This window comes from Lytechinus variegatus, chromosome 1 (assembly GCF_018143015.1).
Source record: "Lytechinus variegatus isolate NC3 chromosome 1, Lvar_3.0, whole genome shotgun sequence".
Taxonomy (NCBI): domain Eukaryota; kingdom Metazoa; phylum Echinodermata; class Echinoidea; order Temnopleuroida; family Toxopneustidae; genus Lytechinus; species Lytechinus variegatus.
This window is the reverse complement of record NC_054740.1, coordinates 27,651,863-27,723,951: the sequence shown is the minus strand read 5'-3', so window position 1 is coordinate 27,723,951 and position 72,089 is coordinate 27,651,863. Positions and strand designations below refer to the sequence as shown.

Below are 72,089 nucleotides of genomic sequence, written 5' to 3'. Positions count from 1 at the left end.
TCATTCAAGGGTGTTCGACCACACCCTTGGTATTCTTAATTGGCTCTTGTTCGATTGGAAAGAGTTATTTGCGGACGGCATCGTCATCGTGAAACCGTTGTTTCGCATAACTCAACTGCACGTTAATTTCAGCGGGAGTGCAGTAGACAAGCCAGCTTGGCACACGGGGTGAAAGCCAACGACAGCATCGGTCAGATGACAGTGGCTTGCAGCAACTGCTTGAGAGAGACAAAAAAAAAACAGGCCAAGACGTTCCAGCTTCCTTTAGATTTTCTCTGACCTGTGAATTTAGACACTGAAAACTATGGCTTTTTCAATTGGTAGTTCAAACAGTGACATGACAAACATGGCACAAGGAGGGCAGCAGTTTGGAGGAAGGAAAACAAAGCGAGATGACATTGCAAGCAGAAACGGACCCCAGGCATGCAAAAGGGCGGCATTGGGCACAATAACGAACACTTCATCGACAAGAGTACAACCTGCTCGAGCTGCCAAACAATTTAGGGTAAGCATGCCATGGACATGATGGACTAAGGCCAGGAATTTCCTATCCTACTGAGCCAGTCTTATTTGTGAATGTGAAGACTGAAGTCTGAATCATGTGAATAGTAAAATTAACTAGAAAGTAGAAAAATTAAAATGTGATCAAATTTAAAACTCTTGAAAAAAAAGTTGTGACAAGAAATTCAAACAAATTAAAGCATGTAAATTAGGGTTTAAATTAATCTAGACAGCTGGCAGCCATCTATTTCGAGGAGTTTAATATAAAACATTTCTATTTTATTTCTCGTACACAGACGGCTCATGATCTGATGATCATGATGATCGTGCATAGCCTGGAGGCTCCTGACTAGAGAGTAAAAGTCATATTTGCTTGCTCTCAACAGAGCCTGGAATTGACTCCCTTAGTTTTACATCTAGGGCCTACACGCACTGCCCCAAAACCTGAAACTTTCGCCCCCAAGATTTCTACTTCTAAAAGATCTAGCCCTAAATCATGTACATGGGATACAGCTTCATTTCCAACTTTTCTACTACATTGATTTCATTTTTAAACAATTCATTAAAAAAAAACAGAAAAATGTTATGAAAAGGGAAGAACTTGCCACATTTAACGTTGCCATCTTGATTTCATTGTCTTTCGCTTGGCGAGAGCATGCAAATCGCAATTCCAGGCTCTGTTGAAACTTGAAAAGTAAGCATGATTTTGACTCTCTAGGAGCCTCCAGGCTATTGCAGCCACCATTAGGGGCTTAACAATGCAAAATATCCCAACAGGGCTTATTGATTTTTGTCTTTATTTCATAAAAAAATTGTAAAAAGAACTGGACCGACATTAGATATTTAGCCCTTTTGGCCCGAAATGCACCATTATCCGAACTTCATAAACATATATGGCCAATGAGTCCCAGTACAGATCGAGTTAGAATTTCGGTCTCTGTAATTGGTGACTGGATGTAACGGAGTATAAATGATAAAACGGACAGGAGCTATTGGTCTAGATTTAATCTAGCCTTTGAAAATTTGGGATGACCCATCTATCACATGCTCATTTAATAATGAAGGTGATATTCCTTCAAAATCTTAACTTGACCCTTAGCCCTCAGGCTCTAGCTAGCATACTCTGTCATTAGAGTTCCATTCATGTATGCACCCTCCCCCCCCCCCTTAACATGTTCCATTTTTCAGACATGTCAAAACATGTTAGTGCTCCTAGCCAGGAGGCTTCTAGAGAGTAAAAATCATTTACTAACGTAAGCTTACTCTCATACGAAGCCAGGTCTTCCTGGTAATTGACCCACACGACGGAAGCCAAAACCTGAAACTTTCACCCCCGAGATTTTTACTTTCCTTCTAAAAGATCTAGTTAACAGACGCGTGCGTCGGGTAACGTTGGCGAAGAACAATAGGAAGCAAGATGGTGGCGTAAACATCGGGCAAGTCTCTTCCATCTTTTCACAATATTTTTCTCATTTTTTTTATGAATTCTTGTTCAAAAAATAACGAGGGTGTAGAAATGTCAGACATGAAGTTTTATCCCATGTACATGATTTAGGGCTAGATCTTTTAGAAGGAAAGTAGAAATCTCGGGGGTGAAGGTTTCAGGATTTGGCTTCCGTCGTGTGGGTCAATTACCAGGAAGACCTGGCTTCGTATGAGAGTAAGCTTATGTTAGTAAATGATTTTTACTCTCTAGAAGCCGCCTGGCTAAGTGCTCCCATGTCTCAATTTAGATACATGTAAGAATCAATAGACTGACAAAAATCTTAATTTATGGTGAATTCATTTAGGTTTCTGGGGAGAACTCATTCCCTGTGTTTCAAGATGAGAATGCACACTCAAGGTTACAACAGGGCAAATCATTTGTGATTCCGTCCGCCGCTGCAGCACCAGCCTTTTCCATTCATGTGGACACAACATCAGCGTACGTCCAACCTCCAACTACGTCAACGTCCTGCAAGAGCACAGACAAAGAAAACGAACATATACTGTTAGACACTGCTCTGTCACTCCCGGTTCCCCCTCAAGCCCAAAGAATTCCTCTTAGAAGTTCAGGTCCTGATGTAGAAGATAACAATGTCAGTCTCATTGAAGAGACATCGTCAGGTAAGGCAGGCAAAAGTGACACTGAGTTATGTGTGATTTGATATGTGCTTTTAGGGCCTACTGCATTGCCATGGTAGTGGCATACACGGGGATATTCAATTTGCTTTAGTGATATTTCTAGTTACATGAAATGTGGAGGGGAGACGATTATGATTTTAAAAAAAAAACGAAAAACTGATGAGCTCGTCTCGGGTATCCGAGAGATAAAGAGATGCTGCCATCACCCCCCCCCCCCCACAAAAAACAAACTTTTAAAGAATGTTTCCTATAGGTGATTAAGTTTACAAAATTTATCTATTTCGAATAATTGACAGCCCAAAACCAATTTTACAATGTAATTTAAAAATAAAACCTACACACCGCTGACATCCAAAAAGGTAAGCACTGAACTTGAAATTGCAAAACAAATTGTAAGAACAGACACAGGGATTTAAAATGGACCAATACAGAAACTTTTTTCTTCATGTGGTTGGACCGTTCCTTGCACTTTTTTCTGAATGGATATTTTTTTAAAAGGAATACACATATTCAGCTGTAAAACCTGCCAATCCTATCCTGATTGAATGAGATTTCTACATGGACATTTTAACTGCTTCTTGGATTCTTTTACTTTGATAAATTGTCTATAATCTTCCAATTATAGAGTATTCACCTATGCTTCTGGATACATCCCTGGATGCGAAGTGCATATCACCTCAGACACTGGTTGCCGAACGTGACTTATCCTTGGGAGAACCAGAGTATTCAGAAGAGATCTATCAGTACTTGAAGATGGCAGAGGTAAGTCGTTTGGGGAAGAGAAACTCCCATTTCCGGAAAGATGAAATCAGCCAACAATGCTTCTTTTTATTCAGTGATGCCAGTTTTCAGGCTCTGGCAATGTATTTTTGTGTACAAAATATTGTTTTCTAGGTGATTTTCAGGCCCTCTGATCAATTCTAACTGGCATCCCTATTGATTGTATTTTTCTTTGACGGTGCATTTCTCATGCCTTAGGGACGCAACAAAAGCCATCAGTCCCCCACCCCCCCCCCCTCCCAATAAAAAAAAAAAATTGGCCTACTGACAAATCATCTGAAAGGTGAAAAAAAGAAGTCTCAATGGGCTAAGGGGGAAAAAAATTGCTCAAAGAAGTAAGGAAAAAAAATTTGCATCAACCCAAACTTCCAGCTCCCCCCCCCTGGTATCTAATGGCGCATCCTTTACAGTAGTAGTGAAGAAAGTTGTGACTTACCCAGGTGCCAAACTAGTTCTACTGCTGTATAATTTTTCATATTTTCATTATCTGTACTCACAGCTGAAGCACAGACCAAAGCATGGATATATGAGGAAACAACCGGACATCACGAACAACATGCGATGCATTCTGGTCGACTGGTTGGTCGAGGTATCTGAAGAATACCGTCTTCACAACCAAACTCTATACCTAGCCACAGCGTTCATCGATAGGTTCCTATCGCAGATGAGCGTACTGAGGGCGAAGCTCCAACTCGTTGGTACTGCAAGCATGTTTGTAGCATCGTAAGTCAGAAATTATTGTGTGGGGTTGTTACGTCCTTCCTGCTTTTCAAGATGTGTTCTACATGCATGATTCTGTTGTCTTTCCCTCTACACCCAGCAGAGGAAATATATAGGGGTGCATGATTGCTCATTGTACAAAAAGTAGCCCATCACAGGTGGCCCTGCTGAAGTCTTAGGACTACATTACAAAAATGTTTGACTTGGGGGGGGGGTGGGGGTTAAAATATGTTTTCCATATTCTGGTCTGAAGAAGTGATTCGAGTTGGCTGATTATTTGACTTACATGTAGGGAAAGGAAGGTCAGCTTATGCAGACTCTGCTTTACTTCAGTCTGAGATCAGAATATTGTTTAACATAACTTGGCTTCTAAAAACAGATTATTTATCGTTTTCAGTGATTTAATTATCTTGGCATTATACATGTTCATGTTAGTCAATAACGGGGGGGGGGGCAGTCAGTGACAAATAATGGAAACATTTACCTTTCATAAGCTAACAAATTGTGACAGCATCTAGTTTTTGTGATAAGTCGCCCACACATGGAAGTGTATTAAACACCCGATAATAAAAAAGTAAGAATGCAAGTCAATAGTCATCATGCAGACATTTATTTGGATGGGACCCAAATTAACAGGTTGTTGACAATCCATCTCTCAATCTCTTTCAGTAAATATGAAGAGATCTACCCTCCAGATGTGAAAGAGTTTGTCTACATCACCGATGACACCTACTCCATCAAGCAGGTCCTACGTATGGAGCATCTGATCCTCAAGGTCTTATCGTTCGATCTCGCTGGACCGACAATCAACTGCTTCTTGCCAAGATTTCTCAAGGCAGCTCAGGCCAACTCGAAGACAGAACATCTCACACAGGTATCTATGCCTAAAAAGGCCCCCAGAATTCCCTCAAAGGCCCCTGGAATTTCCATGAGAGCCCTGGGAAATAAAAAATATTCCGTGAAACTCCCAAGTTGGCATAGGATCCAATGTAAAATGTACTGAAATGTAGCAGATTTTTGGCTGGTGTGTTCAAATAGTCACCCCAGATATTTTTGCATTAATTTTTGTCTGTCCTTTGCAAGATGAATAATGTATTGTGGGGGGAGCTATATAAATCACTGGGGATATAAAATGCCAAAATGTGAGCCCAATATTTTAAGAAAAGTCTGATTTTTCTCGTATTCAATTTGGGAAATGCTATAAAAAAAATCTTGAGACATTTACTAAAAAACTATAAATGTTATTGATCATGATTGAGCAACTTTCGTGGCTTGCCGTATACCAGCCGTTCGTAATAGCTTCAATCAGCCCCCTGGCCTTGTGAAATATTTCTTTTGACAACTAAATGGGATGAAATATTTTAGAGCAGCAGGCATCTTGAAAATGTTATGCCTTTCACAATTTGGAATAGGCAATCATTGTGAATCTGATGGGTGATTCATAAAGCCGTTTGTAAGTTATGTGTAGACTTTCAAAATAATTGGTGACCCTTTTGCTAAATGATTTTCCCCAGATTTCCGTTAGTTCCCGAGATTAGGTCAACAGTTTTTTTAATCGCTCATGAGGTGCAAACAACCTGGACGTGGCGGAAAAGTGATCGATATTTCTCTTGCGGTAATAAAGAAAAGTTTTGCTGGGTTACCAATCTTGGCTTGCAAGAGAAGGAAAATCTGTTGCAATCTTGTAAGGAGAAAAATTCATTTGCAAGCATTACAAAAATAATAGTACTGTGATCACCCATCATGAAAAGATCTGTTGACTTATATTCAAACGGACTTTACATGTCTGTTTGGGTTTGTTTAAGGGGTTAGAGTATGCGAGTTGAATTCCTTGCTTTATATAATTGAATGGTGTTTCATTTTTCTTTTTCTTTCACGACAGTACCTTGCCGAGTTGACTTTGCAAGAGTATGACTTCATCAAGTATGTCCCGTCAATGATCGCTGCTTCAGCTGTATGCCTTGCCAACCACACAGTCAACAATGAAGGATGGGTATGTATCGTCCTCAGGGTCACATTGCAGAAAAAGCCGAGTTTAAACGCAATTCAAAAAATCAATTGCAAGTCCCTGTTACTTGCATTCCATTGTTAGAAAATAAATTTGCGTTCGATTGTTAGAGTTTTGTTTAATTGCAACACATTCTGCAACCGACCTCATTTTCCTTTTGAGATCCCAAGAAAGGCAAAGGGTGATTCCAGTTAGTCTTTTTGTCCAGACAGTAAAAAATATACAAAATTTACAATCCTTGAGGTATTATGTTGGAAAGCACACAACAATTATAGGATTTCCTTTCTTTAATTAACATGATTTTTGGTAAAGTGGGGTTGGCAGTTCTGGAATCATGAATTCAAGTGAACATTGAATTAACTGTCCAATTTTACATCCAGCTTTGAGATTTTCAGCATTGTTCGCTATTCATCTATTCAAATCACTTTTAGTTGGAGTGTTTTTGCCTTTAAATTTTTGCAACACTTTACTGTGAAACCAGCCCCATGTATTTTGGAAAAAAGTCTACCTTGCAGAAGGCAAATTTTGCCTATATTCGGAAAGATTTTGTGATTCACAAGATTCAGTTTTATAAGTAGTGACCCATAATATATTAGAGTTCCTCTCTGATGAAATACTCAAATATTTTTTTATGGTTGAGGTCTTTTCTTTATCTCGATTAAAATGAGTGAATCTTCTTTCTTGACCAGACCCCAACGATGGCGCACTACACTGATTACCAGCTTTCTGACATTTATCCCTGTCTACAAGACCTTCATCAGCTATTCATCAAGGCACCTACCATGGATCAGCAAGCCGTCAGAGAAAAATACAAGTCACAAAAGTGAGTTTCTTGGACTGTTGGTTGGGATTCTCAATGCAATGGTTTAGGAAACCTTTTTTTTTTAACGACACAAACGTCGTCCATGTTTTTCAATGTGTCCATGTCCATTATCTGCAAGTACAAGTAACTTGGAGAATTCCATAGCCCTAATTTCCATCGTCAAGGGCAGATAAAAACTTGTATGGGTTGGGACCTGGAGGGGGGTATGGGGCTACCTTTCTCAACATACGGCCTAAATTGGCAGAATTGAATAAGCTTAAATACACACATGTAGCAATGAATGGGGATTCCCCAAGGCTCTTTATATTTTTCCAGGGTTCCTTTAGTATTTTGGGGGCTGAGTTGCCTCAGGCTACTTGTATTGAGCACGGGTCCACCTTTTGGTGCTCATAGCGCTTCCAAGGAAAATAAATATACAGTTTTTTTTTTTTTATATCACCTTTATTCAAAACAAAGGGAAATGAAATAGAAAAAGAATAGAAATTTGGATTCTCCTAAATAAAACACATTATACAGCTCCCAAGAATGTTCTATAATCTGATTGGTCCAAATCAGATATCGATTTCTTACTCTTAACATTGAACAATTTGCTCTTGTTTCAACATCAGGTACAGCGGAGTTTCTACGACACCAGTCCCCACTACTCTCCCCACTCTATGATAATGGACTCGCAGTGTGCCCTGGAAAAGGGACAAACAGAAGATATTTCGAGACTAGATCATTTAGACATTATCTGTCATGTAGTCTCAGGGACCAGACTCCCTTTGAAAAGGATTCCTGAACCTCCAAGGAACAGTACTTTGTCCAATGAACCAAAGGACAGCACTAGTTGGGTCATTTGAGAAAATCCTGTGATTGGTTACAGTGACCATGTTCGTTGACCTGTTTTTGCAGTCATTCTGCATTTGAAATCCTTCAAGCTATCGGATGTGATTGATTATTTATATTTTTAATACAGGTGTGATTTTCAAAGTTTAATTGTTACGCACCTTTTTAACCTTGAACCCAACGTTATGCACTCTATCCCCTATGACATGACTTTTTTATCTGTTTATTTCAACAAGGAAAATCAATCGTATCAAAATCCCCATCATATACTGAAAAAAAAATGTTACTGGTAATTTCAAATTATTTCATGATAATTCCAAATTTTGTTTTGTTAAGTATAATTTTATTTTTAATGAAATTTATTGATCAGAGTCATGTCTTATTGTGTAGAATTGCTGATCGGCGATTATTACTGAAACTTGTGGGATTTTAAATCTTTTTAAAAATGTTGTGTAATGGTAAACAATGGGCTCTGTGCCCTATCTTACAAAGAGTTAGGATTGAATGCACTTTGTGTTTGATATCTAAAATAGCTTTTTCACTTCACAAGTTTAGAACAATAGAGTAACGAAGTGTGCCGTCATCAGTTTTCTTCTATTTTTTTTTTTAAATCGTAATTTATTGAGAAAAATCATCTCTATATCTCTCTATTTCATAAAACGTACACAAATATGGTTATTACATCAATGTAATTTCAGGTAACTTGTTTTTTTTTTCAATCATTTTGTTAAAACCAGGGTGAAGATATACACATGTTTCAATGGTTTTGTTTTTATCTGCAAGAGCAGTGCGCATTTTAGCTTGCATGCAGCTTGAGCGAGTGCGCCAAGCATTTTATTGTGAAATACACTTTTTTGGGGGGAAAATACAGTTTTTCATTCCCAGAGGTTGGCAGGTTTGGGTATTTCATCATGCCCTGCTGCAGAGTTATTGTCTAAAAAAAACAGTGATATTCAACAACAAAATGTGATGTCATACTTCGGTACTCTATTGTAAGTGAGTTTAATTTGAATCTTTTTGTAACTTTCTGTAAGATGGGCAATGATAACTATTATAAAGAGAATACCTTTGTCAAAACAGTTCCTGGGATCATTGTGCTATCAATATTTTTTTAAAGATTTCAAGGGTGAAAGGCTGTCAGCCTGTGGTATTGGGAGGGGGAATTTTTCAGATAATTATTTGCCTCTTTGATTTGAATCATTAGTGCTACCATTAGCAAGCAAGATGTGCAATCAACATCATAGTAGACATTTTGTTTTTATTTCATCCATGTCCCACCAACTCTACATATTCATATTTTACATTGCAGAAAATTTAATATCTTTCTCTTTATTCAGATTTTTCCCAGAAATTTTCTTATTTAACTTGTTATTTAAGAGAAAGGAGGGTTTTTCTCTTCAGTGCTAAATTGCTATGTAGATATTTTTTCATGACTGGGAGCAAAGGGATGGAAACTTGATCTGCACTTACTCTGTCCGTAATATTCTTGATAGGATGAAGCAATTGGAACTTCAATTTTATCTGGATCTGGTTTCCTCTATTCTTCAGACATATTTTTGAGAGCTCCCTATTTTCCTACGACTTGCTTGTATATTTTGACTTTGGCAAGGATTATTTTTTAATTCCCACACCCTACCATATCTGAAAGTACCAAATTTCTGTATTTTGTAAGGTCACAATAAGAGTCACATGATGTAATAAAGCCTGTGTATAGCTTTGGTAAAGGGTCAATAATGTGATTGATAATCGAATATTATCCATTATGACAGTCTTACTAAATCGTAGAGACCGTTAGATATTTTTCCAACTGCACTTCTCTGAGAAAATTTCAAATATTCAAATCTTGGATATATAGCGCCCTCTCTCGGCGATGCTTGTTTTAAATTAAAAAATGGGCATTCAAGCACTTATCTTATAAATTTAGTGATTAGATATCCAACAGTTACAGACAAAGAACATATCTTGAAAGTTTCAGCCCATTCCATGATTTGGAATAGGATTTAATTGAAAGACAAAAACACATAGATATTTTAATTTGATCGGGTGACCCGATCAAGTTAAATTTCCATGTAAAATCGCAAAATTTATCCTGTAAAACACATTTTCATTTCATATCCTCCACATCATAACTGTTATAGGGCATATCCATTCATATTAGCTAGCAATGATTTGGAATAGTGATAGGTGCATTTTGGTCGATTTACCAAAACTATACACAAGCTTTAAATCATATTCTCTTATAAATCGGCAGCAAAAAGCTTTTGTAATACTTTTAAAAAAGGTTAGATTTTCTATAAAGCAGTTGCAATGCTGTTTAGTATTGGTCCTTTTGAATTTTTGATACAGGCTCAGTTTTGAAATAGCCTGCGGAGTTAAAAAGATCTTCGACATGTAAATTTTACATATTCATTCTGATTCATCAGCCTGAAAGAAACAAAATATGCTATGAATCAAATTACAGCAACAAATTGAATAGCACCTTTTTTAATTCATAAATTTATGCATGTTCAAAGAGGAATATTTATATAGCTGAACATTTTAGAAAGTGAGGGTGATGGTGGTTCCAGTATTTGAAAAAATGGTGCAACCGATGAACAAATTTTATTTGTAAATAATTGTATATATCTGAAAAAAATAGAAAGGTATTGTGTTCTATATACGTCACTTTCTTGGATGTACAGTTGTACATATTTTGATATGTTTAACATTCTTAAATTACAAGGGTTGTGATTTTTTGTTCTAAGAAAATCACTGCCATCATGAGAGAAAGGATTTTTACAAAATTTGAGCAAAGTGTTTTTCTATGACATTTTTAAACTAAAAACCGAAGCTAGACTTCAATTTTGCTTCATATGCAAGTGATGGGATGTACAAGAGTACATGCATCACAAATTTTTAAAGATTGTTATTGAACAGTACTGAAACATTTTGGTGGAATGTACCCCCTTCCATTAACTTCATACAGATGACAAATTACGCTAAATATGCGTTAATCTTGAAAAGAATAACAAACAGCCCTCAAAACAATTGTGGTTTGGAAACAAACAAAAAATCATTTTTAACATTTTGAATGATTTGTGATGTATGTGTTTTAATAAGCCATAATTGATTTGCATACTTGAAACCTGAATTTTATGTGTGAATTTTAAGGTAACAAAGAAGAAAAAAATTTAAATAGAAGTAAGATAATCTAAGATCAGGCTTTCAAAACAGTTATGGTGGCTTGTAAAAAGTTGCATCTCAAAATTTCAATGATCATGACTTCATGTTGCATATTACAATTCATTTGCATATCATACCATGTCTTTTAATGAATGAATAAAAAAAAGAGAAAAACACTAAATAAAACATCATCCCTCAACATCTAGTCTTGTTGCAATTTATTTTTGTGATGTTTGTTGTATGTTATGTCTGTAATTTGAATGCAGCGTATTCCACTATGTGATTCTGTTTTACATAGAGAATTCCAGGCTTGAATATGCATTGAGCAAGCCGATTTTATATCCCATCCTATTTTGTCTTTTATTAAAATAGAAAGAACATAAACAAAAGTGGATTGACAAGATGACTGCTGTAGCATTTAAGATGATCATTGCTGCAACTTTTTTCTACAAGGATGTATGAAAAAAAAATTTGATTTCATATACAGAAAAAGTGGGCATGTGGGGACAAGACATCAGCCCACCCAGGGGCAGATCCCGAATTTTCCAAGAGGGGGGGGGGCACATTTTCCTCAAGAAAAATTTGACAAGCAAAAAGGTCCTCAATTTGGTTTGAACAATATATTCCCATAAAAAGATATGTGATTTTCAAGAGTGGGCTCACTTGTGTAAAAATGGCATCTACATTAAAAATTTTGATTATGGCACTCTGGTGGGGGGGGCACATCCTGCCTTTGCCCCCTCCCCCCCCCCCCATCTGGCCACTCATTGCATATTCATGATTGCATGTGTATAATGAAAATATTGATTAAAAATTAGAATTAACAGCTTTGCTATATTCAGATTTTGATGACATTTCCAGCATTTTGCTCTGAATTTCTTTCTATTTAGATAACGTGTTATTTTCAGCAAGAGTACTCCTTTGATGCCAGGCAGATCTTTTCAAGTCTTGTTCCTGTTTACTATTCTAATTAATGGTTCACAACGGACGGATAGGATATAAAAGGAAAATATGATTTTGTAGATTGTGTTTTTACCTGTTTTTCATAAACAGGAAAAAAGACTTAAAAATCAACCAAAGAGAGGATTCAATATCTGACAAATTTTTAAAATTTGAAATAGACTGCCTTGCCTGGATTGCTATTTCTATTCAATTTGCTGGTTTTTTTTTTCTTTTTGTCCCTTCTTGGGATCCTTCAAATAAAAGTGCCAGTCCCCTCAGGCAGAGCATTGTCAATAAGAGGTACTCCAGGCTGAAAATAATGATTTGAACAGAAAGAAAAACAGAACACTGAAAATTTGATCAAAATCGAACATCTCAAAGACTTGCATTTATCTCTGGTGGAACAGTTTGAATAATGTCTTTATGAATATTCAATGAACAAACTGATGATGTCACATCCCCAGTTGTTCTTTTGTATTTCATTCTAGGTTTATTCCAAAAAAAATCCAAGAACTTAAAAAAAGTGGATTGACAACTGATTTAGTGCATTGTTGGAACTCAATTCATTATAAGAGAGACATATCATTAACACTTGCATGAAAACAAATGAAACAATTATGATTTCATGAATAACAAAGAAGGAAATTGGGGATGTGACATCATGATGATCAGCCCATGAATATTCACACACTTATCTGTTTTCACAAAATATTGTTTAAATTTAGAACTCAATAATTCTATTTGTTATCAGATTTTGATGAAATTTTCAGCATTTTGACTGAATTTTACTCTTTTTATTGAGGTATACAAGTTTTCAGCCCAGATTACCCCTTTAAGCACCATCCCAATCTGTCTCCGTCTTAGTCTAGCTATATGATTACTGGAGCGTATGCCACATGGAAATATCTCTTACTGCATGGTCCAAATCTATAGAATGGAAGATGAAATACACTGAAGTAAAATAGATAAACTTCTTGTTTTAGCAGATTTCTAATTGGCTTTTAAACAAAGAAAGAGCAATAATCATTTAAGTCAGGCATATAGAGTAATTAAAAGCTTAAAAAATCCCAACGTTGAAGATGATATGATAAATTCAACTCAATAGCAAAATTTTTGGACCACCATTTTCAATGAATAGATCAAGTGAAGAATGAACCAAAATCGACCCCTCCCCCCCAAAAAAAAAAATAATAATAATTAATAATTATAAATATATAGTAATAATGTTGAATTAAAATGAAAATTTGAAATAAAAAGGAAGAAGAAAATACTGGAATATGATGGATCAATCATTAGTCCAAATCAGGCTCCCAACTATTTACATTTGGCAGCTATATAAAATATATTTAATACAGGAGGCCCGGACGGTAGGTCTAAATTACATTAAATGGTGCTTTAAATGTGTTTGTTAAGTGCCTTTGTGCATGAGATCGGATGTGATGCTCTGTCTCTAAATTTCGGCATGCAGTCAAGTTTAGCTCAGACACGCCCCTCTTGCTCTCCGCGCTCGAGCTCCTCCTCGGATCCGAGCTTGACAAGCTAGCTCTAGGGCTGGCTGGCATGGGCACGTCCGAGCATGGATGCTGGCATGCGCCAATGGCCTCGCCTCCCGTCGAGCTCCGTGCGACGTGCCGGCGCGGCGCCGGCTAAAGTATCTTGTCAGCGATTCTTGCTGATCGAGCCAGTCTGGCGTTAATCGAGTGCTGCAAATGTCCAACAGAAAAACGCTCACAAGCAAGCATAAAATCGAAGATCTTAGCTTTTATGACACTGATGAACAGAGAAAAATTGTGGTAAGAATTTAGAACTAAATACGCAACATATTTTGTGGTCAATCTGTACTTTTTCCCCGTGTAAATGATGCAGGTACCTCGGTCATTGAGTTGTGCACACGGCTACGGGAGGTCATTTAATTTGAGTAGTCAGTACGGTGCCGGTACATGCGATTTTCATGCACATGTTTTCAAAGTTGGTCGTCACAATTATGTGATACAATCATTTGAATTGCACATGAGCTAAATCCCCGGATGTAGCATGTGTGTGCGTTGGAGGAGATAGTAGCTCGCAGGAGTTTGGTGCACAAAAAAATTACCTAGCAATTTTTCTACCTTAGAGTTCCTAACACCAAGTGTCTACCTTAAATTAATTATGTTTTAAATCGAATCAAAAATCAGATCGAAAATCGGTTGGGCAGTTAAGCTAAGCTTCTAAATCGAAATGGAATCGGCGATGTTTAAAAACAAAGGAATAAATCAAAATTTTGTTTGCGGTCGCACGCATCTTCCTGACAAAGTCACAAAGATGAATGCAATGGAATGGAAGTCGCCAACATGCGTGATTGTTTGGAACATGTTTTATAAGGGTTTAAGTTTAAGTTTTGAGGTGTTACTGCTTTACAATGAAATGAGTGATTTTTATTAGAAAGATAAACGAATGACACATCTTCCGAGCAAAGACGCAAATGAGAACAACATGAAAATAATTCTCATACTTCACATGTCAATAAACGATCGGCGGGACATCTTTTATAAGTATTTTTATGTGAGGTGCTAGCTATTTAGAATTATTGGAATGATCTCTTGATCTCGTACGATGTAAGAGAGTCGCGCAATGATGTCTGTCAATAATACGACCTTGTTAAGTTCACATCGGCGTCCACTAACACCACGAGGTTGAAAAGAAGATGTCTATCATAGACGATGTAAGAGAGTAGCGCAGTGATGTCCGTCAATAAGACGACTTTTTAAGTTCACTGCAGGGTCCGCTATCACCACGAGGTTGAAAAGAAGATGTATATCATCATAAACGATGTAAGATAGTAACGCAACAAGCTCTGTCAGTAATACGACCTTTACAAATTTCACGGCGGCATCCGCTATCACCACATCGTCAGTGATAATACCGCGTCTTACTGATTAATGTGACCACGAAATAGCTAGCACCTCAAAAACAATCTTGAAATATGTTCTGAGCGATCACGCACTGTAACTAGATCTATGCCGATTTTTTATCTGATTTTCCTTCAAGGGGCATGATCGAAGATCAGCAAGTGATCGCTGATTGTGGTGAAAATCAAATGGAATCGGTAGCCGGTTGCAAAATCGGTTACAAGCTTATGTCTACCGAGGGGACTACTAGGGCGTGAAACAGGCACAAAACGAACAACAACAACAGCAGGAGTTTGGGTGGCAGTGGATAGCCAGGACTGGAGGCTTCTACTTCTAGAGAGTAAAAATCATTTTACTAACGTATGCTTACTCTCCATGAAGCCAGGAATTCCTTCCCATTCATCTGCACGTACCGGTACCGCCCTAAAACCTAAAATTTTGACCCCCGGGATTTTTACTTTCCTTCTTAAGTGAAACAATCTAAATCATGTATAGTCTGCATGACATCATGGGATACAACTCATTTCCGACATTTCTACACTATCGATTTTATTTTTAAACAAGAATTCATCAAAAGAATGAGAAAAATATTGTGAAAAGATGGAAGAGACTTGCCTGATGTTTATGCCGCTATCTTGTTTCCTATTGTTCTTCCCCAACGTTACGCGACGCATAAAAAAGTTAGTAGTAGGCTACGGCTAACTTCGAGACGGTGAACTCGATTGGATATTCCGAGTGACAAAAGTGGGATTTTATGGGGGAAATATAAAATCCATGCAACATCACAATCTTTAAAAACAACTAAAACTAATATTCTTACTTTACACAAAATTTCACTTCTTTTCCATGCTTCTATCAGTCTCAAATCTGGTGATTTAGAGCCAAAATAAAGTTCCTCACACACATAAATAAGTCGCTGCCGATTTCAAAACATTGTGTGCGGATGCGCGAGGTACCGTGTCCGGTCCGAGCTCGGACCCTCGCACCTTTGTCACTCGGAATATCCGATAGGATAGGTGGAGCGAAGTGTAGCGGTAGTGGAGTGAAGTGGAGCCTGCATGAACTTCGCTCGAGGTAGGTTAACGGTAGCTCTACAACACATGAAGGACATATTTTTCCTCATCTAGAGCACGGTAGTCAGTCAGACTCTGTTATATTTTGTTACATATCAAAAAATCAATTGAATGACTGGTTATGGTGGTACTTAGTTTTACATTATTGTTTTGATACTGAAAATACATGTAATTTACTGCAACAACTTACAAAACTGGGATTTGTTTTAATTATCAGGGAATTTTATAACTTCATCAGGGAAAAATCAGGGAATTTGTTTTTTTGAAAAGCTGGGAACCCTGATTGCAGTCTATACTACAAGGGGAAGACTGGACAGTACATAGAACATGCAATGAAACGCTTGGGAAGAACGCCCTACAGCGTTGAGTAAGTAACAACCTTTGTTTACCTTTGCGTATCGTGATCTGGTTGTGTACAAAACATGATTATGAGAGAAATGGTGAAGGGGTGAAGGAATAGATTTTCACATTTTAAGATTTTTTCTTAAATTCGAACTATTTCAATATTTTCCTCTCTTTTTTTGTAACAAAGACTAGTGATCTTGACTGAGTGTTTGCCATGCAGCCAATCGGGGATGCAGATATCGGAGTGTCAACATTCTATGCCTCTAGGTATGCTAATGACCAGTGTGGAGCAGATGGCCTCCCGCTCACTCCTAGTTCCATCAAGATTCTAGGGCGGTTCCAAGCCCTGAAGGTCCTTCACCACCCAAGACTTTGTCAGTACCTGGATGCTGTCAGGGGTAAACATGGTCAGTTGAGTGTCATATCTGATATCAGCTCTTTATGTTTATTTAAGAAAATTTATGATATTCCCGGGTGAATTGGCTCCAAATGTTTAACTGATAATGAAGGAAAATGTTAAAAAGGAAAGAGTAAAAAGTATTTTGAAAGGAAAAAGACATAGAGAGTAATATTCTTGTAGAATGAATTATTTAGAAAGGCTTATCTTGACTAATCTTGTCTTTGCAATGGTGCCTGTAAATAATGATGCAATATTGACATCAAACAAATAAAGGCACGCTGGTGTGTAGTGCAATTTAATAGGTTGAAGAAATCTAACTCCTTTGCCACACCTTCTTGTGGAAATGATTTTCAATGGTTGAATGAGATGAGAGTGCTATAAGTCGGCCTTTCTCATTGGATATTACTATAAAAAATAGGTGTGTTTATGTGTTGGACAATGGTTATCAGAATATCGATTCAAAGAGATTTAAAGGGTATTTCCTAACTTTGACAGAGATATAATATTTTATTTTTATCTGAAAAAAATTGATCTTGGAATATTACCCCATGAAGCCATGTCATGGATTCTTCCATGAAACATTAGAAAGCCTTTCTTTGTATTAAAGGTATGAATTGATTTTCATGCCTTTCAGTATTTGCAAGTATAGCCCAACTGTGATTAGCTTTCGATGTAAGATTGAGTTAATCGTGAATTATAATAATCTGTTAAATCATTTCAAATAGCACCAACACATGTTCATGTAAGAACAGTTATTGTGTGAATGAACAGATTTATTCAGCGTTAGCATTTGGCAAATTCTTTTAGGTTCATTGCCACATGTATTTCAGCATTTTCAACTTTTACCATGTTTATGCTTAATCGGCTTTTGCATCGGCTTTTTCATAGCGTGTAAACGCGATTAACTTGCATCGGCTCGCGGTTCAGAACTAGCAATTTTGCACCAACAAAGTAGTACATGTAGGTTCACAACCTAGAGCCGATGCAGAATCAGCTTTTTTACTACGTGTAAACAGAAAGCCAATTCTGCATCGGCAATTGGTGCGCATTTCATTTACTTTACCATTGTGACGTAATTGTAAATGCACGGATCCAGCGTTGTCTTTATTATGACGTATATTGTTGGTGTGCATATCATTTCAGGGTTTTGCATCGGCTCGCAGTTCTGAACGGCGAGCTGTGACAGCGTGTAAACGCAAACCAAAAGCCAATTCTGCATCCGCTTTTGGTTCTGAACCAAAAGCCAATCAAGTGTAAACACTGTATTTATGAAATATCATAAATAATGAGTGTTCTCTGGGGAAAAACTATTAGAGGTGTGAATGAGCTTGATAAACAAAATTCAGTGCAAATTCTTAAGTTCTTTCCTCCGAAATGTATGCCCTATTTTGATGAGAAAAATTTTAATTACTTTAGTAGAACACAAAGCTTAGCAATCATTGCAATCATTAGCAGTCATGTAAATGATTGATTGCATTGACTACAATGCACAATTGATCCTGAAAATTATGATTTAGCGTATGATTAATTGCCCGGTCTAGTTAGGGTATTTAGGGTATTTCTTTGTTTTTTAATCTTGTATTTCTTTGTTTTTTAATCTTGTAATTCTTTGTTTTTTCACCAGATTTATTGCACAGCCTATTTGAAGCATAATTATGCTAAAATCAATTGATTTCAGCTGTTTTAAGTAAAGATAATCACATCTTTATGAATAAGATGAGAAAACTCAATTTACATTGACTTTGTACACAAAATCATGTTTTGGAACAATTGTTGGTCTGACATGCACTTATGAAATGTTGCATAATTTCGGAATCGCATACCCAGGTGTCATAAATTTGGTCTCAAAAGATGCGCGAGACTTAAAAGTATAAACTCTGTGAGTGGCGCGGTTAAACAAATTTGCGCGGCGGAATGATCGCAGAAAATGTTGAGGGGGTTGATTCAACACCCCCCCCCGGTCATGCATTTGTTTTTATGACAGTAATTTTGCCAACAATATTATTTCTCTTCAGAACGCTTGATTATTGTTGCTGAACATTACAGCAATAACCTAGGACTTGAAGCCAAGAAAGAAACTTTCAAGGAGTAAGTATAAAAGAAAATTTGTTCTTCATAATTTTTTTATGACTTTTTGGATTCTACCAGGTATTGCCAGTAGTCTCTTATTTTGTAGCAAGACTCTTCACATTCATTACAGTCTCCATGAGGCACCCTACCAAAGTCGCCTGTGTCATTCATGCAGGATCCTACAAGTGGCCTTTCATTGCCAACCTTCACATTTGCGAGTGGAAATGTAGGAAAATTGGTGTGAGAAAACGCAAATTACATGTATATATTATAGTGGAATTCCCGTAGGCATTTGGTAAGGTGCCTCAGCCAACTCTGTTCTGACCACAAGAATCTGTTTGACGAAGTAAAAATTCATTTTCTCACTGTTGAATAAAAATGTTTTGTCAAATATACCCTGAAAATTTTAGACAACTTTAGGTGATTCTTCGACTTGTGTTATGTTGACAAAAGCAGACTTTATAATGATTTATAGATAATTTTATTCCGAATACTCCAAAACTTTAGTACAATTCTTAAAAATGTCTTTGATGTTTCAAAGTCTTTGATGTTTCAGAATTTGTGATGATTAGACGAAGTAGCATTTAGACCAAATAGACCAAGTGTGTTGGCCATGATTGTGTTTGTGTTGGCCATGATTGTGTTTGAAGATCTTAAACTCAATCCATCTGCTAGTAGACCAAGTTATAGACAAATCTGATTGAGTGCATATAAAATGGGAGGATTGTCATTTACCATTAAATTTGTGATAATCAATCCACCAAATTGCCAATTTGAGATACTTATAGATTTTTATTGTTCTCATCAATTAACCCTAAATAGACTGGGCTATTTCGACGCCTAAGAAGACTGGGGACTTGCGATCGCGCGATCGATGGCCGAGATCATAAGGGGGAGCTGAATGATCTCGGCCGTCGAGAGCGCGATCGTGACGAAAATTGGCACACGCGTTACTCATGGCATTATCTACAAAACTGTAAAATCTCATGTCTCAATTAATTATGCTAATTTATGCGTAAAATCATAAGTTTGCTCTAATTAATAAAATAATGTGCCTGAAATGCTAATTTTTATTTCACATACTCTAGATAGGCATCTGATCAAATTGATTTTAAAAAAATTTCAAAATCACATTTATTTTCTTATGTATTCTATTGTTTTCTAAATTTCTTATGTATTTCTTAGTTTTTCGACTTTTTGTTTTTTATTGTTTTTTCATTGGATATTGTGGGGGACTTTATTTTGTCCATAAAAAAGATAAAATTAATTGATTTTAAGCAGTAAAAGGGAAAATCATGATACATTTATGAATTTTGGCTAAGAACACTATTTGCATTGGATTTGTACACAAATTCACGTTTTTGTCTCACCTGCGAAGCAAAGTGAGACTATAGGCGCCGCTTTTCCGACGGCGGCGGCGACGGCGGCGGCGGCGGCGGCGTCAACATCAAATCTTAACCTGAGGTTAAGTTTTTGAAATGACATCATAACTTAGAAAGTATATGGACCTAGTTCATGAAACTTGGCCATAAGGTTAATCAAGTATTACTGAACATCCTTTTAGAGTTTCATGTCACATGACCAAGGTCAAAGGTCATTTAGGGTCAATGAACTTAGACCATGTTGGAGGAATCAACATCGAAATCTTAACCTGTGGTTAAGTTTTTGAAATGTCATCATAACTTAGAAAATATATGGACCTAGTTCATGAAACTTGGACATAAGGTTAATCAAGTATCACTGAACATCCTGCATGAGTTTCACGTCACATGACCAAGGTCAAAGGTCATTTAGGGTCAATGAACTTTGGCCGAATTGGAGATATCTGTTGAATTCCCATCATAACTTTGAAAATTTATGGATCTGATTCATGAAACTTGGACATAATAGTAATCAAGCATCACTGAAAATTTTGTGCAAGTTTCAGGTCTCATGATTAAGGTCAAAGGTCATTAGGGTCAATGAACTTTGGCCGAATCGGGGGTATCTGTTGAATTACCATCATAACTTTGGAAGTTTATTGGGCTAGTTCATTAAACTTGGACATTAGAGTAATCAAGTATCACTGAACATCCTGTGCACATTTCAGGTCACATGACCAAGGTCAAAGGTCAATGAACTTTGGCCGAATTGGGTGTATCTGTTGAATTACCATCATAACTTTGAAAGTTTATGGATCTGATTCATGAAACTTGTACATAAGAGTAATCAAGTATCACTGAATATCCTGTTTGAGTTTCACGTCACATGATCATGGTCAAAGGTCATGTAAGGTCAATGAACTTTGGCCATGTTGGGGTTTTTTGGTGAATAACCATCATATCTCTGTAAGTTTATTGGTCTAGTTCATAAAAAGTGGACATAAGAGTAACCATGTATCACTGAACATCTTGTGCGAGTTAGAGTAGTATTCAAAGTCAGCACTGCTGCTATATTGAACCGCGTGATGCAGGTGAGACGGCCAGAGGCATTCCACTTGTTGAGTAATTTTTGGTCTGCATGATCTTATGAAACGTTGCGTAATTTTGGAACCGTTTACCCGGGGGTCACAATTTTGGTCTCAAAAGTTGCGCGAGACTTGAAAGTAAAAAGTCAGCAAGCGACGCAGTCAAAAAAATTCGCACGGCGAATTTATCGTCGAAAAATATTGAGGGGGGGCTGATTCAGCCCCCCCCCCCGGTCTTTTTGGGGTTAACAGTCCATATCCTTCCTGTACTTTCTTCAGGTATGGATTTCCACTTTCACAAATCACCAGCCCATTTTCTTCAGCCTTCACATCATATCATTATCAAAGTTGGAATGCTCTTTAAAGGTCATCTATAGGTTTATTCATTTCCTGATTAGTCTTTCTTTATTATTTTTCAGTCCAGGTCAAATTCTTTCTGTTATTCACGAGACGCTAGAAGGGCTGAGTTTTATGCACAGTCATGGCCTAGTTCACCGAGGTCTCAGTCCATCCAACATATTACTAAACCCACAGGTAAGATTGCATATCCAGGTGGTATTGGAATCACAGTTTTTAAAGACTTTAAAGGATAAATCCACCCCAACAAAAAGTTGATTTGAATAAAAAAATCCAACAAACATTACACTGAAATTTCATCAAAATCGGATGAAAAATAAGAAAGTTATGATATTTTTAAGTTTCGCTCAAATTACAAAACAGTTCTATCCTGGTCGGTATGCTAATGAGGGGACTGAGGACATCGCTCACTTACTATTTCTCTTGTATTTCATTATATGATTTACTCCCATTTTCTCCTCATTGTCCTTGAAACAAAGTTTCATTATTCCCTGAACATGTGGGATTACCATCGCCTAAACACTTCATGGTTCAGTCAAGTTGGTCCATATTATCAAATCTGTAAAAATTGAAATTCTATATTTACTTCAATAACTCCATACATCTACTTGATTTGCTAGTTCAGCCCTCTGGACTGCCATACCCGAATAGAACTCCCAAAGATTTAAAAAGCGCGAGCGCGCCCTCTCCCGTTCAGGCTTACTACCCATGATCACCGCGCAATTAGCGTCCATCTTCCTCTTTTGCTTTCGGCAAGCCACCTGTCAAGACGTGCTCAGATAAGTCTCCTAAGAGCTCAAATCTTTTTGAGCTTTGGTATATTATTTTCGCTTATCTGTGGTGCATTCTCCCTTTTAATTTCAATCTTTCCATTTGTGTGTAAGATTGTGTTCAGAATTTACACTTGGCGTGACTTTTTAGACGTGTTTTTGGTGACACTTAAATTGTTTTTCTAACGTTTGAGTTCTCGTCGCGCCGCATCGCTAGCGCGTTCGCGAGGCACCGGGCTTGGCCTGCCTACGTGGCAGCAAGCCTTCACCACCTGTCATGGTTATTGTTCTTCACGTTCAAAGCGTGGTGGCTTTTGGTGCCGTTTTTGAATTAAATTCTAGACAGCCTCTACACTTTGTGGTCGAGGGTGTTATTGTTATTTCTTTTTGCAGGTTGGGATCTTCAACTCTGTTCCTTCCTTGCTTTCTGGAATTGATTTATTAAGATTTTCGATTGATTATTGATTGATTAATTCTTCAATTCTCTTTCCTTTCTGTTCTGAATAAATTTCTTAATTGATATTTTATTCACAGGCGGATCTTAAAGCTCAATTCCTTTTCCTTCTGTTCTGAATAAATTTCTTGATTAATATTTTATTCACAGACGCTTCGGGGATTGTTTAATTCGGCTTACGCAATTATACCTGATGATTGTTTGGTTATTCAATCCCCCCTAAAAAAAAAAAAAAAAAAAAAAAAAAAAAAAAAAAAAAAAAATTTTGTTCTTTACAGGTGGGGTCTCCTTCCTGTTAGAAATTTTTTTGACCTGTCCCGGAATTGTTTTCTTCGTTCAATTCCCTCTTCCCTCCTAGTCTTATATATTTTTTATTTCGACAGGCGGGCTCTACGATTCCCTTTGAGGATTTACTGTGTCGTTCTTCCTCTTGGAATCGTTACTAGAGACGTTCCTCCTTCCTCCTGTTCTGAATTTCTTTACCTTTCCACAGGAGGTTACTTTTTTTTTTCCTCTTGGAAATTATCGTAAAATTTCTCTTATCTGGAATTATTTGTCTCTCAATCCCTTTTCTTCCTGCTCTGAAATGCTTGTTTTTGTGTTTCTTCGCAGGTGGAAAGTTCGTTCTCTTCTGAACTTGCATTCAATTTTGAATTTTTGTTTCGAATTTTTCCTTCGGGCACAAAAAAGAGAATATAGTAGGGGAACCTTGTAGGAGTTTCTTTTTTCAAAGTCTCCGACCTCCTTTTTATTTTCTTACAGGCAGATACCTAAACTATTCTTAGTTTCTTCTTCCTCCCTACCCCTCCCCTCTTGTTTTGGTCTGTTTGCTCAAACAAACTCCTTTTAGGAGGAGGGAAAGACCACTCCGGTCTCCACCTTTAATCTAAGCGAGATCTTTGTAAAAAAAAAAAAAAAAGAAAAAGAAAATTCTTGTTTTTCCTTTTTCAGGGTAGAGAGAGGTATCTTTGAATGGGACTAACACAGCCCCAGAGGACCTGGTGCCCTCCACGGGGACCGTCCCGATTGCAAGTTACAGAAGTCGGCCGCCTCCAGGCGAGCAGGAAGGACGCCGCGGTGAGCGCCCAGCGGCGGTGAGTATGAGGGTGCGTCGATCAGCATTCCGAATTTGCGGTCGGATGCTAAGAGAAGGAAGGCCGAGACTGTGGTGCCACGGTCTCGGACAAAGGAAAAAGTGGTAGCCAAGGCTTCCAAGCCTAAACTAGGTCCTGCCGCCGCAGCACCCATAGGGCTATGCGACCCACCGGCTACCGGGTCACCAGAAGTCCGGAGGGAGAGTGCGGTTCTCTCCCCCCGGCACAGGTCAGGATCTCTGCCGTATAAGTCGTCCTCCGTTGACAGCATCGGGAGAGATCGCCCAGCCCCTGACCGCGAGAGGCGTCACACAGACTGTAACCACAATCTGTTCGTGACCACAATCTGACCCCGTCAGATTCGGGTGAAGTTTCGTTGTTGGCGGCCGCCCTGCCAGGGGCGGCAAATCGTAAGAGATCACCCGTGCCTCTTGTGCCTTCTTCTGCTCCGGCCACGCCGGCGGAGCCCGCAAAATAAGAAGAAGAAGAAGAGGTCGAAGGAGAGGTCGGCCAGCCCTATTGCCATGGGCATTCCTCCTTCAGACCCTCTTATCGGTGGCCAGATGTTACAGTCATACATGTTATGCTGCTATATTCTGCTACCGCGAGAGGCGTCACACATCGGGCTGTGACCACAATCTGACCCCGTCAGATTCGGGTGAATTTTCATTGTCGGCGGCCGCCCTGCCAGGGGCGGCAAATCGTAAGAAATCACCCGTGCCTCTCATGCCTTCTTCTGCCCCGGCCACGCCGGCAGAGCCCGCAGAAAGAGAAGAAGAAGAAGAGGTCGAAGGAGAGGTTGGCCAGCCCTGCTGCCATGGGCGTTCCTCCTTCAGACCCTTGTGTCGGTGGTCAGATGTTACAGCTATTCATGCTGCTACATTCTGCTACCGCGAGAGGCGTCACACATCAGACTGTGACCACAATCTGACCCCGTCAGATTCGGGTGAAGTTTCGTTGTTGACGGCCGCCCTGCCAGGGGCGGCAAATCGTAAGAAATCACCCGTGCCTCTTGTGCCTTCTTCTGCCCCGGCCACACCGGCGGAGGCCGCGAAGAAGAAGTGGTCGAAGGTGAGGTCGGCCAGCCCTGTTGCCATGGGCGTCCCTCCTTCAGACCCTTGTGTCGGTGGTCAGATGTTACAGCTATTCATGCTGCTACATTCTGCTTTCGAGTAGTGCGGGTTCACCCCACCCTCGACGTCTACTCACCCCGCTGATGCCCCTGAGCATCAAGCGAGACAAGTGGGCAATAACCACCAGACACCCGGGAAATCCTCGAGCGATTCTGTTAAATCGCCAGCCAGTGCACCGACTAACCGGGTGCCCCAAGATCGCGTGTGCTTTCCAGCATTTTCGTCGATCTCAGAGCACGTGTCCCAGCCGACACGCGGGGCCACCCCGGCGCTTACTGGACAACCCCCCGGTTCAGTCCATAGAGCGAGACTCCCTTTACGAGGACAACCCCTATCCCGCGGTCGACTTTTCAGTAAGCGCTCAGGCGCTGCTTGACAAGTATCTACCTCACATCTACCCTCCGAGTGGGGGTATTGATGAAGCAAGGGAGTCCATATTTTCTCGCCCCGCCTCTTCAGGCGCTCCGAGCTCAATCGGCCGAATTGGGGGTCTCGGAGAGTGACAGGGTCGCTCTAGACGAGGCGGCTCCTACGACGAGGAAGCCGCCAGCTCCGTGGGTGTAAACCCACCCCCGCTCTGCTGCTGCCCGGAAGCGCCAGGCTCCGGCGCCGCCGTCTCGAAATTTTCAAGCCTCTCGAGGCTAGCGAGAAGGCAGAGGCGGGGGGGGGGGGCGATTATTATGCAGGTTCTCCCGAATTCGCCCTCTACGTCAAGCTCACATACGGCGACGACTCCTTCAGCGGTAACTCTCTCCATTCTTCCCCCTAAGCGGGCCCGTAGATTGGAGGTATGAATCTCTTACATACCGCATGCCGCACTTCTCTCGTGAGAATGTTTGGCTGCTTTGAGAGGACAACCTATCACGTCCGCGGACCGTCCGCCCAGGCGACGGGACCGTCGCTTTTCTGGCCTGAACCTCACTTTCTATTCGAAAGTAAGGGTGCCCTGTCTTACTTAGCTCCTACCCTTGCAACGCCAGAGTCAGGGCTAGTACAGACACCCGTTCTCCAGCGATCGCCGCTGAAGAGAGGGCGACTCTGATATGAGCACCATCACCGCTCAGCGGTATGTCTCACTATCTCATAGCTCTCCGAGCTTATGAGTATGTATATCGGATCTGAATGTCACGGCGATTAAAAGTTCTCCTGTGCTTAATAATCGCTATGCCTTCACCACCCGGTGCATTATGGTTATGTTAACCTATTTGTCTCGTATTCGGGCGGCTCGTACGAACCCTGCCCGAGCTGCCATCACCGGTCGTCCCCCCGGACACCGCCGGCAGCACCCGCACCGAATACGTGGAAGGAATCAGCTTTTCATATGCTAGATATCCCTCCTGTTGACATTCACAGCTGTTCCCCGAGTCTTTCCCGGTTGGGTAAACATCATCTCGGAGGAAAGTAACCGCCGTACATCTCATGAGATTGTTGGCTATGTACGCGCGTTCAAACTTGTTTAAAGCCCCAGGATTCTCTGTCGGCATTCTATGCCTACTTTCTGGGCACACCCACCGTACCGGGTCGGCGAGTTCACACCAAACTGTACACCGCCAGACCATCGGTCGAGCTCTAACTGTCTATCTTATAGACTGCCCTCTATGTGGGTCAATCTTGCGGGCGTCTCCGCCGCTCCCTCCTTGTGCGGAGTGGTCTACGGTGGATGTCTTTACCGTGCCCGTTAGTCGAATCGGCTTCTTTCTTAGAAATTTTTTCACGGCACACTCGAGTCGCCCCGCATGCTGCTTTCATCCTCCTTCCATGCAAGGCATGTGGCCAGGGTCACCGCACGACCGAGGATGATGTAACAGTGGATGGATGTATGCTTATGCCTTCCTAACCACGATCACTACGACCCGCCTTCTCTCGGGCCGACTGTGGATGAGCCTCTCCATGTAAGTGATTTACTTCACTGGAGTTCTTCTTTTAGAAATTTATATTCTCATCCCCCGCTGCTTAGGGCGTCATTTTTGCCGCCCCCCGCAGCTTTTTGGAGCTCCTTATCTTACCGATATCGGACTGTTCCACGCTGCCGCAACCGGCGCCGGCGGTGCTCGCTCTTACGATCACCTGAGAAACAGGCCTTGTGACTGTTTTCATAAACAACTGGTTCTCACCGCAGACTGATGGAAATTTTGTGATTACTTCCTCAAGTCTCCTTCGCTTGTTTCTTCAAGCGAGGATTTCGACACTCTTAGCCAGTTTCCGTCCCTAACTTGATAGGACAGGGCCGTTGCTACCTCATTCGATTCCGTTGGGAATGTAACGGTTGAGGTATCATATCTGGCGATGTCTGTTCGTTTAGAGCATCTCTTGATGGTCGTTTACACGTAATATCGTGACAGATTTTTTTTTTTCGCCAGCTCCCTCTGGCGTACACTTGCTGCTGCTAGGGATTCCCCCGCCCAGCGGACAGCCATCGCAGCCTAGCCTCACGGGCTCTCTCGGCGATGGTGGCTTGAGCCAAGCCACCTCTTCCACCGCGGGCACTGCACCCTCAGATGGGTGCTTCAATCAGTATGGGAGAAAGGGGATCCTGAGTTCTCTCTCGATCACTCGGTCTAACACACTTTTGTCGTGATGTGTACCGCGCTGTATCCCTGACACGCCCGGTTGAGCTGTTTTGACCAGACTGCTCTATTCTACATAGGCAACATGTCCGCGGCATTCCTTTTTAACAGGATGGCACTCAGTCGCTTTCTCGACCCTTGTCTGCCTTACGAGTGGTTTTCTTCCTAAATCCCTACTCTCCGTCGTTCCTGGTCCCCTTCGGACCGCTAGTAACTTTTTACCACAGCTCTCTATCAGAATTCTGCAGATTTCTGCCCTCACGCATTTGAGACAGATATCGAATTCTGGGCGCTTTCTCCCACGCGGAGGCTTCCCCTACAGAAATTTCCAAGCTTGCGGGAAGCGTGCGACTAGCTTGCGCAAGCTTGCGGCATGCTAGTAACTAGCATGCGGTTAGCTTAATAAGCGTGTGATATGCGTGCAGAGTAATAGTTAAGCGATCGTTTAGCGAGCAGGGACTGTTCGCTAGCATGCACTCGCTTATTAAGCGAGTGCCCTGCTAGTCGCATGCTAGTTACTAGCAAGCGGCACGCTTAAATTTCGGTAGGGGTTCTGAGATATCTCGCCTTCTCAGATTGGTCGATTGATCACTTACTGAGCCTTAAAAGCTTCAGTTTTCCGATCACGATTCTTGTTGAAATTTTCAACAAATTTCGATTCTTACGCTCTAGTCAGCAGGTGATGTTGTTCTCCTGACACTAGGCCGAGGGCCCATGATACTTAGTATTCCTGAGTATACAGGGCATTCCTCTCGAGGACATTTTTGAGGGCCGCCTTTTGGCGCTCAACTAACTCCTTCACTTCTTTCTACTTGAAGGACATCCCGTCCAGCGAGGCGAGATTTGCTGCTTCGGCGCTTAAAGCAGCTGCGGCTTTTTCCCCCTCTCCCTAAATTTCGTTGTTTTTGTTTTTCTCTTTTAAATTTTCTTAGGCTTACAATTGAAAACATGCCTCCCTACGGTTTGAGTCCGTGCTGGTCTAGCAAATCAAGTAGATGTATGGAGTTATTGAAGTAAATTATGAAAATACTTACCTGATTTTCTTATTTACGAGATAACTCATACATCTACTTGATACCCTCCCACCGACCCTCCGCCTTGCGTAGCAACATGTTTCAACGTATGGGCTTGCGAAAGGTGAGGAAGATGGACGCTAATTGCGCGGTGATCATGGGTAGTAAGCCTGAACGGGAGAGGGCGCGCTCGCGCTTTTTAAATCTTTGGGAGTTCTATTCGGGTATGGCAGTCCAGAGGGCTGAACTAGCAAATCAAGTAGATGTATGAGTTATCTCGTAAATAAGAAAATCAGGTAAGAATTGAAATTCTCAATTTCAAGCAATAAAAAAAGAAATAGTGAGTGAGGGACATCATCAACCGACTCATTTGCATGTCACTGAGTTGTGCATATAACTCTTTTGGGAATAATAAGCAAAACTTTAAAATGTCATAACTTCCTAGTTTTATATCTGATTTTGATGACATTTTCAGCATTATGCTAGTTTGATTTTTCTCTTAATTCAAATCAACATTTTTCTGAGGTGGATTTGACCTTTAACACCAGTAGTTTGAAAGCACTCACTGTTGTCAGTCTTGAAAAATGACAGATTTTAATCTGTTCAAGACGATTTAACATCACTACATGGACAGTGTATATCAAACATTTTCCATACAGACCCTAATTACATAGTTTTCCAGGAGTACGGATCAGTGGGTAATATTTGAACACACTGTGTGCTGAAAAGGTGATTTTATTTTTCATAATTCTGCTGGACCAAGATCGTCATTAACTTGCTTGAACTCAATAGAGCTCTCAGTCATGATTCCGTGATGTCGGCTGTAATGCTGTGCTTTAAGTTTGGAATTGCCTTGCAACTTTTGCATACATACATTCCAACTTGACATTCTACTATAAGGAAAAATTTTCAATTTTCTGTGTGCAAGAAGCAGAGTGGAAACTAAAGAGAATCGGCTTTAAATTAGTTTTAAAAAATCAATACCTTTCAAGGGAAACTAATTTTGTGATATTGTAATAATTATAATGAAATATAAGGCAACTGTATCGTGCACGTATCTGCCTTGTTAGGTGCTTAATGTGCTCCTACATGTACATGTGTAATTAGGGTGTTCTTCTGTAGAGGGTCATTAACACAAATTTGGCAGTATATCACAGTACTTGTTTTTGTTTGTTTTTTTGTTTTTGTTTTTTTTTGTTATAGGGCCGGGTGAAGCTGGCAAAGTATGGACTCTATAACATCACCAACTGTGGAGCTGATGTACCCTTTCCCATTGGGTGAGAATAGAAACTACTTGTATGGTTATTTCCTTGCTTAGAATTCATCCATTAATATAAAATTAAAATAGTACAATAAATCATGTTTACTCATATTTTCTACATTTTCAGGTAAATGATCTTGTTTTACAGTTATAATCTTCATGCTTTAACCCTAAAAGACTGGGGGCTAATGATTAGCAACTGAAATCTCTCAGGGGCCCTATTGCCCTTCTCTCTCTCTCTCTCTCTCAAATCTTTCCAGTCCCAAATACTGGTAAAAATAAATCTGCCCATTTTCCTTCCTAATGCATATACCCTCATTTTTATCAAAAGTACCATTTTATAAAGTAGTAGTATTTAATCTGATTGATTTGATTTAATTTCTGATTTCATTCTATTCATCATCATCCACAGCAGCATCATAAGATATGATAGGAATAGTTTGAGATGCATTTTAAATAAAACATTAAAAAATTGAAAAGGGTCTATGAAATCTTTTAACCTTAATAAGACTTGACATTTTTTTGTGATAAATCTGCCGCGCAAATATTCTTTACCACTTCGCTTGCTGACTTTTACTTTCAAGTCTCGCACAACTTTTGAGACCAAAATTGCAACCCCGTATACACGGTTACAAAATTATGCAACATTTTGTAAGTGCATGCAGACCTAAAATTCTCAAAAACTTGGATTTGTGTACAAATCCAATGCAAATAGTGGTAATAGCCAAAATTCATAAATATATCATTATATGTCCTTATACTGATTGAATTCAATTTATAATTTCATCTTTTTATGGCCAGAATAAAGTCCCAGATGAATTCTATTGAAAAACAATTTTTTGATAAACAAAAAGTCGAAAAACAAAGAAATACATTTATAAGAAATTTAACTAACAGTAAAATATAAACATGTAAGAAATGTATTATGATATTGACATTTGATCAGAATGGTATCAAGATTCTGAAAAAAAAATTCGCATTTTAGGGGCCTTATTTAGTAAATTAGAGTAATCTTTTGATTTTAGGCATAAATTAGCAAAATTAATTAGATAAGATTTTCGAAGTATTTGATCATACTATTTTCGATCATGCAAAATCTGGCCAAGATCATTAGGTCTCCTTAGGTGTTTAAAAAGCCCAGCCTAGTCTTCTTAGGGTTAAAGAGAATAGCATATCAAAGGTGAAAAAGACACAAATGCTATTACATGTTGATAAGAGTTTGGATTCTTTAAAAATTAGTCACTAACAAGGTATTCCCATCTGTCTGTTATCTCTTGAAGCCAACCAAGATACATGGCACCAGAAGTGCTCGCCCCAGGCCCCATCGTACCTACCAACGGAGACACGCCCACCACGCCCCTCCCATCCAAGACCAACATCTCCTCCGGTCCCAAGGGGGATGTGTGGTCACTAGGAATGGTCATCCTAGAACTGTGCTTGGGTCAGACTCTCTGGCCAGTGGCCACCCTCCCACAGATATTGGCCAAGGTGATGCTGCTGGGGAAACATGGGGAACAGAAGCACCCTCTGGACACCATACTCGATGAGCATGGGGGGCGGCAGATGCTTGAGGTGGGAACCATAGGGTTATTGTCATTCTGGTGGTCGATGGAACCTCCCAAGACGTGTGGTTCAAAGGTCAAGTCCACTCCAGTAAAGTGTTGATTTGAATAAATAAAGAAAAATCAAACTGGCATAATGCTGAAAATTTCATCAAAATCGGATGAAAGATAAGAAAGTTATGACAGTTTGTAGTTTTGCTTATCTTCACAAAACAGTGATATGCACAACTCGGTGACATGCAAATGAGACAGTCGATGATGTCCCTCACTATTTCTTTTGTGTTTATTGTTTGAATTATACAATAATTCATTTTTACAGATTTGACAATAAGGACAAGCTTGACTGAATCATATAATTTTAAACTCCACATGTTCATGGAGGAAACACCCATTGTTACACATGACAATGAAGAGAAAATTAGAATATTTCATAAAATAAAATACAAAAGAAATAGTGAGTGGATGACCTCATCAGTTTTCTCATTTGCAAACCGACCGGGATGTAAATATAACTGTTTTGTGAAATCAAGCAAAACGTTAAAATGTCATAACTTTCTTATTTTACATCCGATTTCGATGAAATATTCAGTGTTATGCTTCTTGGATTTTTCTCTTTTCATTCATCAACTTTTTGTTGGGGTGGACTTGTCCTTTAATCAGAGCTGTTAAGTAGTACTTATTTTCAGTGTTCAGTACTTACAAATGAGAAGAATACCGATGGTGTCATGCAAAATTGTCAGTTTTATATGTTGTCTTAATATGTTACAGTATATTTGTGAAAATCATGATTTCCTCACCAAGATACTGAAATTTTCTGGTTCAGATTGTGGCATCTCCGCTAAATGCCAGTGCCACATGATATTTGATTCACGCTCATGTAATAATTGGGATCTTTAGGTGTGACTCTGTAAAATCATTCTTAATATTTGTGAAAAACACCACAGGAGTCATGAGTTCGGAAGAAGTTTTTTGAGAACCATGATTGTATAAAGTGCAACTGTGTACTACCGTAAGTAGCAGTCTATTAACCACACTCTTTTCCTGGCGGGATAGAAACCAAACCTAGAGGCGGTTTATCCACGGTGATAAGTCTAAGCCAGATTCGGCCTGAAAAAAAAAAACCAAGTCCATTTCCCCCTGAACGAAGGTTTCACAGGGAAATCGGTTTTGGTTTATTTTATATGCTGTAGCAAACATGATATTTCATGTCTGTTATGATGATAAGGCTAGAGAAAGACTCAAGAAAATAATAATCAGCTGAGCTGCCCTTTCCGAACATGTACCATAGACGTCTGCCAGTTCAAAACACATCGGCTGGCCAGTGTAGCCGCTTAGGGCAATGTCGTTTAGAGGGGTATGAGCCGTGGATAATGGGAAGCGATTCTTAACGATCTTCATCAAGAATTGTCCATCAATTTTGATTATCAACCGCACCTACCTTCATGAAACTAATTTCGACTTTCTTAAGTCATTGATTCAAAGCAGCGAAATTCCCTGGAAAAGTCCAAACAGACATCAAGCATACTCGGTAATATTTTGTCACAGCCGAGCGAGAGTGAGAGCTTGCGTTGTGGTTATAGTGCGACTTAAGCTGGCACTATTCATTTTATCCCCCCCTCCCCCGAAGTGCCTTTGTGAAAATACTGCCCATGCGCCGCAGCTTATTTTTTTTTTCCTATTTGCTTTTCATAAGTTACCACCGCACCACACAAGAGAGATCGAGACGGCATGAACGAAGCCGTAAAAAACAACTGAAAAATAGCCCATTTCTTGGTTTCTTGAACCTCTTGTAATCATGCATCCATAATTCATGCTAAGACATCGAATACTAGACAAATAGGGAAAGTGATAGTGAGGTTGTGATGCAGGAAATGTTAATGTTTCTTCCTCTCCTATGCCGGGAAAGACAAGGTAGCATAATTTGATTATATCGTGATGTGATGTACCGGTACCATATCGTACTTTGTAATATACAAGAATGCAAGTGCTGTTAGGGTGTGTAACCCTTTGAGGTGAGTGTGTAAGTGGCCAATAATGTCGGAACCTTTCTTCTTGCTATCATTTGTAGATGAATTGATCAAGAACAGCAGATTTCCGTATACCGGTAATCTCTTTTATACTTTGAAGTCTTGAATGTTACTTTTCGTTTCTTGGTACCTCAAATATGCATGAATATGAATCAGAGTCGTACTTAAATGTTGACGCGTACATGATATGCAACGGGCGATCTTATTGTTCAATACGCAGTATTGCGCATCCTCTCGGCATGATCTGACCAATGCATTCATGCCTTTTATAACAAGCTCAACCAGGCATTTAAGTGTAAGTCATACTTTGTGAAACACCCCCTAATGAGCTAAATCCGATATGGTTTATTGCAAAAAGCACCTGAGTTGTGGTCTAACGGGGTCTGACACCTTACAGAGGGTATAGATCCACATTGTGCTGCATTCAAGCCAGGTGAAGTGAACGGTTACCCGGGAGGATTAATTCCTTGAATGGGCGTTAAGCAGCTTGAGCTGAAGCTCGGGTAATGTATAATGCGCTATTGAATAGGCAACTAGATTATTTATGCGTATAAATGCTTTATATTATTATTATTAAAATGATTCTCCTACACTCTATTCTTTTTTTTTGAATTTTACCAGTGCCAGATGTATCCTTCTGGTCTGCAGTCATTTTTGAGAGCATGTCTGTCAGCGTCTCCTCTAGAAAGGTAGCCTTTGACATTGCACTCTTGCAGTTGCATTAAACCCTATATAGACCGGGTTATTTTAAAGTTACAGAGCTGGGGGTCCCCCCCCCCCCCCCCCCCGATCTTGGCCGTTGATCACACAATCAGGTCAAAAATAGGCACACATGTCACCTATGACGTAACCTCCTAGATTGGATAGTTAATACCAAAGTTCTTAAAATTTTAAGTGATGAATAATGCTAATAAATGCATGATATCATAATTTGGATGTAAATCTTTTTTTATATATAGCTCCAAAACTGCTATTTATTGTTCTGGATTCTGTTCATATATCAGCCTGGAGAACCCCAATAACAATGAATATGATCTATTACCATTCCTTTCCAGACCCAGTACCGCCAAGCTGCTCGAGAGCGATATGCTGGTTGGTATGAAGCCTTCTGAGCTTCTTCCGCCCAGCAGTCTGACCATGTTCAGATACCAGGGATTGAGATGCAAAGACCTTCAACTGGACACTGACCAGGATGATAGCCAGGAAGGTAAGGGCTACAACCTTTCCATTCAATTTCAATCTGTCAGTCTATGATATACATAGAAGCATTTCCTTCACTGGATTTTACATGTACATTGAAAATTGCACACGTTGACGTGACTTTACACATATTAAGTAAAAGAATTAAAATAAACATTATAGAAAAATACACTGGTAGACATGACAAATAAAGTGATGATATGTATGGGAAAAAAAGAGAAGGCCAATGGTTCGGCATGTAATCGAACCAGTAAATAAATGCTTGAAAAGGTCTGTGTGGAAAAAAAAACAATGAAAATAAAATTTGCCTCTTGGTTTACTTTAGTTAGGGCTAAAAGATAAGCTAATTTGTTATTTTGCTCGGCTGCCATTAAATGAATGGAAGCATGAGTGAGTGAGTGAGTGTGTAGTGAGTGAGTGAGTGTGTGTAGTGAGTGAGTGAGCGAGTGGATAACTGGATTGATTGATTGATTGAAAAATAAATAAATTAATCAATTGATTATTGGATGAATGAATGCATGAATCTATGAATAAATAGATAGATAAATAAATGAATGAATAAATGAAGGAATTAATTAATTGATCAATTGATTAATTATGTTTGGTCAATAGAGGATGAGGACCACATGGCCGAGAGACCAATGAAAGAGGTTTACTATCTATGGACGCTAGCAGGAGGAGACTTGGAAGGAGAACTTAAGAAGAAAGGCTTGCTCAGAAGTCAGCCTCCGCTGTGTGCCCTCGCCAAGTAAGCGTCTCAAGATGGGTTTTACCAAGGTGTCCCAAGTTTTCCGCAATACAGAAAACTGGAGAAAAAAAATCACAGAATTTAGGAAGAAACGTAATTCCATGGGAACTCACTTGTTCAGGCCAAGAAATTTGAATTACGAAAAATAGTGGAAATCCCACACAAAAAATTAAACAAAGTTTTGCAGTAGCAAATAATCAGCCCATCGAATCTGCTAACTATGTTTGATATTTGTATGTCCAGCTTTATTTCCATGGAAAATTAAATTTTTCTAATATTATCACTATTCATAATTTGCTTTATCATTTGTTCAGTAGTTGTCATCAACAAACACGGAATGTGATGTTTAGAATGCCAAAAAAGACGGAATGGGCAATTTTAATCGAAAGTGTAAAATTTGGATCAGTATATATTTAATTGCTGATGTGGTTTACGGTACACCATGTGGAGTGTTATAGAAGCAGTGGATAGAAGAAGAGAGGAAGTGGATAGGCGAGAAAGTGGAGATTTTGAGAATAGAGTATTCTTTCTTGAGAATAGTCCTGAAAAGGACTGTAAACCAGAAGGAATGTTGAGTGAGAACAGCTTGAGTAGTAGAGCTGATGAGGAGATGCTGGCTTGCGTCGGCGAGTAGAGAGTCTCTCTACTACTCATCATCTCTACTCGCCGACGCAAGCCAGCATCTCCTCATCAGCTCTACTACTCAAGCTGTTCTCACTCAACATTCCTTCTGGTTTACAGTCCTTTTCAGGACTATTCTCAAGAAAGAATACTCTATTCTCAAAATCTCCACTTTCTCGCCTATCCACTTCCTCTCTTCTTCTATCCACTGCTTCTATAACACTCCACATGGTGTACCGTAAACCACATCAGCAATTGTACATGCCACCATGCAAACCTTCAAACAACATCTGAGTATATATTTACTCTTGATAGCAGAATTCGTCACAAACTGATAAGCCAAAAGATGTGTGCTTCGCAAGGGGGGCATATTTTAGCCAATGAAAAAAAAAAGAGTGTAAATTTTGAAAAGAAAACCAAGGTGTGAGAGAATAAGCACCTTTAAAAAACATTGATAGGTGTACAGATCTTAAATTTTGATATGTTTAGAAAAAAGGGAATTTATTACAAGATATAACAGAACATATGAACAAAGACACGACAAATATCCAAGGCAAGTGAAGGGATATTGAGGCCAATCGAAAGGAGGCGAGTGTTCTCATTGTCAGACTGTACTTACCCCCACCACGCCATTATCTCTCTCTTTAGTTTCTCTGTTATACCCTCCTATATTTTCTCTACAGTATTGTAACGGATGATGGCGATATGCACGGCAAGGAGAGAGATACAAGCTCTCTGAATGATGACACGGTAGTCATATTATCCTTGGAGCAGCTGAAGAAAAGGCTAGAAAACATAGAGGAAGAGGCCTACTATCCTCTTCTTGGAGAGAAGTAAGTTAGACCCTTTTCTTCAATGTTCTTTTTTTATATTAATGCATCTTGCCATTGCATGTTTTTACCTATATGGGCATACATATCCTCCTACGAAGTTGTTAGACATTACTTTTCATCAGGGTGTAGTTAGGATGAACATTATGGCCCGAATTCACAAAGGTGGTTTTGAAAACCCACGGTTGAGTCCATGGTTTATGTAGATTTTCTGTATACGCTTATTTTACCGCGTACAGTATATTAAAAAATGTCCAATGCTGATGCGCGCTTTTGTCACAGTGCTTCAAATTGATGCCTGATGCCGTGGTTATCCACGCCAGTGGACTCATGAATAAAATAGCGTAACCATAGTAACAGGCGTCAATTTGGCGCACTGTGACAAAGGCACGCATCAGCATTGGAATTTTCTATACACGCGCCCGATACTCGCTAAATTAAGCGTAATTTATACAGGAAATCTGCATAAACCATAGATTCAACCGTGGGGTTTCAAAACGACCTTTGTGAATTCAGGCCTAATTAAATGAACAAAATTTTGTGTAAAATCACACAAATGAACCACTGAAAATATAACAAAATTGTATAAGTTATAACAAAGTTATCAAAATTTAGTGGAGGCAAAACATGCGCTCATGGATATGCAATAAGTGAGCTAATAATGCCATCTTCCCATTCATCTTCTTTTGTATTTTATTAAATGAAATAATGTTCATTCAATTTTTTTTCCTCCAAGAACATAAAAATAGGATGGACTTCTGATTTATTTTGTAACTTATCAATACTGAAACGTATGTTGTTACAAGGAGACACATTTTTTACACACATATATGAAAATATGAAATGATTTTTATTCCATGAAATTTAAGAAGAAAAAGAAAGGAATTAGGATATAACATCGTCATAAGCCCGCCTATTGCATATTTATGATGGCATGCCTACGTCAGTTTTCACAAACTATTGCTGATCTTTAAGATAAAAAAAAACATGTTTTCAGCGTGGAGTATCCTTTTTAATTTTGTGTTTATTTAATGGGGTAGTATTCTTCAAAATTCACCTTGCCTTGAATTTGTAAAAGCTTTCTTTCAAAATGATTGCTCTCTGTGACTTCTTTGTTTTCCACAGTCCAAATGAAGGTCTGCCGACATCTCAAAGCAGTTCTGATCTCTCCCAAGTAGCTAGTCTTCCACTTGTGATCAGAGAAAGAGATATAGAATACCAGGTAAAGGATCAAACCTTTTCTGTCTTTCAAGGCACAGTTGATGTCAAGTAATTTGATTCCCCTTAACCCTATCTAGGCTGGGGTATTTTGGGAGTTCATATGGCCTCCCAGGCGCCGCACCCCCCCCCCCTCCCTGAGATCTCGACCGCGCGTTCGCGCCGAAAATTTGCAGGCGTGTTGCCTGAGACATAAAATAAAGCTCCAAATGTACTAATTTTTGGCATAGAAACTCTTTGTGGTGTTCTTAGCAAGTGTACATATTAGAGCTCTATCTTTCAGGCAGATGATAGTGATAATTGTATTGATTAAGAGAATTATAACAATGATAATAAAAGTAATAAAGCTACAACAATATATCAACACCGATACGATAATGATTATATTCATTTATAAAGCAAATGAAATATTACATGTACTTTATTAGGATTCTATTTGTTTTTAAAAGAAGAGAGTTTTTTCTGGGTTCACTTTGTTGAATTAAGTTCTATTTCGAATAGGAATTTAAGGGCAGAGCTCTTTTGATGAGCTGAGATAATCATGTCCGTCATAACTATGGAAATCCATCAATGTCATAATTCTTCATATAGGAAATTCTCTTTAGAAACAAAGACGACCACACTGATTCATAGTTGCAATAAATGGGATCAATTGCAACTGTTTCTAAGATAGAACCGTGGACCCCGTCTTACAGAGAATTGTTATTGATCTGATTAACCACAACTATGGAAAGCCAGCAACATCAAATCTTAAATGCATGTTCATAATACTTTCTAGAAATGTATTCATACATTCATAGTTCTCTTGAAATTCAGTATGCTCTCTTTGTTTACAAGGGACATTGTGCAAATATCCTGTAGCAAAATTTATGCCATTGAAGGATTTCCATGTAGTTGAGGTCTATCAGATCAATCGCAGCTCTCAGAATCCAGGTCTGCACTTCAATACTATAGCTTCCACTTTCTCTTTTCCTTTTGTATCAGTTCCACCGTGTGGTGTTGTTTGACCGTCTGTTGAAGGGTTATCCGTTCACGATAGGGAGGATATGGAAGGAAGCAAGGACTGATATTCCTACCATGTATAGAGATGAAACATGGGCAGCTTTACTGGGGGTTGAGGTTAGTTTTTAATGGTTTGATGATGATGATGATGATGGTAGTGGTGATGATGATGGTGGTAGTAGTGGTGGTGATGATGATGATGATGATGATGATGATGATGGTGGTGGTGGTGGTGGTGATGATGGTGTTGGTGGTGGTGATGATGATGATGATGATGATGGTGATGATGATGATGATGATGATGGTGGTGGTGATGATGATGACGATGATGATGATGATGATTATGTTTATGATGATGATGATGATGATAATGATGATGATGATGATGGCGATGGTGATGATGATGATGTTTATGATGATAATGATGATGATGTTTCTGATGATGATGGTGCTGGATGGAAGGGTAGTAATGGTGGTAGTGGCAATAGTGGTGGTGTGTGTGGTGTTTTCTGGGGGGGAGACAACGAAGAAAATTATGAGGTTGATGATAATGATGAAGGTAATGAGTTTGGTGATGATTGTATTGATGAGGATGATGGATGATGTTCTTGATGATTATCTTTGTAACAGTTAGTAATCATGGTCAGTAATAATGGAAATAGTAATGGTTGTAATGCTGATACTGTTGCTGTTGGTGTATATTTCAATAATGCCCCCCCCAAAAAAAAAAAAAATAATAAGAATAATAATAATAATAAATAAATAGATAAATAAATAAGTAAAAAAGATTTTTTTTTAATAAAAAATACATGAATGAATGAATAAATGTATAGAAAATAAAATAATATAATAATGAAAAATAAGTAAATAATAATCATCATAATGATTACAATAATAATGATAAAATGATAATAAATGAATATATCAATACATTAATGAAATGAAATTAAAAAAAATAAATATGTTATGAATAATAGAAATGAATTAAAATTTTAAATAGCAAGAAAATGATGAGCATTAAATGTGTACTATGACTGTTTTTAATGCAGGGCGATATTCAAGCAAACTATGATGCCATAGACAAGGAGACCCCTACAGCAATGGATAGACAGATAGAGGTAGATATACCAAGATGTCATCAGTACAATGAGCTACTCTCATCAGACGTGGCACATAATAAATTCAAAAGGATACTCAAGGCTTGGGTTGTTTCTCATCCAGAACTCACATATTGGCAAGGTATGCTATTAAGGTTTATAAAGAATTCACAATTACAGTAGCCCTACAAAGACAAGAGTTTTCTCATCCATAGCTCATATATATTGGCAAGGTATGCTATTAAGGTTTATAAAGAATTTGCAATTAGTCATAAAAAGACAGGATTTTCTCATTCAGAACTTAAGTATTATCAAGTTATGCTTTAAAGATTTATAAAAAAACACTGGGCATTTTGATGCCCAAGAAGGCGCGGGGGTGCTGATATAACGCCCCCACCCTCCATGATCTCAGCCATTGACCTCACGATAGCACAAAAATTGTCTTTTTATGAGAGGACATGAGATACAGGTTTCACAACACTATTATGGATGAATTGTTTGTCCTCTCATTATAATAAGCAGAAAAGAGATGTTTGGGAATTGTGATATGTGTCCTAAGGAGAGTTGTATGTGTTTAACATCACAGGCCTTGTTTGCATTGCCTTTAGGAGGATCGTCATAGCTTCAGTTTCTTATTGTTTTTCCATTTCAACTCAAACTGTCGTTGATCTTGTTCTTTCATACTTCAGCTTTCACACAAGCTATGTTCCTCCACTGCTTTTATTCTCCTTGAAGTCCATTTTACTTAATTTGGAATTAAAGTTTTAATTTTGATAGATAAAGCTTTATTTTAGAACTTTTAGCATGTTGTACAAAAAAACTATTCATCCTGAGATTTAGCGGGGTAAGATTATAAAATTATTCACATCGATTATTTTTCAGGATTGGATTCGCTCTGTGCTCCTTTCCTCTACCTCAATTTCAACAATGAAGGTAAGACTGTTATGCATTTGTTTTGAATTTTCCTGTGATTGATATAGATATGTTCTTCACTGTATAATTAAATTGTTCAATTAAAATATTTTCTTGGGACAAGAAAATTGCCCCTCAATTGTTCTGTTGTGACAGTAAAATTCCTTTGTGAGGTCACGATAAATCGTGCTGGAACAAGATCTAAATGTTTGCGTGCACAGTTTTACGCACTTGTGTTAAAACAAGCATAATCTTGATTTTTTTTAAATCAAAATTATTCTTGTAGAAGCGTATGGCTATCGGTTTCTTTGTTTATAGGTGGCTCTCGATGCGGAATATAAAGCATATAATAACCTCCTGATTTCAGGTGATGGGGTAAACTATCACTTCGTCAGCAAGTTGGATGTACTCGATCTGTTTCCTCTGCTTTGCCTCGGAAAGATAGCTACATCTACATGTAGCTTGTTGAGGAATGTAACAGCTATCTTTCGGCAGCTTCAGATTCGGAAAGATAACTACATCCAGCTTGCCTCAAAAGTGTTAGTCTCCCCATCTGCTTCACCAACGGTGGTTATTTGCTTATCAGTGTACTAAATGCACCAAATAATTCTACATAAAGAGTGTGCTCATTTTGTAATATTCAAAAGAATTAATAATAATAATAATAATAAGACCATTTATATAGCGCAGTCACTATATAAATATACTCTACTGCGCTGTAGTGTAACAGAGCTCCCAACAATGCTACTGCTCAAACAAATTAAACAATTATGCATATAATACAATTAACCAAAAACTTCTGAAGAAAGATGGGTCTTCAATAAATGTTTGAAGATGGTAGCAGTTGGTGCTTTTCGTATTTCCAGGGGTAATTTGTTCCAAAGCTTTGGAGCAGCACAACTGAAAGCACGATCCCCAAGAGTTACTTTTGTTTATACTGTACTCCTAGTATTCAGCTTGAATTAAGTGCCCTGTGACTTAGTGGGCTGTATTTCAATGCATAAGATATGCATACATGTAGGCATTATTTTGGATAGTAGATTCAAAACTACCACTGAGAATGTGTGTTTAAAATTTGTTTGGCATCTTAAATATAAAAGATATATTTTCAAAACGGTAGCCCTGATTTTCAGGTGTTTTTCATTACTTGATCACGTAATACATGTAATTGATCGGATTTGTGTAAATGTACAAATGTATCTCTAAAGGGAAAATCATTCAATGTGCATGTCAAAGTGACATGATTTTTTATGCCTTTTATTTCAGCATTAGCCTATGCTTGCCTGAAGGCCTTCATCCCAAATATCTCTACAAGTTCTTTATGAAAGACAATTCTCCAGTAATCCAAGGTAAGAAAACAGGCAATAGTATTAAAATAATACATGTCACAGAGGGCATTAGTGAGAAATATCTGCACAAGGCAATGTACCTTTAGAACAGTTCTAACACACCCAAGGCATACATGTATCTGAACGTGTTTGGACTGTTGCATAGATATCAAGGGCTGGTGATAAATTAATTTCCAAGCAAAATGATATGTAGTATATGTTTTTTATAAGATAGTGATATGAATCCTCGTTATTTGATGAACCATCTTAATTTCAAAACCATTACCACTTTTTATTATACAAATAATGCACTTAATCGCGTGCATGCAGGGCCAAATAATGAACGATGTGCGAGAAGTTAGAGCCAATGGATATTCCGCACCGAGGTCCACAGGACCGAGTGCGGTATATCCATTTGGCGAGTCGAGCACAGAGTTCATTATTTAGGTCCTCTATGCACAAGAATGCGTGCATTGTTTGTTTTATACAATCCCTATGCTACTGAGTTGCCCCAAATGCTATATTTTATCTAAATTCTAGATAATTATAGATAATTCCAGACCTCGCACTATCCTGCACTCTGACGTCAGAGTGCAGGATAGTGCATTTGGTATCACTTCAGAGTGCAGGATAGTACTTTTGGTAAGACTTCAGAGTGCAGGATAGTGCATTTTAGATGCAATAGTGCAATTCGCTGAATATTATGTGATCCGATTTGGACCAATCAGATTACAGAACATTCTTGGGGGTTGTATAAATTTTACTTACAGCCACTTATCACTGCCTGTCATTAGTACTTGTTTCGCTGTCTATTTCAAAATGTCATATGAAGAAATAGTCATTACAATACACATTCATGCAACTAAACATTTTTTAAGGTTTCTCAGTAATATATCATGCCTTCAAGAAAAAAAGAAAAGAAAGAGTAATACAAACAAAATTATATATTGAAGTAAAGAAAAAAAGGAAACTATGGAGTAAAGCCATGCAAGTATACTGTGCACTACAATTTAATGCTCAGAATATTTTTATATTGAGAAGCATGTTTAAAAAGCGTTCGTACGGAGAGTTGTACTTGTGGAGCGTTGTGGCCCAGTGGATTCGTCTTCTGACTTTGACACAGGGTCGTGGGTTCGAATCCCAGCCATGGAGTAATTTCTTTCAACAAGAAATTTATCTACGTTGTGCTGCACTCAACCAAGGGGAACGTTTCATAAAGCTGTTTGTAAGTTAAGAGCGACTTTAAGAATGACTGGTGATCCTTTCTTACGTGCTAAACATTGCCAATGAATATACCATTTACAACAAGAAGGGATCACCAGTCTTTCTTAAAGTCACTCTTAACTTACCAACAGCTTTATGAAACACCCACCAAGTGAGGTGAATGGATACCCAACAGGAATAATTCCTTGAATGCGTGAGCGCTGGAAGGCATCTCGAGCTAAAGCCGGGGTAATAATAATAATAACAATGCGCCCCGGAATAGAATATTTCTAGACAGATGGCGCTATATAAATGCCTGGTATTGTTATTATTATTACTTTTGTGCCATCACAAATGCATCACAAAAAAATTCAGCATTGCACATGCTATCAGCACAGTACTCTGTCATGAGGATTCCTGCCTATTTTGATGAAGCTGCCTGTCGTTACACATTTGAACTATCATGAGATACATGATGATGTCCAGAAAAATAATTATTCTACTATATTTTTTCTTTTTGTTTTGTTCTTTTAGAATACCTTGCAGTGTTTTCCCACATGATTGCATTCCATGATCCTGAGCTGAGTAATCACCTGCAAAGTATAGGTTTCATCCCTGAACTCTTTGCAATCCCTTGGTTTCTCACCATGTTCTCACGTGAGTATCTCATCTCAGGATTTTGAATAAAACTTTGGTGTGAATAGTTTGAAATGGGGAGGGTCCACTACTAGGCCAAGAGTTCATGAGGCCAGTTTTCTCATGTTGCATTTTGTTCTATATATAAAGATGTTTTTGTGTAGGTAAATTGAAGAAGACGTCTGGTTTAGTGTATTCTTAAATGTAAACTGAATACATCCTCAATCGCTGATGTGGTTTATGGTACACCATGTGGAGTGTCATAGAAACAGTGGATAGAAGAAGAAAAGAAATGGATAGGCGAGAAAGTGGAAATTTGAGAGTAGAGTAATCTTTCTTGAATGTAGTCCTGAAAAGGACTGTAAACCAGAAGATATTGATGAGTTGAAAACAGCTTGAGTAGTAGAATGGATGAGATGTTGGCTTGAGTTGGCGAGTAGAGATGATGAGTAGAAGCAGTAGAGAGACTCGACATTTCGGGCAGGTTGACTGTCCATCATCCTACTACTCAAGCTGGTTAATGTTTTCAAAGATTTTGTTCCCTTATTGCTTACAGTCCCGATTTTACACTCTGCAAATTCTTTTATTGATTTTGTATTGAATGCATTTGTACGTGTATGCAATTTCTCCTAGTGTGTTGTAGACGTACATGTTTCCGCTCCATAACATCTTGCATTTCTGGGACACCCTCCTATTGGGTACATTTTCATGTAAAGCCTGGGCTATTTTTAAATTGCAAAGCCCAGAGGGGGGGGGGGGCAAAACAGCCCCCTCCCTCTCCGATAGTTGATCATGCAATCGCGATGAAAATTGGTGCACTCGTCTCAAATGACGTAATCTCTACAATTTGATTTGTCAATTGTACCCAAATCATTCAAATTTATTTTTAATTCATTGATTATGCTAATTAATGGATAAAATCATATTTGATTTGAATAGGGTTTAAAAGAAATTTTAATTTTTTTTTCCAGTTTTTGCACCATGATTCCTCCTGTATTGCAGATTTGTTAGCTCTTTTATAAAACCGTCCATCTATGGGACACCCTCCTGATTACATCATAGTTAAATTCTTAATTAACTTTATAATTGTTTTTTTTTTCACACCCCCTTCTGTATCGTAGATGTGTTTCCCCTTCATAAGATCTTCCATCTATGGGACACCCTCCTGTTGGGCACATCGTCTTTCCCTCTGTGTATAGGAGTAGCAATTTTACAGCAGCTCAGAGCAAGCTTACTCATTGCTGGTTTCAATGAGTGCATCCTTCTCTTCTCAGACATGCCTGGTAAGTGTTGTATAACAAATAATGCACAGATGAGAATGTGTTTAGTGGTGATTCAGTGCACTCAAGTATTTTCAGTGAGAGATGCTTGTATCGCCGCATTAACAATCGGTCTTTTCTTCCAGTGCCGCATCCGAAATGCGGAGCTAGATGAATAAGTAAAATTGAAGCGTTTTCAAGTGACTTACATATATATTTGCTATTTGGTAGATCTTTGTATTTAGTATAACAATGGGTAGTAGTTTCTTTAATTCTTTGTAGTGTATATCAGATTTTAAGAAGAGAGGGCCACAGCATACAAAAAATATTGCTGTGAATTGATTTTTTGTTTTCAATACATATTTTCATCTCATATGTTTTGATGCATTATGCATTTGAAACAATTGTTTTTTTTCCCATTTGGAATTTCCAAGTTAAAAGGCATTAGCAATCATCATTTACCAAATTTTAGGAACAAAAAATAGTTATTGACTGGAATGTATTTTGACTTCTGCCTGAAAAGGTTACATAAAAATTTCATTTTTTCGTGAGTTTATGGCAAAATAGTCTTGTTAGGTATTGTTCATGTATTTACCCATTAACGAATTTCGGATTCCAATTTATTTTGCAATTACAGAGATTGACATAGAGAAATGTGTGAGGGATTCCATCCGCATCTTTTGCAACACTCCCAAGAGCGCCACCTATAGGAAGTATGCACACCCGCCCAAGAAGGTAGATCGGATAACGGCAACTTCTCAGATCAAACCAGTCTCGTACTACAGCACAGACTACCATGATCAGCCTAGATCAGAACTGGTGAGTTTATCTTTCACAAATTTTGTTTCACTGTTGAATTTTTTTGCTTGTCAGTTGTAGTACACATTCATTCAACATGAAAGGGGAAATTTCACATTCATTGAAAGATTTTCATCAAATTTTAACTAATATTTTTTCTGAATTGTTTCTGCTTTTATTAGAACCAGCTTAGTGTCAGGCTGAACTACCCCTGTAAACATTTTGAAATCATTACCACAGCTGGCCTTTTTAAAGTTTTTGAATTCTTATTTACCAACGTAATTCAATCTTTACATATTTTCTTTGAAGTCAAGAGAAGCCCTTTCGCAGAAAGACCTGAAAGAAGAAGTGGCTCCTCGAATCTCTGCTGAAGATCTTCTTGAACTCTGTGACCTTCGTGGCTCCAACTCTTCTCATAGTCCAACCAAGAAGAATAAGAACAGCAAGCCAATCATCCTCATCGTTGACATCCGGTCTAGTGACGAGTATCCTTGTAAATGAAACAATGTGATTATACATGTAATCTGTTCATTGGCCATTCAGCTCATCGTCAACCTGGCAATTTCTAGAGTTCGAACGACTGGAGCCGAAAGTGAAATAAAACAAATCATATACCAATCTTATCCTTCAAAACAAAACCATGCTAGGTTTATGCATTTTCTCTGCTTTCCAGCAGCTGAGTATTTTGTTTGAGAATAACCCGTATTAGCCTGCTTCAAAAATAGACTGGGTTTTTTTTCAAATTCTTGTTTTTATTGTTTTTACAATGGAAATCGTTGCAGACTTTATTCTGACCATAAACAAGATTAAATCGATTGAGCTTTATCCTTGAAATTCGAAATAAGGATACATCCATGAATTTCGGCTAAAAACACAATTCACATTGGATATGCACACATATTCATGTGTTTTTCAGTGACGTGCACTTATGTAATGTTTTGTAATTTCTGAACCATACACCGGGGCATTGCTAATTGGTATTGAAAGTTGCATAAGATTTCAAAGAAAAAATAGGCCTGGTCAAAAAATTTGGCACAGCGGATTTATCTCGAAAAGTGTTGAGTGGCAGCTGAATCTACCCCCCCCCCTTCTCGGTCATATTAGTGTTTAAAGGACAAGTCCACTCCAACAAAGAGTTGATTTGAATAAAAAGAGTAAAATCCAATAAGCAAAACACTGAAAATTTTAACAAAAGGATGTAAAAAAAAAGAAAGCTATTCACCAGTTTTAAGTTTCGCTTAATTTCACAAAACAGCTATATGCACATCCCGGTCGGTATGCACATGAGAGAACTGATGACATTTCTCACTATTTCTTTTGCATTTTATCATATAAAATATAAAATATTATAATTTTCTTCCCATTGTCCTGTGAAACAAAGGTTTATTTCTCCCTGAACATGTGGAATTACCATTAACATTTAATGATTCAGTCAAGTTGGTCCTTATTGTCATATCTGTAAAAATTGAAATATTGTATAATTCCCCCCCAAAAAAAATAGTGAGGGGCATCATCTATTCTCTCATTTGCATTTGACTATAAAATAAGCAAAACTTGAAAATGCCATAACTTGATTTTGATAAAATTTTCAGCGTTACTCTTGAGTGATTTTTCTCTATTGATTTAACTCAATGTTTTTCTGAGGTAGACTTGACCTTTAATAAGCAAAATATTCAGCTGGCAAGCAGTAAATATGCATGAAACTTGTATTGGTGTGCTTTGTAGCTTATAGCATTTCACTTTGTGAATTTCACCTTTAGCTCTTCGTAGGGTCTTTTTGGAGTGCACACTTTTCTGTCTGGGGCATTCAGGATATTTTCTGAGACACTTTACTTCCTAGACCACAGGGCTCCCACATGGGATTAACACGACATTTGCTCCTGCGAAAATTCCTCCGGGCATTATTTTGTCTTGGGTTAAGGGTCGTGCTTAGTTGGGTAGGGTTTAATGTTAAATCCAGGGTTGACATCAGCCATTTGATCAGGGTTCCTAGCCCATCAGACAAAAATTATTTTACTTTTTTCCAGTCAGGAAAAAATGAGGGAATTTGATTTTTAAAAATACCTCAAATCACAGAATTTTGATTAGCCCAAAAGTCAAAAGCACGGTAGTCAGTCAGACTCTGTTATATTTTGTTGCATATCAAAACAACATCCATTGAATGTCTGGTTGTGGTGGTACTAATTAGTTTAAAATTATTGCTTTTATACTGCATATACATGTAATTTACTGCAACAACTTAGAAAACATGCACAACTGGGAATGCAGGGCTCGAATTGAAAATTGAGAGGGTCAAGGCCATTTTTGAAATGGCACTTTCAGCTTGGGTAAAGTGGCCTTGGATGCCCCAAAATTTCTCGGGCATGAAGGCCACTTTTATTCTGGTCAAAAGGGCACAAAGGCAAATTTTTCTAAAGGGCATGAAGGCCACTTTTTGTCTCACCTGCATAGCAGAGTGAGACTATAGGCGCCGCTTTTCCGGCGGCGTCAACATCAAATCTTAACCTGAGGTTAAGTTTTTGAAATGACATCATAACTTAGAAAGTATATGGACCTAGTTCATGAAACTTGGCCATAAGGTTAATCAAGTATTACTGAACATCCTATCAGAGTTTCATGTCACATGACCAAGGTCAAAGGTCATTTAGGGTCAATGAACTTTGGCCGAATTGGGGGTATCTGTTGAATTCCCATCATAACTTTGAAAGTTTATGGATCTGATTCATGAAACTTGGACATAATAGTAATCAAGCATCACTGAACATTTTGTGCAAGTTTCAGGTCTCATGATTAAGGTCAAAGGTCATTTAGGGTCAATGAACTTTGGCCAAATTGGGGGTATCTGTTGAATTACCATCATAACTTTGAAAGTTTATTGGTCTAGTTTGTTAAACTTGGACATTAGAGTAATCAAGTATCACTGAACATCCTGTGCGCATTTCAGGTCACATGACCAAGGTCAAAGGTCAATGAACTTTGGCCGAATTGGGTGTATCTGTTGAATTACCATCATAACTTTGAAAGTTTATGGATCTGATTCATGAACCTTGGACACAAGAGTAATCAAGTATCACTGAACATAGGGAATTACCCTACCCATCACGGAGGTATTGGTAAAATGACATTTTTGACATTATTTAATATCATAAAATGATAAATTCATTGTATATATCAAATTATTGAGAGAAAGCAGCATGGCAGCCAAAGGAAAAAAGGCATATTTTACCAAAGGGCATGACGGCCAAAGGAAAAGGGCAGGTAAAAATATGGCCGTGACAGAATAACTTTTCTGGAGGGCATAACGGCCAAGCTAGGAGGCATCCATGGACATGGCCGTCGATTAATTCGAGCCCTGGGGAATGGGTTTAAATAATTATCAGGGAATTTTTAAACTTCATAAGGGAAAAATCAGGGAATTATGTTTTCGTGAAAAGCCAGGAACCCTGTTGATTGGTGTGTGGAATTTTTGGAGCAATTGTTCCAAAAGTAATTGTCATGGAACCCCCCCTGGACACGATAACCTGAAAGCTGAATGTCCGTATGAATGTTCCTTGACTGATAAACCTTGTTAACAGCTTCTCAAGAGGACATATACCAGCCAGTGTGAACATTCCATTCAACTCGGCTTTCTCACCCGAAGGGGACTTGATTCCCTGTCCTGCAGTGACGCAGCTGTATAACCACAGGGGCAGGGTGGTGACGGTGGTAGGACACAAGGGAAAGAATGCACCCAATGTGAGTATGATTCAAAATCATTTCAATTCAAATCAGGTTTATTGCAAAACAAACATAATTGGCAATCACAGACTAAATTGAATTGTACATGCTTACACGAAGCCAGTAAAATGTGATAGAAAAAGAATAATCGAAATTTACATAACGAATATTAAAAAATGTAGATCTTGGCGATTGAGCATGCAATTGCGATGAAAATTGGCAAGTGCGTTACGCATGGCTTAACCGTAGAAGGACTGGGCTATTTGAGATGTATTGAGGACTAGGGGGGGCCATGACGCATGGCTTAACCGGAGAAGGACTGGGCTATTTGAGATGTATTGAGGACTAGGGGGGGGCCATGACGCATGGCTTAACCGTAGAAGGACTGGGCTATTTGAGATGTATTGAGGACTAGGGGGGGCCATGACGCATGGCTTAACCGGAGAAGGACTGGGCTATTTGAGATGTATTGAGGACTAGGGGGGCCATGACGCATGGCTTAACCGGAGAAGGACTGGGCTATTTGAGATGTATTGAGGACTAGGGGGGGCCATGACGCATGGCTTAACCGTAGAAGGACTGGGCTATTTGAGATGTATTGAGGACTAGGGGGGGCCATGACGCATGTCTTAACCGTAAAAGGACTGGGCAATTTGAGATGTGTTGAGGACTAGGGGGGGCCATGACGCATGGCTTAACCGTAAAAGGACTGGGCTATTTGAGATGTGTTGAGGACTAGGGGGGGGCCATGACGCATGGCTTAACCGTAAAAGGACTGGGCTATTTGAGATGTGTTGAGGACTAGGGGGGGCCATGACGCATGGCTTAACCGTAAAAGGACTGGGCTATTTGAGATGTGTTGAGGACTAGGGGGGGCCATGACGCATGGCTTAACCGTAAAAGGACTGGGCTATTTGAGATGTGTTGAGGACTAGGGGGGGCCATGACGCATGGCTTAACCGTAAAAGGACTGGGCTATTTGAGATGTGTTGAGGACTATGGGGGGCCATGACGCATGGCTTAACCGTAAAAGGACTGGGCTATTTGAGATGTGTTGAGGACTAGGGGGGGCCATGACGCATGGCTTAACCGTGAAAGGACTGGGCTATTTGAGATGTGTTGAGGACTAGGGGGGGCCATGACGCATGGCTTAACCGTAAAAGGACTGGGCTATTTGAGATGTGTTGAGGACTAGGGGGGGCCATGACGCATGGCTTAACCGTAAAAGGACTGGGCTGTTTGAGATGTGTTGAGCCATGATGCCCCCCCCCCCCCTTCTGATCTTGGCCCCCGTTTGTGCCAAAATTTGGCACGCACATTCTCTACCACATAAATTCCATGTACAAGCTAGTATAAAGAAAATTCTGAAAATAATAATTTTTTAATTATCATGAATAAAATATGCTAATTTATTAATGAAAAACATTATTTGCATATTTAACACCCTATTTCACTTCAAAATTTCTTTTTTGGCAGATGTCATCTTTGTAATCTAATTTAAAGGTTTCCACAAAGAAAAATTGCGAAAGCCAATTTTTGTCTCACCTGCATAGCAGAGTGAGACTATATGCGCTGCTTTTCCGACGGCGGCGGCGTCAACATCAAATCTTAACCTAAGGTTAAGTTTTTGAAATGACATCATAACTTAGAAAGTATATGGACCTAGTTCCTGAAACTTGGCCATAAGGTTAATCAAGTATTACTGAACATCCTAATAGAGTTTCATGTCACATGACCAAGGTCAAAGGTCATTTAGGGTCAATGAACTTAAACCATGTTGGGGGAATCAACATCAAAATTTTAACCTGAGGTTAAGTTTTTGAAATGTCATCATAACTTAGAAAATATATGGACCTAGTTCATTAAACTTAGACATAAGGTTAATCAAGTATCACTAAACATCCTGCACGAGTTTCAGGTCACATGATCAAGGTCAAAGGTCATTTAGGGTCAATGAACTTTGGCCAAATTGGGGGTATTTGTTAAATTACCATCATTACTTTGAAAGTATGTTGGTCTAGTTCATAAAACTTGGACATAAGAGTAATCAAGTATCACTGAACATCCTGTGCGCATTTTAGGTCACATGACCAAGGTCAAAGGTCAATGAACTTTGGCCATAATGGGGGTATCTGTTGAATTACCATCATAACTTTGCAAGTTTATTGATCTGACTTTTGAAACTTGGACATAAGTGTAATCAAGTATCACTGAACATCTTGTGTGAGTTATAGTAGTTTTCAAAGTCATTTCTGCTGCTATGTTGAATCGTGTGATGCAGGTGAGACGGCCAGAGGCATTCCACTTGTTTCCTTATGTATTTCTTTGTTTTTAGAATTTCTTATGTATTTCTCTGTTTTTTCATCTTTTGTTTTTCATTGTTTTTTCAATGGAAATTATTACAGACCATTTAACAACTAAATTAAAGCCTAAATTATTTAAGCAGACCACTTGGAACAAAAAATAATCGCCATATTTATGAATTTCATCTCCCATAGACTTTGTACACAGAGTATAAAAATTCTCGGCATTACATTGCCTCATAAAAAATCACGTGACGTTGTGATGGTATACCCATATGTCGCGAATTTGATCTCAAAAGTTGCACAAGACTTTAAAGAAAGAGTCATAATTTTTTTTGGCGCTATCTTTTTGCGTTTCGGAAATGTCGTGCAAAGCGTCGAGAAGGGGCCCCCCAGTCCTTTGAGGGTTAATCTTAAAAACCATTTGATCAAATTCTGCGAAAGACCTCATTGCTAATTATGCTAATATATGCGTAAATCAATCAACTAAAATAATGCACCTAAAATGCTAATTTTTTATTCACAGACATTTTATAGGAATCTGATCAAATTTACTTTGAAATTTTCATGAATTTTATAGTTTTCTATAATTTCTTATGTGTTTCTATGGTTTTTCACCTTATCATTTTTTCAATGTATATTGTCGGGGACATTATTTGTACCATGAACAAGATGAAATTAGCTGATTTAATCTGTAAAAGGAAAAATACTGATACATTTATGAATTTAGGCTACAAGCACTATTTGCATTGGATTTGTACACAAATTCATGCTTTAAGATAAATTTTTGGTCTGCATGCACTTTCAAAATGTTGCTTAACTTCGGAACTGTGTACCCGGGGGTTTCGATTTTGGTCTCAAAATTTGCAGGAGACTTAAAAGTAATAAGTCAGTGAGCGATGCGGTCATAAAAATATGGGCGGCGAATATATCGCAAATAATGATGATGGATGCTGAATCAGCACCCCCCCCCCCCAGTCTTATTAGGGTTAAAGAAATAACCCTCCAGTTTATTCTGAGACCAAAGAATTGAGAATAGGGAGAGCAGTGTGTGGGAAATCATGCAACATAGCTAATAGACACAGCTTGTGTTGATTTAGCTAAAAAAGCCTATTGTCTTTTACACCTTGCATATATATGTAAGAAATGTTTTTTGTTAAAGGTTTTCATAGGAATCTTTTTAACATATTTCCCCAGAAGTTATTTCTTTTCCAATACCCGGTATTTCTTATTAATAAAAACTACATACATTATTCCTCTATGTATTATTAATGATTCTATTCTTTTTCTGTTTCTGTTTATGGTAACTCCCGTAGGAACTCGGCAGGACAGCATTTTTTGCTGGTAAACGCCAAGCTGGGATATAACCAATTACCTAGGAAACATTTTTTCGTCTAGGTTAAAGGACAAGTCCACCCCAACAAAAAATTGATTTGAATAAAAAGAGAAAAATTCAACAAGCATAACACTGAAAATTTCATCAAAATTTGAATTTAAAATAAGAAAGAAAATTTCGCTTCATTTCACAAATCAACATTTTTCTGAGGTGGACTTGACCTTTAATCATTCACAGTGGCTGACCTTATAAACAACAGATATTACTCTTGGGCCTTTTTATCAAAGTGGAGACAATGGCAGTGAGGATTTGAACTCACAACCTTGCAATTATGAGTCCCATGCTCTAACCACTAGATCGTCCAACTTTCCTTTTCATTTTTTTCATATCAAGTTTGCAAGAGAGCTGGTCAAGCTTGGCTTCAGCAAGGTATGTGTGATGCATGGTGGGATCGATTGCCTCCGCTCGACTGGACTCCTCACCGTCTCTTCACCCGACCTTTGACCCGATCCTGTCTTCGTAGCGCGAACAACTCTCTTCACGGCCTGTGACGGTAAAGCAATAGTGAGAGAAATTTGTTGTATCCAAAATATTCATCAACAATGACCTCTATACGTTTGTATCGTTTACATGTATATGAAATGAATTCTGATATATACACATTAGGTTGAATTCTGATAGCCATTGTTTATTTAAACCTGGGTTAACTTACACCATACATTTATGGAGTGACAGTTGTCGACTTATTCACCAATTAACAGTTACTCCTATCCTACTGCAAAAAGTTATTAATCAAAAAAATGTTAATTAAGTCCCGAAATATTACAAATATCAAAATGCAGTACTCTAATTAATTCCGATTAATGTGTATATTTTAATTGCCATGAATATGGAAGCCATGGAATACTATGAAGCCAGCATTCTAGTTAGACTGGGATTAAACCTAGGTATAATTACCAGTATACCACCCATTATGTATTAGACACACTAACCATCGTTATTTGCATCAGTATAGAGAAATTACACATCGCATCAAAATTATTCTACTGCATTGAAAAACCATTAATGTGAAAATGGATTTTTTTTTTTCTTTACAGATTTAAAATGATACTCCAGGCTGAAAATGGAAGTGTGTAATAAATGAAATTCAACAAGCAAAATGCTGAAAATTTCATCAAAATCTGTTCGTTGAGTTATTGAATATTTAAGTTTTGCATTATTTTGCTTCCGCGCATTAGTACGCAATAGATGGGCTGATGATGTCATGTCTCCATTGTCTCCATTTTCTCTTAATTACTTGTTTCATTTATGAAATCTAAATTATTTCATATGTTTATACATTATGTGCATTAACATTCCTCTCTTGTAGCGAAACAGGTTTCAGCAGTGATTATCTTGCACAATATTTTCATTCTTGGAGGATGAAATTCAATATACATAATCCCATTTAGTTAAGTACTAAAGAATATTAAGTGGAGAGATGACATCATCAGCTTGCTCATTGCATATTCATCTGGACACACACAGAACACTTTCAAGAAATAACACAAAACTTTGAATTGCCATAACTTTGCATTTCCTCATCCAATTTTTATGAAAGTGTCAAATGTTTTGTCCATTAATTTTTTGTTGTTGATATTTTTCAAACCACATGATTTTCAGCCAGGGTACCCTTTTAAACAATTAAAATGGTTTAAAGATAGAAGCTATGCATTAATTATCAGCAAGGAATATCAATGACTTTATTGACACCAAGTGGTGTCTTGGATGTACATGTACAACAGTACATGTAGATATATTTTTATAGTCCCTCTTTAGTGTATGTATTGATCTGCACCTGGCTCATCTCCTGACAACTCAGTTTACACGTGTTCCTATATCCTCTGAGGGAGGGTGCCATGAGAGTATGATGTCATGCGTAAGGTTTTTACTGTATTCCGATCAATATCCAACAAAATTCCATACCACTATTTTCATAGATGTAAGCAAGAAAATCTATTTTTTCGTCTTTTTTTTGTCTCACTAGTAAATTGATGGAGAGTTCAGCGATAATTGTCAATAATGTTTACCTTATGAACACAAAAATTTGTATTGTCAATTAGTCCACTTTTTCCTTGTATCTTGCCAATTACGTCATGTTTGTTCATCTTTTTTTCTTTTTTTTTTCTTAGATGTAACTTCGCGATTAGCTGACATATAATTCTCACTAATCCTCTTTTCTTTTACCTGTGGGTGTTTATTTTATTGCTATATAATGTCAGTAGTTGGATTTTCTTCACTTGTTTTTAAAATGTAAGAAATCAGCATAAGTGCATGTGGGATCGGATAAGAATGATTATTGCTTGGAAAAATCAACTCTCAGGAATGATATAACTCTCAACAAATACTACTGAATTGTCATTTAATAGAGCATATTCCTATTCAGTATTATAGCGCTATAGCAATTAGGTCTTTTCTACCTGAATTATTTAGCTTAATTTATATTCAAACAATCAAACACTTGGTTGGTCATTTCATCAGGTTGTGTTTGAACATATTTTGAGACGGTAACCACAACTAACATCGTAATTAAACCCAACATCCTCATGTGAATACGTGCAACAATTGATGAAGGCCCAGTATCTGTAAGCATATCACAATTCAAAATAAGTAATGTGTTCAGAGAGGTGGGTAACCAGTGCCCAAAGTATCATCAGGGATCTGGCGGCAACCTCCAAGAATATAGCACACTTTTCTTGCCACCACTTAATGAGATAGTCGCCCAATGAACGTCCTTCTCCCCGATATGCATCCAGCTCTTGAATGCGAACCTCTTTGGTCCACTCCTCTATCCATTACCACCTTTACACTGTATCTCTTCATCCGAAAACCCTGTCCTTGTTTGGCTGGAGTCCTGCTAAGGAAGTTGGTCCCGCTGTCCTGCCTCTTTGCAGTTTGTACATTTAAGTAATGTGTTCAGAGAGGTGGGTAACAAGTGCCCAAAGTATCATCAGGGACCTGGCGGCAACCTCCAAGAATATAGCACACTTCTCTTGCCACCACTTAATGAGATAGTCGCCCAATGAACGTCCTTCCCAATATGCATCCAGCTCTAGAATGCGAACCTCTTTGGTCCACTCCTCAATCCATTACCACCATTACACTTTATCTCTTCATCCGAAAACCCCGTCCTTGTTTGGCTGGAGTCCTGCGAAGGAAGTTGGTCCCGCTGTCCTGCCTCTTTGATCTCCAACGCCTCCTGCTCAATTTCACAGTAGGCGTCTTCCCTTACTTCACCACAGACAGATATACTGCACCTGAATTTTTACACGTATGCAGTTTGTACATTTAAGTAATGTGTTCAGAGAGGTGGGTAACTAGTGCCCAAAGTATCATCAGGGATCTGGCGGCAACCTCCAAGAATATAGCACACTTCTCTTGCCACCACTTAATGAGATAGTCGCCCAATGAACGTCCTTCCCGATATGCATCCAGCTCTTGAATGCGAACCTCTTTGGTCCACTCCTCAATCCATTACCACCATTATCTCTTCATCCGAAAACCCCGTCCTTGTTTGGCTGGAGTCCTGCGAAGGAAGTTGGTCCCGCTGTCCTGCCTCTTTGATCTCCAACGCCTCCTGCTCAATTTCACAGTAGGCGTCTTCCCTTACTTCACCACAGACAGATATACTGCACCTGAATTTTTACACGTATGCAGTTTGGACAAATGTAACAAAGTAGTATAGGTAATTTGGTTTACCTATTAATAAAGAAATTCACTTACTCGTTATCCTGTGTTGCTACATCAACTCACAACTGGGCGCTGATCCTGGTTTATTGTCATTCACAGTATATATACATAAAAGTTCAAAAGGAAATGTTTTCCTGTTGCAATAATCACAATATATCAGAGCTCTGTAAAAATGGTCCTCCAATCAAAAGTAATGATATTCGCGAAGTCCACGAATGCAAAATAAATGTGTAGAAATACTATTGAGCGATGTCCACAAGGTGAATAGTATGTACCGGTACTTGTGTATATGGAATCCATCCAACAATTTTTTGCCAATGTGTTGTCCTGGGGGTAGCTTCGGTGATGGTTTTATGTTTATGACCTTCTGTGGATGAATAAAGCCATCTGATGCAATGTATGTTCGACTTCTCCTTTTAGGCTGCCACTTTCTTTTTCCTATTATTTACAAAGGAATGAGCGATTGTCTCTTTTTGATCATTTTGTCTTTATAACCTTCTGTGGATGAATAAAGCCATCTGATGTGATGTATGTTCGACGTCTCCTTCTAGGCTGTCACTTTCTTTGTTCTTTTTCCTATTATTTACAAAGGAATGAGCAATTGTCTCTTTCTGATCATTTCGCTTCTGTCGTTTTGGTGTCCAAATCCTTTTTAGTTCTTTAGGAATCCATGTTCTCGAGGAATGTGTAAAGTACGTAGAAGCTTTTTGACTTTATCTTGCAAAAAATGAGAATAAAAACAAATCCAAGGAGTATGAAAAAAAAGCTTCACCTAATGCTTTTTTCAAGTCGCTCACTTTCGCTCCCGGAAAACAAAGAAAATTGTAGTCGTAGTCCAAATTCAAATGATACAAATAATCCTTTAAGTTTATGATAATAGAATCTACAAAAAAGGACTTTCTTATCCTGGCGGGACATGGTGGCAATGCCATGCTGAATCCATTTCCTGACACTGAAAATGATGAAAGAATGAGTTATCTGTAATTAGTTCAGCACACTGCACACAACTCTTCCCCTATTCCTTCTTTTCTTAACAAGATACAATCTTCATGTAGATCTAATGTTAATTGAAACTTAATAATTCCCAAACATTTTTACAATTCTTTCAGTTTGGATTACACATGCATTTGTACCTCCCTGTGCTGATGTATGTTCGACGTCTCCTTCTAGGCTGTCACTTTCTTTGTTCTTTTTCCTATTATTTACAAAGGAATGAGCAATTGTCTCTTTCTGATCATTTCGCTTCTGTCGTTTTGGTGTCCAAATCCTTTTTAGTTCTTTAGGAATCCATGTTCTCGAGGAATGTGTAAAGTACGTAGAAGCTTTTTGACTTTATCTTGCAAAAAATGAGAATAAAAACAAATCCAAGGAGTATGAAAAAAAAGCTTCACCTAATGCTTTTTTCAAGTCGCTCACTTTCGCTCCCGGAAAACAAAGAAAATTGTAGTCGTAGTCCAAATTCAAATGATACAAATAATCCTTTAAGTTTATGATAATAGAATCTACAAAAAAGGACTTTCTTATCCTAGCGGGACATGGTGGCAATGCCATGCTGAATCCATTTCCTGACACTGAAAATGATGAAAGAATGAGTTATCTGTAATTAGTTCAGCACACTGCACACAACTCTTCCCCTATTCCTTCTTTTCTTAACAAGATACAATCTTCATGTAGATCTAATGTTAATTGAAACTTAATAATTCCCAAACATTTTTACAATTCTTTCAGTTTGGATTACACATGCATTTGTACCTCCCTTTAAGGGAGTTCCACGTGATAGAATTCGCTAGCTTCCCCCACGCATAAATCCTGCTCTTCTTCGAATAAAAGTTGAACATTGTAAACTTGTTGAGCGAACTGAAAAAACGTGACTCATCTTATTTAGACATTACTTCATCAAAGTATTTATCTACCTTTTCTGACCATTCTAGCCACATACAATCTTTGTGATCCTTTTGAATTGGATAATTTTGACTACAGCCGATGCAGGACTTATTTACCAGTTCCTTTATGATGCCAGCTAATGATTTAACGGCCATGGTACTGATGCAACTAGTAAATTTTCAATTCTCACCAAACTGTCTTAGAAAAGTTAAATTTTGGCGATGAATTTCGCAATTGGATCTGTGTCCTTTACAGTCAAATAGTAAGTTCAGTAATTTTAAATGGCATGATAACAGAAGAGTTTCAAGTGTAAAGAGGATTACGGCAAGGCTGTCCTCTTTCGGCACTCCTGTTTGTTATTGCAGCTGTCTTTCTGATGCCAAGTTTTCTGCCTAAGTCTTGCACTAGTAACAGAGACATACATGTAGGCCTACATTGTTTTTTTGTTTGTGTGTGCGTGTTTTATTTTTAGACATTGCATACTCACGATTCTGTATGATGTGTGCAGGGGGGGGGGGGCTGTGATGAAATCTGTCAATCAGTAAGATTGATTATTTTAACTGAGCTGAATGATTGAGTCGGGTGTTTACTTCATATCCCTCATTTTCTCTCTTTTATAATGCCAAGATAAATTATTACAAAATTAGCTTTTATATGAGGGGGAGGTAGCATTTATTTAGCTCCATATTTTCCTCTCAAATTTAAAGTAAATACACGAAAATTACATGTTCTTGCAAACGCTGAAGAAAAAAAAACCATGCACGGACATGATTTCAAGCTCTAGTTACATGTAAATACTCCGAATACTGCACCATTCTCCAGAATTCTAAAGACGACATGGATCATAACAATAAATATTGCAAAGATGATGGATAAACTTGCCATCATCTTGATGTGTTCAATATTTTCGTCAATCTGGTCAGGGGGTAACATGGAGTAACCCCAGAGGTATCCCATGCATGTGTATTACCAAAATACAACGAACGAGCGCGGCTTTCACATCAGTTCAGTCATATCAGTGGGCAGGGGAGTGGTTACACTGATAAATTTTGCTTCGAGCCGGCCAACCATGGGAAAGAATTTCAGTAGATTATGAGAAATACGTTGAGTGAAAAACTGAATCATTGTCCTTTTGACCTTTTGCTCCCCAGATGAAAACGCGCAAAGCAAAAACTTGAAAGAAACAAAAAGCGTTCACACCCTCCTGATTCCAAGAAACCCATTGAATGACTTGTTTATACTAGGTAAACATTCCGCTTCTTTTATCAAAGATAGGAATATTTCACACTCCAATCAATCCCAGATAATATACTCGTCTACTACATTTGGTCTACCATCGGTTCATCCACTATCCATATGGTCTATATAATCGCCAATTCGGGGGTTCAGTGTATACGTTCGTGAAAACAAAAATCGCCTCCACTCAACGTGGTCCAATTTCCGTCCAGTTTTTATCGGGTTGGGAGGGATGGAAAAACATTTTGGTAAAAATCAAAGATCTATTGCTTGGCACATGGAAATGTTTCCACTTTCTAATGGGATCCAAAACTGCTCGTCATTTTTTTATACAGGGTATATTTATTCAACAAGCACTAAAATGTTTTTAGTCTCTGCTTGGACATAACCCCTCCCACCATGGTCACGTGTGATCGAATCTCTCCTGTTTCCCACGCATTCATGTAACAGTCATTTCAATCGAAGCAAAGCACAATCACTTCACTGATAGTTTATCATTTTATACATCTACATTTATCTCATTTATTATCAAGAACTAGTAATAAATAAATGAATTTGAATCTCAGCAAGATTATATTCTCTGCAGCTTGTCGACGCACCAACAACCACATCACTGACACAGTGCATTCACACCTCGTATTCGATAGAATCTTAAGATCACCTCGCTCACCCCACGGTCACAAGGGATTATCAAGGGAGTTATTACACTGGGATTAGTACTCTGGGATTTTTTCTTTCAGAAAAGGAAATACGAACTTTCAAGTCATAGATCATACAGGCATATTCTTATTTTTTGCTGCAGTCCGTCTTTCGTTTTTTAACCAACTATAAAAATGCCTAAATTTAACCAACCGAGAAAGGCGATACGAACGTCACAAATTTTTGTAAACAATGTGAACAATTACGAGGGTTCTGATTTCGATTTATGAATAAATTAGACGACATGAAGTTTACAAGCGCCTTTTTCATCATCATCAATTTGTCAGAAACAACAACCATTTCATCATCATCAATTTCGATAACTAGGCCCTACATGTATATTCAACAATCATCTTGCCGTCGTTTAAAATGAAAAAACCTGGTTCCTGCATATTGCATGCAGTTAGTTTTAGAAATTATACATTGTAGGCCTACATACATGTAGGATTTCCAAATATCAATATGTAATTCACAGAAACATTTTTAATTTTCATCAATTTATTCTTAAAGCAATTCATTATTGAAGCACCACGTCTCACCATTACAATATTTCGATAAAAAAAAAATGTCATGACTCATGTGAATTCAGCATTCATCAAGCGACGTTCGGTATGAGCATTGTTGCGTCACAATGCAGCTCTAATAACGCGACCATCGGAATGGAACCGTCTGATAGTTTATGTTTTGAAAAGTAGATAACCCTGGTTTCTAGCAAATTGATTGATAAATTCTGACAATACTGTTCAACGTGGAATCATTTCTTAGAATTTGCATCTCATAACTTTATTGTTTGCTTTATACACAAATTGAAACAATGAACTACATGTACATGAACAAAATAGCATTTATCTTTAATGGGCAATGTTCAAACAGCATGGATTGTTACTGAACACAAGGATCTTGTGATATCGTTTTCTTTTGAACAATTTGTATAACATTCATTTGAAATATTATTCTGTGATTTTTTTAAATCAATGATTTATATTCTGATTTAAAGTTGCCATTAATTACATTCAAAACATATATTTCATTTAAATTGATGTAGGTGGTAGTTATTGTAGTACAATATAATTTTTCATGAAAATTAATAAATGCGTTGTATCATTAATTGAACATATATACAAGGCTCGACATTAGCGGTGGCCCGGGGCCACCAAAAATTCATCTCGGGCAACCATTATTGAAAAAATGTTAAGTTTTGGTGGTGGCCCGAATCGGGCAACCAATAATTTTCAAAGTAGCGCAATTTTTCTCCAGATTTTGCATGCATTTATCGACTTTCTACAATTCAAATTGCAAGTCAATTCGTCATGCGCCTTTTTTGTTAATCTACACACAAAGATGGCATAGTCATGACAGTATGTAGGCATACCGCTAGCATACAGTAACTATTATTCAGCCGGCCGTGCTGGCTGTCTGGCTGAGCTTTGCATGCGTGAAACCACTGCAGGTGGCTGTGCGCTAGCAGACTATTCAGACTCAGGGAGCTGCGATGCGAAATGTTACTGCTAAGAAATCTTCCCCAGAACTTTGAAAATCTACGTCAAAGTCACATTTTACACCAATGAAATACCCTTCTACAGTCCATATTACTGAAACCTGATTATCTGCAAGCATTAAAAGGAGGAATTATGACCTCTCTTTTGACTCAAAAAGACCGATTTCCAAATGCATTAATACACATAAAACATAGGTGAGTACATCACAGTCCCATATGTGCATTTGTATGTATGTTGATACTTGGTTTATTTTCGAAGCTGTCTTGAATAGACAGCTTCTTTCTTGTTTATAAATGACTTCTTAAACCACTCCTAAGGAAGTAAATACTTTGGGAAGGCATTTCATTGATATGAAATGTGAATTTTTTCCATCATTTTGTCAAATATAGGGAAGGAATTTTCTCACTGTTTTTTTTTTTTCCAGATAACTTTTGCTGTTCATTTTTTTTTACAGTGATTAAACCATTTATACCCCTTCCCATTGAATATGCCTGATTAAAGAACATGTTTCTACTGAATAATAATAATTTTCCCCATTTTTTCTGATAATTTTGTCTTATTCATTTTTCTTATATTTTCTTTTGTTTTTTTCTCAATTTTTTTTCCTGTTTTTTGTTTTTTCTTACTTCATTTTTTTATTCGTCTTATTTCACTTATTCATTTTTACAATTTTTTTTTTTTCAATATTCATGTACTATTCTAAAAATTATTTTGGTTTATTTCCCCCTTTTATACATTGTTCTAATTCTGCAGCATATTTTCTGTGATTTTCTCCTGCTATAATATGCTGGAAAATAAACTGGATTTGGGGCCTGCATAATCTAGGTTTTACGATCAATAAGAAAGAAAGGAAAAATCATTGTTTTGTAAATCAATCTGAGTTTGCTATATGCACTATTTATTTACTTTACCATTATGAGTGTGTGTCTATATGGAGATTAAAAGTCCACACAACCTGGGAACAATACAATTCTTTTATTCTCTTTCAATCATTTCATGTTCACAATGATAGAACAATTTATGTACCACAAAATAAGCAAAGTAAAATAACAGCAAGCACGATTTACATACAAGATGTACAAAGAATAGTGGTACATGGTAGTGACTGCAGAATATTTCAGTTTGTTTTATTCATTTTTAATTAATGTTTTTCTTTATATTTTTCGGGCCACCAAACTTTACTAATGGGCCACCAAAAAAAATTATTTGAAGGTTTTGGTGGCCCAAACGGGCCACCACCAAAAAAAGTTAATGTGGAGCCTTGATATATACATGTACTTAAAAAGAAAGTTATGACATTTTAAAGTTTCGCTATTTTTCCACGAAATAGTTATATGAACGAGTCAGTTACATCCAAATTAGAGAGTCAATGATGTCACTTACATGTACTCACTATTTCTATTGTTTTTTATTGTTTGAATTATACAATATTTCATTTTTTACGAATTTGACGATTAGAACCTCCTTGCCTGAAGCACAAAAAGTTAAAATAATGGAATTCCATGTGTTCAGGGAGGAATGAAACTTCATTTCACATGGCAATGACGAGAAAATAAAAATATTTCATATTTCATTTAATAAACTACAAAGAAATAGGATGTCTTTTTCACGATAGGGCACTTCACGTACGTAAAGTGATAAGGGTGTCAAGAACGCAAAAGAAAACGCAAATTTCGCTGGAAAATTACGTGTTTAGGGTCGAATTTGCGGGGATGATAAAACAAAATTAAAATGTTTTATAAATGTCCTTTTTGCCCCAACACTTCGTGTTTAGAGTCAGATTTGCGCGAGGTGTAGAAGGTGGGGTCGTAAACCGACGACCGTAAGGACCCGTAACAATAAAACATTCCTGTACTTGTTTAGGGGTTAATATCAGGGAATATTTGCCAAGAGTATCGTTTTGTTTCCAATTCTTGTTAAGGGTAGGGTTTCACACGGCAATACTTATTAAGGGGTGCATTTTCAGAATATGGAAATTACATGTTTAGGGTGCTTTTCGAGACCCCATGGTCGCGTATGGTATCCACTCGTGAATGGAATTGCCCCCCCCCCCCTCCCCGGTGTGTGATTATCTATCCCAAATGATTAAAAGGAGAAAGCATGTATTTTGAAAATGCACCTTTATCAGGGTGTATTTATTTGAGCTGCTCAGATATTACATTCTCCATGTAGGCCCGACATATTTTATCTTTTTTTTTTAAATAATAAATTTATACATTTATGAATTTCAATATTTTGGCATTATGTTGTACTTTACCTGATGTATGTTATCTGTCCAGTACAAATGCTCATAATTCAGCGTTCTGTTGTTCTCAAGCACCTGTGATTTCAAATTTAAAAAAAAATTGTATATTGAATTTACTCTTAGTGATATTTTATTGAACAAGTTCATTAACATATATATATGTATATATATGATATATATGTTAATATATATATATATATATATATATATATATAATATATATATATATAATATAGGCGTACTTGATCCGACAGGTAGGTCACCATCCACCTGGACACAACAAAAATCATTTGGTCTTCCTTTATTGGAGGGTAAAATATGGTGTTGTTGTTTGTGGGAGGTGGGGGTATATAATTCAATTTCGTGTTTTTTTTTCTTTTGTCATACAGTGTACATTTAATTCTATTAATTACATTAACATGAAATTTCATACTTCATTAGAGTTGACGGTTATTACGGTTTTCATGGACAGATCAAGGAGGGAGGGTCGGGAACCTTCTAATGGTGGAGCAAAAAAAATTGAACTCCAATAAATTTCTTAACTTTTAACTGATTTTCCTCAAACCTTCCCCAATATTTCTTTATTTTTTCTGCTATTTTTACAACAAAGTTTTCTTCAGTGTGAAGTTCCCCTTTAATAAGAGATTATATATTATGGAATTAAATTAAAAACTGACTGAAAGATTACCCGTTGAAATAAAGAAACAACAAAAATAATCTATATGAACTTTGAGTGACCAAACGGGAAAATGTGCATGGGTGGATTTGGATCCCCCTACATAGGCGAATGCTGAATCCGCCCTCGATTTTAAAAATAATATTTGAAACACACTCTAACCTTTATCTGCCCTCTGTAAGGGTCATTTTCACGGACTGTTAGGGGCACGCCAATGGTCCTCGTTTCGTTTAAGTCTTAAATGCGATGCTGAACTTTATTCCCCTTTTGAACCATTCATCAAGCTAAGCTCCATTCTGTATGAGCATTGTTTGTTTTTAATAATAATTGAAACACACTCTTACCTTTATCTGCCCTCTGTAAGGGTCATTTTCATGCACTGTAAAGGGCACGCCAATGGTCCTCTTTGCGTTCAAATCGTAGGTACGAAGACTGACTTTATCTCCCTTTTGGAGGAATTTGGGGTGTGTTATCCACCCACCCCAGTCTCCATCCCGGAGGCTGACCTGCCTCCTCAGTTCTGGGTCCCTCACTGCAGTTTAGTTCATTTGTAGGGTCTGTGTCGTTTTGTATCCATCCCATCTGTAATTATTATTAAGACAAAGTGGGTACATGAATGACGGCCACATGATGATAATGAAATACTGAAGACTCATTGACAATAATGTTGTAAATGAATCAAATATAAAGAAACAATCATAACTAGATATAACAATAAAAGTATTTCCAGAAAATGTCACAAAACATGCATCAGAGTCACTACTCAATTCTAGTTCAAGTGCCTGTTTCAATGGCATTGAAATAGATTCTTCCAATGTTGTTTCATCTCCTAACAATCCAGGTATTGATTCACGTTGTTCTATCTCAAACAACTCATCATATGCCTCTAAGTGTTCAAGTAGATCAGAAATTAATAGATATTCTTCTTCATGCAAAACAAAATGGCTTATGTAACGATAGAGTTCATCACCATTGGCCAGAATTTTATCTAAATCTTTATTGTCCCAATCATTAGCATTTTTCATTTTGCTGTACAACAAAGCAGACAATGAATTGGCAACACACTGCTTTCCTGCGGAATGACCAAATTTTCTATCCCCTTGATGAAATGTTCCTTGTGCAACTGGTTTTATTTGCATATTTACTGTTGTGTGTATATCTGTCATTGTTGCTATGTTCTTTGATGAATCACTACTGACAGGAGTAACAGATTCAACTACATTAAAATGAACATTTCTTGTGTACTGTATGTAAATGCCTTTATGAGACGTAACAACATTTATTCTTCCCGGTTTCCTTGCATAGTACAACTGCCAACATGGTACTTGATCATTGTAAGAATAGATATCGGTATCAATTAGATTTGCCAATGCACTCATTTCAGTGTCTGTAGCCCGAGTTCCATTTTCCATTCTATTTTTCAAAACATATTCTATGACAGTTCTGAAGTCACTTCTCAATGTACTCTTAAACTTATCATTGGTCTGTAATGAATGGTTCACAGTAAGATTCCTTAGAATTACATGATAAGATTCAGTTCCAGAAATAGCATATGAAATTGCACGAAAGAAACAGTTGCCATCGTCAGCTATTGTTTTAATGTGTGAAGCAATTCCGATGCACTCATTGCTATTGGACCTTGCTTGGTAGCTTCTTTCTGTATAGCTAATAGTTATTTTGCTACAAATAGCCTGTTTATCATGTATTTCAAGAGGTACAAATTTGAAAGATTTGTCTGGTCTATCACGTTTTCCAAGATCTGATACAAACTGTATTTCGTCTCCTGATTCATTGGAACAGGTGTGTACATTAATTTCTTTTCTTTCTTCAACAATGTCTGCTTTGATATCCGACTCTAAGGAATTTTGCGCATGAGAATCATCGGTAGACTCATCTGCTGCATTCAAATTTGCATTGTCTGTATTTCTATTCAATCCTGCATCTGAGACAATTTCAACGTGACATGTTTCATCATGTACAAGCTGTGTATCAGTAGGCTGACATGACCTTTCACTTTCAAATGACCTGCTCAGTAAATCATCATCTTCAACACTTGTGTCTGATTCAGATTCTATGTAATTTCTCCCACGATTGCGTTTGTTTGCGTCAATGTCACTATCGCTTTCATTCTCTTCAAGATCAATCTGTAATTTGACATGGCTTACTCCATCTGGGATGTTCATGGTTTCTGAACTAGTTATGTTCTTTTGAAATTCCATCTGCTGGACATGCACTCTCATTTGAAAATATGTTTGAATGATTATTGTCGTTTCTGTCAATTCTCCCTCATCTTTGCGTACTGTGATTGATCTACCAGAACTGTTTGACTGATTACAGACCGGTTCTTTGTCACGATTTGCATCATCATTCTTAATCGTATGATCCATGTTAGATTGTTTTGTGACCTCTTTCTTAGGCAGCTTTGAAACATCAGGGCAATTATCATCATGTACCCTTTGATTCACTTTCATGTTCCTTTATTGACCTCTTCCTCTTTTACCTCCTGCATAGACCCTTTATCGTCTCAAATCCTGCATCTTTTCCAGAATGTTGCAAGTTCTTTGATTACAGCGTTGGTTTTGACAATGGAGACAAACTAGCAGTTACGTCAGCGTATGATTGATTTTGCATTCTTTCCATTTCTTCACAGGCTTCATTGTAAACCTTTATAGAATGTAGAGATTGCACACTGCAAGCATAAGTGCTCAATAGATTTTCTGCATAGGATTGCACACTGACATCTTTTTCTTTCATTTTCTGCTTCACCTTATACTCTTTTTCATGTACTGTGTTGTTTTCTCTTACGACTCCCATAAAATGTCTTGAATGCTTTGCCAATGTAGGTAGTACCTGATTCCAACAATACACCATTGACTGATCTTTTCTGCCTTCTGTCCTGTTCATTTCATTGTTCTGAATTGGAATGCAATCTTCTCTTTTTCTAGCCATTAGTTTTGCTCTCTTGCATTTCACCTTCACCCAGTTATTGTCAAGTTCCTCAACTTGAGCAAATTTTGATCTATGAAATGAGACAGATTGTCTGTTACACCATTTCACATCTACTATATTGCTCTGTAAGCACTGTGCTCTTTTTTACTTTAACATACCTCTTCTTTGCTCTCCTTGTCTTGTCTGTTTGAAGATTTCCATATTCTCATCGTCATTATCATCTGCTGACACGAGAGGCTCATATCTGTTATAATGAGATGGAATACCTACTTTGTCAAATATTCGATCGCAAATGTTACTATGACCACAGCATGAGCAAATCCAAATCAATCTCTGGTCAGCAAGTTTATCATTTTTAAAGTATCCCTCACACATCACATGGAAATGGTTGTTGCAAGACTCACATGTTACGTGGGTGTCACTTTCGTTGATCTCATCCATGCAGTGATAACATTCTCTTTTTCTAGCCATTAGTTTTGCTCTCTTGCATTTCACCTTCACCCAGTTATTGTCAAGTTCCTCAACTTGAGCAAATTTTGATCTATGAAATGAGACAGATTGTCTGTTACACCATTTCACATCTGCTACATTGTTCTGTAAGCACTGTGCTCTTTTTTACTTTAACATACCTCTTCTTTGCTCTCCTTGTCTTGTCTGTTTGAAGATTTCCATATTCTCATCATCATTATCATCTGCTGACACGAGAGGCTCATATCTGTTATAATGAGATGGAATACCTACTTTGTCAAATATTTGATCGCAAATGTTACTATGACCACAGCATGAGCAAATCCAAATCAATCTCTGGTCAGCAAGTTTATTATTGTTAAAGTATCCCTCACACGTCACATGGAAATGGTTGTTGCAAGACTCACATGTTACGTGGGTGTCACTTTCATTGATCTCATCCATGCAATGATAACATTTACCAATATCTGAGTCAATCATCAATGTGTAACTGGAAAGCATGTTTATAAAATCTCATAAATAATTGAGCCAAATTGAGTGGCAGCCTTTTCAATTTCTTTATTCCATGAGATATAAAATTTAAAAATTTGAGAAGTACGCACACAATGAATTGTCTTTCAAGGCCTTGGTGTTTCCTTCAAAATTCACTACCCATACAAAAGTACCTTTAAATGTATTACGTCAATAAAGCTCACTTGTATTTGCAAGATTCTGTGAATTTGGACCCCAAATTTATTTTATTTGCTTCTTTGCAATTTAAGTTGTTTTTTTTTTTGGGGGGGGGTAAAAGTAATCACTGCCTATAAGCTACTCTTTATATTTTGCATATACAATTCAAATTGTAATCAAGCAAGGTTTTTTCCCTTGATCAGATTTATATCCCAAGTCAAATTTAGAAATGCCAATTACTTCACTCAGTCAAATTCACTCAAATTTCTCTCTTTTTATCCCAATAACACTCTTTCTACCTTTATTTTCAAGTGTGTCACTCTTTTCTAAATCAATTTCGCAATATTGCTTTTAGCTCTTACTCTGTATTTAATCTCTTTCAACCTACTCAGGTTTATGACTGGTTGCACTTGTGCAATATATCACTCTTTCCACTTTTCACCTCTCCAAAATTTTAGTACCTTTCAGTATCTTTTATCTGTAAGGAACTCTTTATATTTTCATATATAATTTAAACTCTAATCAAGCAAGATATTTTTTTCCTCTATCAAACTTTATATCCCCAGTCAAATTTATGAATGACTATTAATTTGCTCAGTTAGGTTCACTCAAATTTCTCTTTTAGTCAACAAGATCACCTTTTTTACCCTTTGAAAAAAAATGTATCACTATTCTGCAATACTGCTTCTAGCCCTTATTCTGTATTTCAACTCTTTCAATCTTCTCAAGTTTATCCCTAGTTGAAGTTATGCAATATTAGTCTTACCCCCCTTTTCACCTTTCAAAATTTTAGTCCCTTCTTGTATCTTTTTATCTGTATTTTTGTCAATAAATTGAACTTGTATTTGCAAAATTCTATAAAACTACTATAAAACTACAAAATTCTATAAAAATATACTTCCTCTCTAAGTTATCAATGAAGCTCACTTGTGTTCTTTTCTCACAAACAATCACTATTTCTTTTCTTAACCAAATGCTACAAATTCCCAAAGTCAAATAAAAAAAATTGACATAATTTCAGGCATTTCAGGCATATATAATTGCTTATTGTTTGACTGTTTTTCAATGGGGATATATTTGTAAATATTCAATTTAAAAAAAAAAACAGAGGCTGGTAACATAGCATTTTTAATACAGCAGCCTCACCAAACTATCATATCACTATTGGATGCTTATCTGACATGCCTAAAAAATAAAAAAATAAATTATTCAATTTTTCCTTAACCCTATATAAACTAGTCTATTTTTAACTAAAAAAATTAAGGAAGGGGAGGCGGGGTAAATTTGACCCTACCCCCTCAAATTTTGTTTGCACTCTATCTGATGAAGACAATACTTGTTTAAATGCACTGTTCATGTAATACCTACACAGAAGTTGCAAATTACGTATCCTGTTCTCTAAAAGAACTCCCAGGTAAGTACTCCTGTACAAATCAACGAATCCTGAACAAACAGATGGCACCCGTTTTGAAAAAAAATATAATAATGCACATGTCAATTTAAAAATTAGAATTCAATTCACACAAAAAAATCAATATCACAAAACAAATTTTTCATATTCAATGATCCTGAAAATGTATAAAATCAAGATAAACACGCTTAACAGATTTGACCCTAAATGAAATACAATTTGGTGTAATTCTTAAATTATGCTATATTTAAATTTCAACAAAATGCAGGTCTTAGAATTATACTTTTTTACATTGCAAACAGAATCCACACTAAGTTTTCATTTACCATGAAATTATAATGTAAAAAGTCTCCTCACTTCTTTAAAGAGAAATTCCAGTAGTTGCAGTAAACACTGATTTCATGAGAAAGCCTGTAAAACCAGGCTTAATTGTCAGTATATCATCGAGGATCTAGATCTGGTACCTTTACATAAACTGAACTTGGTGAAATCTTGAAATCTACGCTGAAAAATGTTCACACTGAAGATCACCAACACAGATAGGCACACGTGGGACAGTGTATTATTATTGCTGGAATAAAGACCCGACGGAAGTGACCGAATCCGCGCTTATTTTGCTTATTTCTCAGCAATTACACAATTTCTTCCAGACTCCTTTGGCACATATTTTGTATTCATACAAACAGACACTTGGGTGGTCATTTTATGAGATTCTGTAAAAATTCATTTTGAGATCATTTACCAATACTGGAATTTATCTTTAAGCCCTGATAGTGTCGATTCATAACTTGTCTACTTGTAGTCATGTGTAGGAGTATATGTTCAGTAAATACAAAATCTCTACGTGTCTATAATGGTCACCAGTGTAAAATGGCCAACTTGCTATTGTTCAGAAGCTGCAATAGACAGGTTTGACTGTACGCCGTAGATTAACATTACTATTGCAATACATTAAATGGGTGTTATATTACAGTGGCAGCACCAACTTTTGAAAGTAGAAGAGCAATGAAAAACAGGACATGCAGGGTTAAAAGATTACATTTTTTGACATAGTCTAATGGACATAGC

General features: G+C 37.8%; 2 protein-coding genes across 2 annotated transcripts in view; both read left to right on the top strand.

Annotated features, from left to right (window-relative positions):
* The window catches only part of LOC121410426 (G2/mitotic-specific cyclin-A-like), an 8,077-nt gene extending 68 nt beyond the window's left edge, over window positions 1-8,009 (top strand). The window contains exons 1-8 of the mRNA XM_041602515.1: window positions 1-505; window positions 2,292-2,607; window positions 3,251-3,387; window positions 3,905-4,128; window positions 4,795-4,999; window positions 6,008-6,118; window positions 6,823-6,956; window positions 7,565-8,009. The exon at window positions 1-505 is cut by the window's left edge and continues 68 nt beyond it. Coding sequence (XP_041458449.1) covers window positions 305-505; window positions 2,292-2,607; window positions 3,251-3,387; window positions 3,905-4,128; window positions 4,795-4,999; window positions 6,008-6,118; window positions 6,823-6,956; window positions 7,565-7,616 — 1,380 coding nt within the window. The 5' untranslated portion in view covers window positions 1-304 and the 3' untranslated portion in view covers window positions 7,617-8,009. The remainder of the gene's footprint in view (window positions 506-2,291; window positions 2,608-3,250; window positions 3,388-3,904; window positions 4,129-4,794; window positions 5,000-6,007; window positions 6,119-6,822; window positions 6,957-7,564) is intronic.
* Window positions 8,010-13,545: 5,536 nt separating this feature from the next.
* On the top strand, window positions 13,546-54,830 carry LOC121410419 (TBC domain-containing protein kinase-like protein). The gene is given in 22 exon segments (XM_041602502.1): window positions 13,546-13,681; window positions 16,382-16,601; window positions 18,610-18,682; window positions 21,530-21,644; window positions 29,702-29,775; window positions 31,040-31,331; window positions 33,976-34,037; window positions 34,404-34,555; window positions 35,161-35,296; window positions 36,601-36,750; window positions 37,873-37,969; window positions 38,950-39,084; window positions 40,017-40,206; window positions 40,947-40,997; window positions 42,243-42,272; window positions 42,275-42,325; window positions 44,042-44,164; window positions 45,265-45,426; window positions 46,040-46,221; window positions 46,510-46,685; window positions 49,776-49,935; window positions 53,950-54,830. Coding segments are annotated over 21 exon segments (2,715 nt in total). The 5' UTR covers window positions 13,546-13,681; window positions 16,382-16,408; the 3' UTR covers window positions 54,061-54,830.
* The last annotated feature ends 17,259 nt before the right edge of the window (window positions 54,831-72,089 follow it).